We start from the raw sequence: 72,089 nt of genomic DNA, 5'->3' as shown, positions 1-72,089 counted from the left end.
TGTGAATGGTGTTTATGAATGGTGTGTGTGTGAGTGAATGCTGTGTGAGTGACTGGTGTGTGAATGGTGTTTATGAATGGTGTGTGAATGAATGGTGAGTTTTTGTGTGTGTGTTTGTGTGTGTGTGTGTGTGAATGATCTGTGTGTGTGAGCCTGCCCTGTGATGGGTTGGTGTCCCATCCTGGGTTGTTCCCTGCCTCGTGCCTGTAGCCTCTGGGATCCATCTGACCGCCTGTTCCAAAAGGCAAATTGATCCCCACATCCCTGAACAGGAGAAGCGGTTTTAGAAAATGGATAAATGTTCCCAGAGGTGTGAGGCAACAGTGCTAACCACTGTACCATGCATATGTATAGGATATGTAGAAGAATACCTGTTGCAGTTATCTGATGTGTGTGTTTTTCACTCTCCCTGCCGGACCCTGGAGGTTTGGGCTTCCCCTTTGAGTCTGGTGCCTCCCAAGGTTTCTTCCTTCTAAGGAGTTTTTCCTTGCCACTGTCGCCTATGGCTTACTCACTGGGGGCTTTGGGTGGGGGTGCTCTAAAGCGCTTTGAGACAATGTAATGTTGTGATATCGTGCTATACTTTGTTGTGTAATTTTCTATTTACTCATGCAAATAAATAATTGTTTGATAACAAAAAGCACTTGTTTCATTCTTTTTACTGCGAGCATATCAGTCACTTCCCTTGTGCTCCTGCATTCAAAAATGAAAGTTTGTCCTGCCCTGCACTTAATTGCCATGGATTCTACGGGAATGCAGACCTCTACTTTGGTGGAATCCTGCTGTTGTTGTAGATGGTCTGCTCAAACGCTTTCACATTGTGTACAAGCAGATTTGTTTCTGTATCTCTGTAGAGAAGCATTCTTTTCTTCTACCTGGCAAATCCACAAATATAATAGCAATCCACCAAGGTGCAAGTGCACCTAGCTCTTAAAGAAAATGTTAGAAAAAATTAGTTTATAGCATGTTTAAACCATAAACACAGCAGTGACTGAGTACATCCCTTGTGGACCAGGCGCCTGGCTTTGACTATTTTTCTGCCATTAAACTAGCAAAGGTGGCTTGGCCATGACGTAAAATAACTTGTGCCTTTAAATTGTTAAAAAGTCCTGTGTGTTGTAAAGTGAGGTATGAAACAGATACCAGGTCGTTTCAGTAACGGTTAGCGTACGTTTTCTTCATGTGATTTTGTGGTTTCAAATGTTTCATTGGAATCAATAGTATTTGCCAATTCCAGTTGCCAGGTAACTTCAATAATTTGAATAGAATACATGATAACATTTTAAACTAGATTACAGTTAATTGTTATTTTTCTGTTTAAAAAAGACAATTGCTGTAATTTACATACGTCAAAACCTGTAAAAGACATTTTGGAATTCTTTTCTAAATGAAATGAAGGTACTTTGTTACTCCCCTTGGGGAAATTCTATTTTCACCTACCCCATTTTGCCCTACTTGACACATGGGCACAGACGAAGGTGACAGCAAGCCTGGCAGCAAAGGGCAGCCACCTGTAGGGACACCCATGGAGCTGGGGGTTTTACAGTGATTAACAGCAATTTTGCAATACTTTTCTGGCAGTTTTTTTTGCTAGGAATTTACAGTCAATTCTACACTGAAACAGACGTCATTCCTAAGCGCAGCATGGACTGCTTCTGGACACAGTATCAAATGCGACTTCCAGAGTCACTTGAGTAAGCTGGAGATGCTACATCCCCGGGTAAGATTACCTGCAGTAGGCAGCCTACCAAAAGAGGGCCTTTCCTGTTCCCTTGGTGAATTAGAAAACCAGTGGAGAGAGCTCTCCTGTTGCAGTTTCACAGAGATGAACAACATGGAGAACTTTGGATTGAGGTTTTGCAGTATGAGGGTGCTGAAGGAAAAAGGAGTTTTAAAGACATTGGTCTGCCTGTACTGCAGATTTTGTCTCTGCCCATTTCAGATGTTCATGTAAAGCGTGAATTTACTAATGTGACATTCCTTAAATATAACCACCGAAACAGAACGGTTGTAAATTTGCTGTCCAGATTGGTAGATGTACAACTTGGACTGCAAAGAGATGGACTGACACAGAGGCGGAGCTATGGATAGGCCTGGGTGGGATTGACAGCTGGGCCCACCCATTCAGATTAATGAAATTACATTTTTTATATATAAATTACCGGCTTCTAACTGTTCCTATACATCACTGTTGTTACTGTGGCAAGTACAATAGAATGTGTGAGCTCCCTCTAGTGGTGCTCTAGGTAGAACACCACAGTCGTCGGTGTATTATTGTTGCAGTCACCATGTTGTAAATATATAAGCCAATTTAAGAAAATTTGGGGTAATGAGTTTCACTCAGAAGTCCATCCATCAGCCACTTTTCCATATTTAAAGGCTGCAGGAGGATGCTCACATGGAAAAAAAAGACTAATTCATTTCTTTATCCAAAACTATTTCTTTCCTCATTCATTAAAACGAAAAGAGCTTTAACTTGTGCGTGCATTGCTTCATTTTAAGCAGCATTATGGAGTATCATTGAAGATAGAAAAGTTTATGAAGGGTCTGATTTTCGACATCTTTTACTCCTGGTTTGGGCTATAAAATTGGAAGGAGTTGCCAAACATGACCGTGCAGGGTCTGCGCTGTTCTCATCTGTGAACAGTGTGTGGGTTTGTGGGTCAGGCATAAATTTGGGGGGAGGGGCTCCCTCCAGCATTAAAATAGGGAGATATCCCCCAAAATAATATAATTCTTCATATTCAAAAAAGTACAGATAAAATTAATCTATCTCACCAGTTAATGTAAAGTTTTTTCACCCCAAGCACACCTACCCTTCCCGAAAATGGTTTAGTCTGAAGTCCTGCTCTGGGGTACGTTTCCTATACCACGATGCACTTTGCAAAAGACAAATATATATCAGGAAAATATATAGCAGGAGATGAAAGAAAAAAGATACATTCTGCGGGCCATGGCTGCTGCCGCCTGGCAGAGGGTATGAGGAGGAAGTGCAGGGACGATGTCAGCATCACCAAAAGGATGGTTGCAGCACTCTGGAGGGAGCAGGTGAGGTGGGCTGGGGGGAGCACCAGTCTGCATTCTCTCACTCCTGGGGAGGACCGAGTATTGGCCATCCTAGATCTCAGAAGCACTTGAGGGAGTCCCGGGGTGCATAAATCTCTGTAGTCTACCCACCTCCCAGACATCTGTGCTTTCTACTCCCCAGCCACTTCCTCTTGGCCCACCAACATTTGTCCCCCTGTAGTGTGATCACCAGGGTTCCTCAATGTGTGGCACCTCCACACCTGGCTCCTCTACATCAGCCATCCCTCCTATAGGCCCCTCTACATCAGGGCGACACTGTCCCCTGAGTCCCCAGAATACCTTTCAGTCTGGTAGATCACCAAACCCCAACCATCCTGCTTCCTTGTCACCACACGCCCCTCCTTCCCCCCACGCACTCAAGCCCACTGGTGCAGAAACATTCGCTGCCAATGTAGTGAAGAGCTCCTCAGGTCTGAAGGTGGAAAAAATATCTGTTCTGAGGGGCATCCGGGAGGAACCGGCAGCCCTGATGGAGCAGTATGAAAGACACCATAAAGAGGTGATCGCCTACCGGAGAGAGACACTGGCCTTACTGGCCCAAAGGGTCAGGAGGCCCAGTGTGACAATATACTGTATCTCCCCACCTCTTAATGTCAAGGGCGCCTCCAAGGGGCGGCCACATCCCTCCTTGGAAACCTCTGGCCACCCCTGTGGCAGCCCCCAAATATGGCTGTAGAGAGATTGTTTTATAGCGAAAGCTGTGGTGCACTCAGGGACCATTAACTGTGTAGCACCTGGGGCCTGCATCATGAAACTGAAAGTCTGAGTTAGAACAAAAGTTTTAGCCTAATAAAGTCAAACAAATGCAATGCGCGATCATAAAAATCATGCCTGTAAGAAGGCTCCTGCAGTTTTAAGGGCGCACCGGTGCATGCAAAGGACTGTGGGTGCACTGTGGGGACACCGAGGCACGCGCTGACAGCGTGTTAGAACTTAAAGTTTTTCCTGGTCAGCAATATATGGAAGTCCTTACATTATATGTATGTATTAAGTTATATAATTGTGCTATGTAATTACCGAATGACGCTAAACTCATTTAGTTTGGCTTTAATTATGCTGATGTTTAATGCCGGTGTTGTGCTGCAAACTGCCCCTCTGCCACGGATTGTAATCTTTCATTTTAAAGGAAGTGTAACTTCATTTATCTTGCTTTAAGCAAACTGAAAACTCACATTACTTTTTTATAATGATATTTTACAGACAAACCTGAAGTTAAGATTAACTACCTCCTGTAAAACGTCGCAAATGTGACATGATTTAAAGGCGACAGTAATGCTTCGCTTTTCGACGACAGACGCCTTCAGTCGCAAGAAGTGTTTCATTTTCTTGAATAATATTTTTGATACTTTGTTGAATTAATTCTGCCTCGATATTTTTGATATTCTGTCTTCTTTTCATACTTATAATGCGGCGAATAGCTTCATACTCGGCACATCACACCTGGAAATAAAATAACATCGAACTAAGCAACAGAAGTAATCAGAACATAAGAACATAAGAACTATACAAACGAGAGGAGGCCATTCGGCCCATCAAGCTCGCTTGGGGAGAACTAAACTAATAGCTCAGAGTCGTTAAAATCTTATCTAGCTCTGATTTAAAGGAACCCAAGGATTCAGCTTGCACTACATTATCAGGAAGGCTATTCCATACTCTGACTACACGCTGCGTAAAGAAGTGCTTCCTTAAATCCAGCTTGAAATGTTCTCCCGCTAATTTCCACCTATGGCCACGAGTTCGTGTATTTAAACTAATGCTGAAGTAACTATTTGGTTGAACAGCATCCAAACCTGTTAGAATCTTATATACCTAGATCATGTCCCCCCTCAATCTCCTTTGCTTGAGACTGAACAGATTTAGCTCAAGTAACCGTTCCTCGTATGACATTCCTCTAAGACCAGGAATCATTTTTGTAGCCCTACGCTGCACCTTTTCTAAGGCCACAATGTCCTTTTTAAGATATGGTGACCAAACCTGCACACAATATTCTAGGTGAGGTCTCACCAAGGAATTGTATAATCTTAGCATTACCTCCCTTGACTTAAACTCCACACACCTGGAGATATACCCCAACATCCTATTGGCCTTTTTTATTGCTTCCCCACACTGGCGAGAATGGGACATGGAAGCATCAACATACACACCAAGGTCTTTCTCATGATCAGCTACCTTTATTTCAGTGACACCCATGAAATACCTGTACTTTATATTTCTGCTCCCTAGATGGAGTACCTTACATTTATCGACGTTAAATTTCATCTGCCAGGTATCGGCCCAGTCACTAATTAAATCAAGATCCCGCTGTAGCTGCTGAGCCACTAATTCAGTATCTGCTACACCACCCACCTTGGTGTCATCTGCAAATTTCACCAGTTTACTGTATATATTGGTATCCATATCATTTATGTAAATTAGGAACAATAGTGGTCCTAAAATCGAACCCTGCGGTACCCCACTATGAACGCAAGCCCACTGTGACATTGTGCCTCTTATAACTACTCGCTGTTTCCTATCTGTTAACCAGTTATCAATCCAGGTGGCTACGGTACCTAAAATACCTGTCACTTTGAGTTTAAGTAGGAGCCTCTTGTGGGGGACAACATCAAAAGCCTTTTGGAAATCTAAGTAGATGACAAGTAGTCAGCACCCTGCACTTCTTAGTATTTAGAAGTTATGTTTTTCATTGGGTCGAACTTGCTATATCTTGACGTTAAAATTTAGAAAGCTATGTGATTTAAAAGTACTTTTTTCACTTTAATATGACATTATTTTATTAATGCTATATTATTCGTTAAACTTTTGTTTTAGTAGTGTGTGAGATCACAATCACCAGTTACAGCTACTCTTTGCTGAAACAGACATTAGACTAATTATGTCTGGATAACTGAGTACATACTGTATTGTGCATTTTTTCCCAGTGGCGAGTCTCCAAAGTTAGCCAGACTTCTGCATAGCCAGACTTCTGCATCAAGCTGCAAGGATATTAATGAGACAGTCTGAAAATTCAGACATAGTTGTAGCAGAAGCGACATCACTGGTGTCAAATCAAACACCTGGGGTGTCAACCTCAGCCAGTCTTTCTGCACTTGTTGCACATTCTGAATTTAACACATCTAGACAGGACCAGATTGAAAGAAATCTAGTCCAGCTGTTCCAGTTGTATGGCCGTTTTAAGAGGACAAAGGGACCCATACCAAAGGGTGAAATAGAGAGCAAGTATAACAACAGAGTCATGGACACATGACTTCTTCTGTTTTGCGGAAAAAGATGTCCATCCTTTGCCAGAAGAACATAGTCATTTACAGAACTGTGGCCTAGGTAGGAAGCGAATAACATTCCCAGATAAAAATGGCAATTACAAAGACCTCTGAGATGTCCTGTATGCAGCTTATCCACCACTTAATACTTCTGGAGGATTTCAAATTTTGGCATGTTTTAGATCAATATATTTGGAACCTCTGCCAATACCACCCAATGGATATAGCGTGAAATACCTTAGAACAGAGAGTGGTTTGAATCAGGCAGTCGACTATATCCGTCCACTCCGTCCAAGTTAGCATAAGCACAGATGGATTGTGTAAGCTTAATGAGGTTAGTCACAAAAAATCTTGCCTTTTTTGTACACTTGTAAATGTTTCATGAAAGCATCTCACTTCTCCTACGAAATATCTTCAATTTCTTTAAACTACTACAAATAATTACTAAATAGAGTTATGTTCAGAGATTTACATATGTCTTGTTTGTATTATGCTGTGTTTAACTGTTATGCTTTCTACCTTAAGGGCCAAGCATTGGTGCTGGAAAAATGTCAGACCTGTAGAAATTATATTCCCATGCAGTCTCTAGTTCAGCATGTTGAACAGTGCTCAAGGTAAAATACATGATTTAGACTTTTTTTGTCTTGCATCACCTGAGACATTATTTCAATGTGTGTTAAATGGACTTTAAAACTTGCTGAGCATTTGTTAAAGTATTTAGATGTATGCTGAGTGATTTTAATGTATCATTTAAATGAAAATGTCTTTATATTCTTCTTCTTGTAAAGCAAAACCAACAGCCAGATACCAGATGCCAGGCAGAGGAAGCACCTTGTACTTCACAATCACTAGCTAACATCCAAGCTGATATCACCCCGCAGATTTTAACTTCCACTGTTATAGACACAGAAAGTCCATCTGTTTGTACATACAGGTATGATTAATGTAAATGAGGTCTCAGAAAGATAGAAAATGTAAGAACAACCTCAAATGAGCAAATTTTTTCAGGGACTATTTGGACCTTGTTTGCTCTGATGTGAGTGAGTCAGAGGATGAACAAATCAGTCGAGCTATAGAAGAGTCATTGATAGAAATGTCAAGTGAGTTTAATGTTCAAATGTCGCAATTTTGTTATGTAGTGTTTTTTTATGTTTGGTTGTGTGACTGTCTTTTCAGGCTGCAGGATGTCTTGCAGATGCTGCAAAAGGAATATTGATAAGGATGAAGCTCTTCGCTTCAACATCAACCGGAAGAACATTTAGGATGGTGCTGTCCGCACAATGAGGAGACCAAATTTCTCTGCCAGAAAGAGAATTGATGCCAAATTCACTTATGAGGGAAATTCTGTAGAAGCAGTTTATATGGGTGGCCCAATGAGGGAGTTCTTCAGACTTGCATTTCAACATATAAGGCAGAGCCCAGTGTTCACAGGTTCTGACTACCAGCGAGTTTTGGAGTGCCATATATGTGTGTAAGTGTTGCAGAGGGAAACCATCAAACATTTCATATATATGTCAGGCTTTGGTTACTGTTGAGAATGTAATTGCATGATTTCTCATCTTTCTCTGGTAGCTTTAAAAGAAAACAGCTACTTTTATGCAGGAGAGTTGATTGCAATGGGCATAGTTCAAGGAGGACCATCCCCACGTTTCTTTGCTCCAGTCTTGTATCAAGCCATAGTGTCAGGTGCAGAAAGTGCAGACATTGAGGACATTCATGATCATGAATTAAAAAGCTTGCTGTCAGAGGTAGGGGAAGAACGTGAATAATTGCATTTCAGACTGCTGTACAATTTTAAAATGGTGTTTATAGCAATGTTTACGTATTCTTTAGTACGTTTTGTCAGTTCTCTTTATGCTCATGTGCATTTGAAAAGCTTGATATTAATGTTTGCATGAACAAATAATTCACTGTAAAAATAAATGTTTTCAATCCAGTGTCAAGTTGTGGCTTCAGAGTTTAAGAAAAACCTGAACAAAGCTGTTGAAAGATGTGAGACCCACCTGATGCTGGCTGGATGTCTGCGAAGCATCTCTGTCAGTAATAAAAATGAAGTGGTGCAAGACGTCATTAATTGGTTTGTCCTTCAGGATAAGGAAACACTTTGAAAGGCATGTTCCTCATCATGTATTATCCATGTTCAAAGTTTATAGGGCATTCAAAATTAGTGGATGTTTTTTTTCTCTTTTGATCAATGTATCAAAATTTTTTATAGGTTCCAGGATGGGCTTCGTAGCTGTGGACTACTGGATGCTATCCAGAGCCATCCAGGCGTATTCAGAACGGTATTTACAAAGATCAACGAAAAGCTTACAGCTGAGAGTATTGAACAGCAGTTTACAGAACAAAGGTCTGAGCGAGGGAGCGACAAATACAAAATCGAAAATGAAGCTATCTCTTGGATGCTAAGAGAAGGTATTCCTCAACCACAATTAGAACCAAACTTAAAAGGATGTGGAATTCTAAAGAATGATGGTTCTTCCTAATATCAGCACTACATATATTTAAGTAAAATTCAGCCTTATTTACTTTATACATGGAACCTGGCAAAAGCAGCCAGCCATTACTGACACATGAGAAATTATAGATAGAACATTTTTCTTCTAAAATGTATAGTAATTTGTATCAAAATTGTAACTAATTAAAAATTAACTGACTAAGTATATATGACTATACTATACGCTACATAGTGCAGGACAGTTACACTTATTTTTGCATTGTTCATTGATTTTGCATATGCTTCATACAGGTTGATAGAACTGTTTGTTGTTACATTATTTTTACACTACAGAGACTTAAACTGTGCCTTATTGGCTCTTAAACTCAGAATCTCTCGAGTCCCCTTTAGGAACAGGCTGGGTCATATGATTTGACATGTTACACACTGGATAACTGTAACAGGTTTTCTCCTATATATCCCATACATGGGGATGGCACAGTGGTGCAGTGGTTAGCACTGTTGTCTCACAACTCTGGGACCATCCAACCATCCATCTTCTGAAACTGCTTCTCCTGTTCAGGGCCGCAGGGGCTTCTCCTGTTCAGGGCCGCATTTAAACCCAAATCCCAGAGGTGTGAGGCGAAAGCGCTAACCACTGCATCACCGTGCCACCCGCCTCTGGGAACATACTGCGGTTAATTGGAGTTAACAAGTTGACCATGAGTGTGAATGGTGCACACAGGCAGGCATGTAAGTAGGCAGGCATGTAAGTAGGCAGGCAGACAGGCAAGCGCGCGCGAACACAGACAGGCAAGTATGCACACATGCATAAAGGCACTCCTCCAAACAGTCAAGCACACACGCACACAGGCAGGCACACACACACATAGGCACGCACAAATGTACGCACACAGGCACGCACGCAGACACACACACACATAGGCAGGCACAGACACAGGTAGGCTCACAGGCACTCAGAGGCACCCATGCATGCAAGGACACACAGAGACACAGGTGCATACAAGCACACAGGAATGCACGGACACAGGCACGCAAGCACAGGCATGCACAGAGGCATGCACACACACAGACATATACACACAGGCAGGCACACACACGGACACACACAGGCGCGCAGACAGGTAGGTACTTACACAGGAATGCACGCACCCACACAAGCACGCATGCACTCACACAGGCAGACATGTACACAGGCACGCAGACAGGTAGGTACTTACACAGGCATGCACACATGCAGGCACGCATGCACGCACAAAACTCCTCGTCCTTAACCCAGGACTTCCAAACATAAGCAAAACACAGTTACAATATTAGTTGTAATTATTAGCATTAGTAAGATTCCCCTTACATTGCATAATAGGTAAGAAATAAATGGATGTAGGGGCGGCATGGTGGTGCAGTGGTTAGCACTGTTGCCTCACACCTCTGGGACCCAGGTTCGAGTCTTCGCCTGGGTCACATGTGTGTGGAGTTTGCATGTTCTCCCCATGTCATCGTGGGGTTTCCTCCGGGTACTCCGGTTTCCCCCCACAGTCCAAAAACATGCTGAGGCTAATTGGAGTCGCTAAATTGCCCATAGGTGTGCCTGTGTGAGTGAATGGTGTGTGAGTGTGCCCTGCGATGGGCTGGCCCCCCATCCTGGGTTGTTCCCAGCCTCGTGCCCATTGCTTCCGGGATAGGCTCCGGACCCCCCGCGACCCGATAGGATAAGCGGTTTGGAAAATGGATGGATGGATAAATGGATGTAGAGAAGAAACATGTTTACAATTCAAAGTATATTAGAGATGCTGTAAGTATGTATGTGAAGGGTTCAATGGGGCTAATCCCACAATGATTAAAAACAATTTGACAAATTCAAATAACAGGCTGAGAAGGATGTTCAGCTTCAGCCACCGGCTCTCGTTTTTGACAGTGGGGTGTAATTTTGCCGGTTCTTTCCTTTCTTCTGTTTCCCATACGTTGTTTGCAGAGGCCCCTTCACCACATCGCCATGTGATGTGGACACCTTCACACTGCCTGCTTCTAGATCATTTATGTTGAGGTGTTCCACTTTAGTTTCAGCAATGTGTAAATTAACATCATTCAGCTGGAATTCATCGTCTACAACTTCTAATAATAATAATAATAATCAATACTTTATTAATCCCTGTGGGGATATTGCGTTTTTTGTGTCTCCCTCAACATGCCCTTTGTGGAGTAAGTTGTCTGTGAAGGGCAGCTACCTGTTGGGGCGTCTAGGGAGCTGGGGGGAATTAAGGGCCTTGCTCGAGGACCCGCAGACATGCTGAGGCTGGGTTTGAACCGGTGACCTTCCGATTACAGGCACAAGGACTTGGTCTATGTATTGACCCCTGCCCCCCAACTGTGTATGAGTAGCATTTATGGTGTTTCTTGAATGTGAGCTAGTACATAAACCAGCTAGTACCCACCCTTGCAAAAATACTCTAGAGTTCCGTCATACACATTCTTTTATTTTCTTGCATTGTCCGTTTTTGTTCATAGTCTGTAATTTTCCGAATAACGGCAATTTCTGATAACTACTGGAACTATGAATTCCGGAGGGGAGAATATATTCATGCAAGTTCCATTACATGCTATAGATATATTGATCTGATACCTTTCTTTATCAGACTGTTACTGTACCACTGTTAAAAACCACAGATATTTTATTCTGATTGTATGCATTTCCTTATTAGGGCACATTAGTTAGTTCTTTTAAAAAATCAGTTTATTCTGACATCGTAAATTTCCTGATCAGAGTTTACCCTCTTTAAAATGACAGGGTTACACTTGTGCCATTTAATTTCCGTAATCTGTGGCAGTCAGTGACAATGACTTATTTACTACCAAACAGCACTGAGATTGAGTAGAGTGAGGGGCTTAGGGCGTATTACGGAAGAATAAAAGCTGAGTCCTGTATCCAGGCGAGATGCGTAGCTGACAGGCTGATGAACGTTTCAAACTCTTACCTCCACCGTACTGACAGGAACGGCGAGCAGCTGTGGCGTCATGGCATCAAACTTCTGTTTCTCCAGGCAAGAAAACAACCAAGACCAGCCTTAATAATCTAAACACTTTGAAGACTGATATAAATGGTAAATATGAGGCGTGAATACCATCCAACACTACCAGTTACTCAGTGAATACTCAGTCATGCAGAAATATAATCTAAAGTTATAATTATGGGGACATGTGGCCATCCACTGCAGGTGACAATGTCCTAAACTCTTTCATACTTAAAGAACGCTTACAGTTATTACTTTGTAAGGATGCATAGAACTCCAGTTCAGTATATTTATGGAATATATACAGCAGCAACTACTTTATGGTCATTTATTAAGTAACAGACTTATTTTCTACCTGCGGGATCTTATAATTATGCTGAAATAAAAATGTAACTTACAGCGTAAAAACATGGAATCCAGTCCAAAATTTATTTAGTTTGACATGTGATCAAAATTCAGAGTAAACTAATACATGATAGCATGCATGCAAAAGATCAAGGGCAGAACAGGGGCTGTGAACCCAGTCTGCATTAAAATGGAATTAACCATCTCTCTCAATATAAAATCGGGATAATTATTCTCTTCAGAGGCATCCATAGAATAGTGTATCCATCCCCTCACTCCTGTGTATAGAGGCATATCCTAAGGCTCCGGCAACAAATTTCAGCTCAACAACAGCATCAATAATTTTACAGCTAGTTTTAAAACTTGCTTTAACATACAGTGATTGCAGAAAATGATAAACAAATTAGGTAATATTAATTAAATCATTAAAATGTGCAGAAAAGGTTTTGAAGTTTACATCACGATAAATGAGAACTACACGTGATTACTAATTACTGTTAACTAATTTGCTGTCTGGACTTTTTACAGTGAGGGGGGAAAAGTCATTATATGTCAGGATGCCAGTCAGTGGCACAGACACAAGTTGGCCAGCTGGCCTATTCATTCAGCACCAGCCCATCAAGTAGAGAATTTATTTACGTAGTTTTAAGTGGACAGATTTCTGACTAATTTTCAAGCATGTGCAACAAGTAATGACAGATATTGACGTTAGTTTCACACATTCAAAAATATTCAGTAACTGCGTTGCTTGTGACATTTGCGTTTGGTTTATACTTTCATAAGGTGTTCGAATTTTTAACCAATATGTTTTGTTTTGCCATTTCCAAATATATGTGTTATTCTAACATCCGGAATACGGCACGTATGGTAGATGTTCATGGACGTGGATGGTACTCACACAAAGGATGTGAGGACCGACTTCAAATAGCATATCTCGGGGGGGCCAATAGTACTATTGGCACACGTTTCCCTTCGTATCAAAACATGGGTTAGTATGACGTGTTCGTAGTGAGCATATATATCCTCTATCAGTTTTATCACAATCTCGTATATCATACCTTTTGTTAGTATAGGTATCTAGCTATTCTCCCTTTACCTGTAGAGTCCATTAATCACGGCGGGGGTTGCGGAAAATAAGGAGGACGCTATAGCGGATCAGTCCAATATTTATCTTCTCCGTCAACTCCGGGAGAGAGAGCAACAGGACAGAGACAAAAAAAATCCAAAATCGAGGTAGTGAAAACAGACAGGTGGTCAGGCGATCGGCATCGGCAGTGAGAGGGCTAGGCTATAAGCGAAGGGCGGAAGAGGCAGAACAGAGGTGGAGACAGGTCAGGGAATAAACGCTGGAACTTAGCACGGAGGGCTGAAGACCGGCAGGTGTGCCAAACACGAATAAAAAGGCTCGCCGATTACCCCGACGGGCATCAGCTGGTAGAGGAGGGCAAACGGTAACCGGTCCTGCCGGTTCTCGGGACAGGTGTAGAAGCGCTACGGCCGCTGCTCAACTCCCTCCTAGGGAAACCAGCGGGGGTGTGGCAGGGGAGTCCCGCGTGACATCATAGGGGCTTCCCCTGGGCGATCCACGACACCATTATGCCCCTCCAGCTATTATGGACAACCCGTGGAATCTACATTGAGCTTGGTGTGTAGCTACATTATACATTCCCCCATGCCCAGTGCATAAAGTATCATTACACTGAGGTATTTCAGGCTTTAGATGTAACCACATAGTAGAACTAATACTCCACAGTTGCTTCCATGCACTATGATTAGATGTCAATAACATTCGTTGAACATTATTTCGTTGTATTTTGGCATTTAACATAGCCATAGTACATGCAGTCCAATTCATCCATCGAGTTCGGTCACAGCCACTTGAGGGGGCACTCCGGCAGACGCAAGGATGTTCTTCCCCCTATAACACCCCCTGCAGAAGTACATCTCACTTCCATTAGTAGGGGCCAGTTCAGCATGGTTGGTTTGCTGGACAGGTGAAGTTGTCTTGCTGTCGATCTTGTATGCTGCTTCTCCATCCAATCCTAAAAGTGGAAGTGTGCTCCAGCTCGGTCATTGGGACTGTATCATAGCCGAAGGCTGTCAGCAGCATTGGCCACGCCGTCCACCAGGGCCATTGCGCCATCCTTCACGCATAAAGAAGAACTGACATCCACATTACTGTAGTTTTCTCATAAATAACATTTATTAGCTGGGATACGTCACCAACTTTCGGCGCCTGGCTTCATAACGGCCACAGTGTTATCTTGTCCCACTGTTTCTATAAGGAAACATTCCAATTATTCCTTTTTCTGGATCTATTTTTATAAATGAATTGTGAAGGAAAAGGAAAATATGCAAAGGAGGCCAAACTAACACTGCAATCTGGAGTAATGTATTTTATTCTTTTTATAATAATGGATGAAGTTTAGCTTCCTTACACTCTCTCTGTACCTCTGTTTCTAATGCGGGTTTACGTGAAGAGTTGTACTGTATTTAATCTAACTACAGCTAGATCAGTACCAGAGATAAAAACACTGGATGTCGCGTTGAATACAGCCGTCTTTGGGAGCGAATGCGTCAACAGAGCCGCCATCTTGGGACGGGGTAGAGCTCCTTTTAAATGAATGAACGTCTATCAGGGACAAGCTGGCATTCTGAAATAAAGAACCATAAATGGGCAAATTTGAGAAGCGATTTTTATTGTCTTGGTTCATTATAAATGTCAGACATGTATTTACGACCGAGCCACGAGTAAATCGACAGGGAAGCGGTTTTTCTTAACACAGCCTACTTTTATGTTCAAAATGTAATGCGCATATAGGTATTTTTTCATTCTTCCAATCGAAATAAACATACACTACTCTCCTACTACGTGCAGAACAATGCAAATACAAAACACCACAAAAAAGGCCAGCAATGTTAGCTGAAAGACCCTGGTAATCTCCATGATAAATCCCATTGTGTTACCACTCATGCATTTACATTAATGCAGGCCGGCTCGTGGCATTGGCAATATAGGCAATGGGCCAAGGGCGCCATTCATCCAGGGGGCGCCACAAACGGAGGAAGAAAAAAGTGTAACATTCCACTATTCTTAAAGCTAGTTGGTATTAATGTGTCTTAATATGAAAAGAACAAGCCCACATGAATTTACCTGCTAAACAAAGCCTATTAAGTAGTAATAATAATAATGATGATGATGACGATGATGATGATACATAACTTTCCTATGAGCCCCCCCCCCCCCTTGTAACCTCCCTCAATAACGAACACAAGTTGATCTCTGATCACGGGCATTTATTCACATATCTATCCGGTCGAGCATGCCGTGAGAACTAGATAAAATAAAGCACATACATCAAAAAATGAATAAGTAAAAACACGGGCAATTTCCTAAAAATAACCAAACACAAACAAATAGGCTACAGCTCGCTCACGCCATTAACTTATGACTGCAGCTCATACAATAACTCCAATATCCATGAATATTGACATTATAACTTAAAACACTTTCTCAGCCGCATAACAAATGCTGCACTTATAACTGAGCAAAACAAAAATGTTACCAGCAAAACTGACCAGACCTCAACCCAAACGCAACATTAGTTCCGCTATAGTTTCCCTACGCCTGGGGGGGCGCCGGCGCTGATGCTCGCCTAGGGCGCCTCATCGGCTAGGACCGTTACTGCATTTAAGCATTTGGCAGACGCCTTTATCCAAAGCAACGGGCATTTGTATAGACTTGTAGAGAACTATAGACAATGAACTGTACACAATACATTTTCCAGACAAAGAAAATACTTTATTTTTTTTTTACATTTAATATGAAAGATGAACATCCGTTTACCTGCTTTTTGGAAAAATAACTATAGACAGGGCAGGTCCATACACACAGGCATCTTGTGTATATTTGTCAAGAACTATAGCCAATGAACTGCAATATATACTGGTGTCAGTACAGAAGCTGTGTCTTTCCTGTGACGTGGGGGTGGGAAGACAGAGGCTCTGTGTCTAGTATTTAGTATCCTTGTAACAATACTATTTTACACAGTTTCTTCCTCAAACTGCTGCTCTGTAGTTGGAGAGTATGTACTTTTGCCACATGGTCTTCTCTCAACTTGTGAAAGCAAGACAAGTGAAATTAAATTGAAATGATGGTTGCCAATGCCATCTTGAGTTTCAGCAATGTGATCACAACGATTAAATATATCCTGAAAACCTACATCTGCTTTCACAACCCTATTCAACAGAGACTGGATGTTGGAGGCCTGTCTGATGCACTGCTCAGCTGAGCCAATCACCTTTACTGTACCATGGCTTAGTATCAGCAGGCCTCCATTGTTACGCAAGGTCAGCAGATGATAGTTCTGACGAGACGTGAAGGCACGGCTGTACTAACCAAGCTACTGCAGCACATCACACTTCAGCTTCTTCACGACCTGCCTAACAACAAAACCTGTGATATACACCAGAGCATTCTCAGTTAGGGCTCCAAAGCTGGCTGGCAAGTAGCTATGGTCTAACACAACACCAGTGACTTGCTCAAAAGGAGAGGACCCTCTTGTGTCCCTGTCCTTTGGCATGGCTTTGAACAGCAGAAATGCCCATGTTGCCTACATCAAAAGCTTTCTTGCATATCTTGCAGTATGCCCGATGTACATTATCTGTCACATGCCCTATCCAGTACCTGAACTCAGGATTTATCGTCCATTCCACCTTAAACGTACACCTCCTTCACATGATTCTGCTCTCCCTCACTTCTGTAATTAGAAACACATTCTCTAAATTAACCATTATAGGCTACTATTTTCCTGCAACACTGCCTATTAGTGTCAAAGATATTAAATACAGTAATGCACAAAAATGTAGGCTAAACAGAAATACTGATCCAATACAGATTTTCTGTAGGCTAACTGTGGTAAACTGAATGTGAAAGCATACCCATATAATTCCTCTAGAGGGAGCTAACGTTCTGGGGAATAATGGAAGCTAGCTAGAACAAGAAGTTGAGCCAGAAGCCGTTAAGCCTGTTTGTAGTAGTGCAAATAAACGGCACAAGCCAAGTAATATTTATTGTGTGGTGATTACTGGGCTTGAAGGATATCACAGGAACCTACACAAACACACAAACACAGGCATTTAGATGTAGGCTTCAAGTAGCCTAAGCTCAATTTGTTTTTAAATGAAAGAGCTCTAAGTCTAATCATTTTTAAGACTGTTATCGTCTTTGTGCTGTTTCAGATTTGGTTCACTGAATTTATTTGCTTAACAGTGGGACCACGTAGGCCTCCAAAATGATTTTAGATCGATTACCGTCATTGACAATTAGCACTATGCTAACACCTAATGGGAACTGCCATTAACAGGCTAACAGAAATTAGCATCGCCAATTTACTTGACATGTTTAACATGCGGCCTGGGTCCACATCAGATGGTATGAAGTAACAAAACTATCAGTTGCACCATATGCACTGTGGTCATACTTACAGTCATGAACTTGAGAAATTTCAATTGATGAACTGATATCCTTTTGTTCTCCTGTCAGCTACTAACAAGCTAGAGCAACGAGAGTCAAAATATGATAGGTCGCATTAAGTTGATGTCATTGTCCAAGGTATGCATAATGAAAACGAAGCGGCGGCCATTTTACTGGGGTGCGAGAGACAAGAGCAGCAAGAAAACTGGAGAAAAACTGAGTAGGGGCTATGCTGTAACAACGCGAGACCTCGACGAGAAGCACGGCAGTATTGAACACGGCGGTGCGCAGCTGACTGCAAAAAGGTTATCAATCGGATTCTTTCCACGCCAACTTATCTCTAGACAGCCTTAAAGGTAATCAAAATTCATTTCAGTTGTATCCATAAAAAAATTTAGCATCCTGGAGCACAGTGAAATTCTGAACAGTTTAGAAAATTGTATAGACGAGTACTTCGAGAGAATTGCTATGCGGAAATCAGACAAAACACCGACCACTTCCACCTGTAAAAATAACTCGTCCTCCAAGAGAAGCCGCCCCGAGGACTCCCCAGAAGCGGCTTCTCGTAATACCAACGATGTGACAGACATTTTGGAGTCTATAGATATACGACTATCCTGCTTAGAGGCGCGTCTGTCCCTAATGGAAATTCTCCATAAAGAGTTCCAGGCTTTGCGTGAGTCAGTGGAGTACAGCCAACAACAGGTGGAATCACTTGCTGCAGAGAATGCGACCCTCGGGGAATCGGTAAAATCCCTCACAGATGGAATGATGCGCCTTTCGGAGGAAAATTAAAAAATAAAATAAACTATCATTGACCTCCAGGCCCGCCGCATGACAGACAATTTAGTAATTTCAGGCATCCTGGAGAAAGCATATTTTAGCACTTTGAAATTGCTAAAATATAAAGTGCAATACAAATAAAATTTATTATTATTATTATTATTATTATTATTATTATTATTACAGTGAAAGAGTTCATTCTAACTCAGCTAAAACTCCCGGAGGACACAGTAAAAACCATCAGCTTCTATCGAGTTCACCACCTAGGAGTGAAGAGACCCGACGGACGCAGACCCAGACCAATAGTGGCTAAATTCGAGCACTTTAAACAAAAAGAACTGGTTAAAAGCCTCGGCCGGGAATTAAAAGGAACAAACTTTAGCATCAACGACCAGTTTCCCAAGGAGATCCTGGAAAGAAGGAAGATCCTGTTCCCTATAAGGAAAAAATTCATCGACGGAGGCTCCCGTGCTGTCATCGCGGTCAACAAACTGTATGTCAGCGGATGGGTCTTTTGCCACCGGACCCGGAGCCGTACAGCATCTTCCAAATAATAAAGTCCCAGGTCCCGATGGTTTCCCAGCAGAATTCTACAAAGTATTTTGGCCAACGTTAGCACCCGTTTTTATCAGAATGGTTACTCAAATTCAGAATGATCACTCGCTATCTCCAAACTTGAACTATTAGCCTGCTTCTGAAACCTGGTAAAGACCCAACGCTGACATCGAGCTACCGCCCAATCTTACTCATAGACGTAGATCTTAAAATAATTTGCCAAAGTCCTTGCCAAAAGATTAGAGAAAGTTAGTCCATTTCTTATACATCCTGACCAAACAGGTTTTTATCAAGGGTAGACACTCAGCCAATAATACACGTAGACTATTGAATGTTATAGACTATTGCTCCATTAACAAATTAGAAACCATGGTTATATCTCTAGATGCAGAGAAAGCATTTGACAAAGTAAATTGTAAATTTCTATTTGCAGTTCTACATAAATTTGGATTTGGTTCATCCTTCATAAGCTGGATTAAAACACTATACAGCTCTCCAAATGAACGTATTAGGACAAATGAACTATTTTCTCGAAGCCTCCGTTTGCAGAGGGGCACCAGGCAGGGCTGCCCGCTCTCTCCCTCGCTTTTTGTTATCTTCATTGAGCCACTAGCAGCGGCGATTAGACAAAATTTACATATTAAAGGAATTCAAACAAAAAAAAAATAGACCATAAGATAAGCCTTTATGCAGTTGACGTATTACTCTTTCTTAGGAACTCACCAGCCTCTCTTCTTAAGACAATATCACTTATAGATAAGTTCTCATCTATATCAGACTACTCCGTCAACTGGAGCAGACCAACAGTTCTGCCTTGTAATTTCCAAAACACAACTGCTACTCTATTGCAGTCAGGTAACCTCAGATACTTAGGCATACATTTTTCCACCAGGCTCTCAGACTTGGTACAGATGAATGACATTCCAGTATTAAAAATGGTAGATTTCATGCGATGGAAAAATCTACCTATATCACTCATGGGTAGAATTGCCACCATTAAAATGAAGATCCTGCCTAAAATCAATTACTTGTTCTCAATGATCCCTAATAAACCCTCTATTGCTTGGTTTATATCACTAGACACAAGCATCTCATCATTTTTATGGAAGAATAAACCATCGCGAATAAGATTAAAAACCCTACAAAATGCTAAAGGTGATGGTGGTCTAGAACTACCAAATTTCTATCACTACTTCTTAGCCAACAGATTGCAGTATGTATCAAATTGGATTAAATCAAGCCCAGTAGACAGTCCATGGCTGGACTTAGAACAAGCAATCAGTGGAGAAGTAAAAAATCTCTGATCTACCCTTTATAAGTCCTAGCATGAAGCGTTATAACTGTTTTAAAAGCCTTAGTAACCTCATTGACAGCCTGGTGGGAATTTTTTAAAATAACCAGGTCTGCACTTAGCCCTGTAATCTAACACCCATTTGGAACAATCCAGATATTTGCCAAAAAAAGAAAGCATTGAACTTTCCTGTATGGCGTGATAAAGGGATTATAAATCTATAAATAGATGACTCAATTTCCCTCCCAACCTCAAAATGGGAGCAAGATCTATCCATTGATCCCGAGCAAAACGTTTGGAATCAAATATGTTTAAACCCTTTCAAAATGACTAAAAGTCCCAACTTGCAACTTGTACAATACAAAACTCTCCATTGAATACACTACACAGGACAAAGGATGTTCCAAATAGGCCTTAAACACTCAAACTTATGTACCCACTGCTCAGGTAACTTTGTGGAGAACTACAGTACATGCATGCAATAAGGTCCTGCACACCGGTGCAGAAGTTCTGGCAGATGATATGTGAAGATCTATCAGTATGGTTTAATTGTCATATCCCAACCTCACCCACACTGTATATTTTAGGAGATGCAAGTGAATTAGATATGGAAGAAAATAAGGCACACATAATCCTTACTGCCTTAGGCATTGCAAAGAAAACTATCTTCATGAACAGGAAATCAAAAAATAATTTATGTATTACTCAGCATAGAAATTTACTGTTAGACCACTTAAGTATGGAGAGAATATCTGCTCCCATCCAAAATAAACAATTATGTGAATTGGATTCTCTCTGGTCCACTCTCTCTCTGGGCCAATTCCATTATATGGGGGGGGTGGTCGGCTGTGGTCTCGTCTCCTCGGGATCCTGGCGGATGGCGGGGTTGGGCCCTCGAGCAATGGGCGTCTAGTGGCTTCTTGGGATGGCTGCCGTTTTATGATGTCTGGGTGTTTGCCCTGGCTGGGGGTGGTGGGGGGGAGCTTGGGCGGGTGCTAACTGGTGGTTATGGGGCGTGGGGTCTGGAGTGCTGGTGGTGGCAGGGGCTGGCCCTGGGAGGGGCGGTTGACCTCTGTTACGTGCCGTAAGGTTTGGGGGGGATTGTCCTGATTGTTGTCCGGCTGCCTTCGTCTCCGCCTCCCGGACCTGGCCATGCCCCGAGCCTCGACGCTACTTCTGCGTTTGTGAATTGAAAAGGCCGGCGCGGGAGAGTAGCGGCAGCTCTGCTCACAGTTGGTTGTTGCGCTATTGATTTGCTTGTGTTCTTTTGATTGATCGTGTATGACAGTTTTTGGTTTTCCGGTTTTCGTCTCTTGCCTTATCCCTCTGTACCTTTGCCTTTGGTTTTGACTGCTTTCTGGTTTGTGATCTATTGCCTTCCTCCTGACTCCTCTCTTGCTTCGCCCCTCGGATACTGTGTTTCGGCTTTGGTGTTCTGTATGTCCGTTTCTGTTAAGTGCGTAGGGAGTGACGGCTGTTTTGTTTTGCGTACGTGTTGCTTATTCTGTGTTTTGGTTAGGGAGTTAGGATTAGTCTGTGTCATTTTCTTTTCATTTAGAATTAGCTTAGTTTGGGACGTGTTCGTTAGTGGGGTTTTGTTTATTGTTTTGGCGGTGTCACTCCCGAAGTCTGTTGCCCTATTGTGTGTGAAAGTCTTTGTGAATAAACATAAAAAAAATACAAAAAAAGATCCCTTTGTGTCCCGTGTTCCCTTTTCCCATACCCTGGTTGTCTCGTTTTCCCCTCTCCTTTCCCTTTACCTTTCTGGCGGTCCTCAACCCTAGACTGAGGATCGTAACACCTCTTTGGTGCAGGCCTCGGTACGGGGTTCGAGGCTGTGGCACCTGGGGCCTGGCCATCTCTTCGGTGGGTGCCTCCCTGCGCCGGGGTGGCCTGTGTTTCCACCGGGGTGCCGCCGAGGGTGGGGGAGGGGTGGGGTGGGTTTTGGTGCTGGCAGTGCCCTGGAGGCCCCAGGTCCGCTCCTTCCCGCTCGGCGGGGGGGGCTGGGGTGCCTACTAAGGCAGCTGGTTAGCTGGCTTTCTTTTTCCAGGGGGTGAATAATCTGCCCCCTGGCCTTATGAATCCTAGCCCCTCTCCCCCCTCATTCACAACATGCCACGCACACATGTACGACCTCTGGGGGGGGGGGGGGGCGTATGCCGTGCATACTACGGTGGGGAGGGCCATTTACGTGGCCTTACTCACTCTGTTGCGTGGCCTTCTGCCTCCCCGTTTTAATTGCACTTTAGTCATCACATACCAGTATACACACGGGGCCTTGGGGGGCGGGGGCACTACTCAGAGGCTGGTGGTATCACTCGCCTCTGTGCTGCTGCCGCCCCCAAATTTTACTCACATCATATACATTGAGGGTCTTGATGGGGAGGAGATGTGGAGGAGAGCTGTTCACAAGCAGCGCTCCTCAACGCTTCCCCCGTCAATTTTAAATTCATCTTAGTTTCTCAACTGTCATACGCACCCTTACACTACATACAGTCTCATACATCACCACACGCCTCCAACACTCTACCTTTCACACAGGTGCATGGGGGAGGAGAGTGGGAGGGTCTTCCTACTCCCCTGCTTCCTGCCGGGGGTGTGGGGGGGGCGCTTGGGTGGTCGCTCGGCTGGTGGCGCCCTGGGGTCGCGGCTGGTTGCATTCTCCCGCACGTCGGAGGGCAGTTCGGAGTAAATGGGCCTATGTCTTTTTGTCTCTGTGTGTGGGTGTCTGTGTATGTTGTGGGGATGTGTGTATGGTGTATGTGCATGGCTGCGAGGTGTGTTTGCGGGGTGTCTGTGTGGATGGTGGCGGCCTGGGTCCGTGCTTGCTGCTCCGTCCTGGGTGCGGTTGGTCTCCTGGGCATGGTTGCTGGCCCCTTTCCACTGGCTGGTGGCCCGGGGGGGGCTCGGGCCTCTCCAGCGTGGGTGAGGCTCTCTACTGGGAGCTGGTCGGCCCCCGGCCGCCTGGGGTCCTAGGGGCCCTGGCCTTAGCTCATATGGGAGTGGCCGCGCCCTCGCATTTGGGAACCCACCTCTGGTTCTTTGGGGCTCATGCCCTTTTGGCTGCGGGGGCTGCGTCTGGGACCTCCCTCCTCCCCCGGCTGGAGTGGAGGCATGGCTGTTATTGGGACGTGGGGCCCGGCTCTTCCGTGCTCTTTGGGTGCTGCGTACGTCCTGGTCCTCCCGGGCCTGTCTCCGCCGACCTCTGGCTCTTGTGGGGTGTGGTTGCGGCGTCCCACCCTTGCTATTTAGTCCATTTCATGTTGAAAACACACGCACACAACACACGCACACAACACACGCACCCTAGCCTGCATCTCGCCTACACAATTGAGCACACATGCACTTATACTTGCATGCATCCATCCAAGCACACACTAAGATTTTATATGCTTGTATAGTTGTGTTACTTTCTTCACTTTTTAATTTTGTTTGTTCCTGAATTCATCCATTTCTGGATAATTTCACATTTCTGAATTTATCCACTCTTGACATGTTTCTCACTTATTCCTTTTTTCTTTTTCCTTCTTTTTTCCCTCCTAATCTGTCCCTCCTCTTCGGCCAGCTCACCCACTGCAAAATTTTGTATGTGTTCAAAATAAAATAAATAAATAAAATCTAATAAAATAAAATAAAGAAATCGATTAACATGAGGAGTCTATACAGAGTTTATAGAGCCCCTCATGGTAAAGCAAACATGTTTGGCAGAGCAGTGCATTCAGACCTCGATTCTGCTAAAGCTGCCGGACAAGACAAAGGCGAAAAAAAAGAAGAAGGTGGGGGTCAGTGCAGCAGTGGATAGTTCAGGTCCAGAAAGTAAAAATCCAGACCAAGATTTAGTTTCAACCAACCAGCTGAGTACTCTGAGTCTGTGGCACTTTACACAACTAGTTGTTTGAAACAAAATACAGGACTGGATTTTTACTCTCTGGACCTAAACTATCCACTTCTGGATCAGTGTCATTCTTAAAGTCGTGTTTCAACTTCTGGCAAAGTTCTCCCAGGAGCCCATCTCTGTTGTATGTACATTTGACATGTAATTCATTCCTGCCCAGATCCCTGACAAACAGTTGGAGGCAGAGTTACTTACTATCAGAGTATGTGAATTTATACACACACCAGCAGCTGTGACAGAATAAGATATTTCCTGTATACTGCTGCCACATAGTGGACACAAGGAAGACTGCAATCAATTCTAAAATCAGTCAGTCAACATGCTACCGCCACAGACTATTATTGGGAAGTGATAAAACTTCAGGGAACAATATGAATATAAAAATATAGATGTAGTAAGTATATTGTGCAAAATGTATCTTCATCTTAACTACGCTGAATGGTGGAGTGAGAGAGAGTGAGAGCCTGTCCCAGAGTAAGTGATCCTCACCTGGAGGCCCATCAGTGAAGAAGAGGATGAAGAGGAGCATCAGAGGAGCCTGAAGTGTGTATCGCTGACCTCAGATCTGTGGAGACTGACACTCACTTCCTGACTCTCCATAACTTCACTGCCTCCCTTTTTCTGGGTTTTAAATGTTTAAAAATCATCCATCTATCTTTGATAAAAATAAACTGTTTGTGCACTGATACATTTTCTCTCTATTTCTTGTCTGTAATAAGGAAAACAGTTTGATGCTGCTTTTGTCCTGCTCTTACCAGGAATAAATATTTTGATTACATCTAGAATCTTATTTTAGAAACATGATCCATCCATCCATCCATCATCTCCCGCTTAATCCGGGGTCGGGTCGCGGGGGCAGCAGCCTCAGCAGGGAGACCCAGACTTCCCTCTCCCCGGCCACTTCGTCTAGCTCCTCTGGGGGGACCCCGAGGCGTTCCCAGGCCAGCCGAGAGACATAGTCTCTCCAGCGTGTCCTGGGTCTTCCCCGGGGTCTCCTCCCAGTGGGACATGCCCGGAATACCTCCCCAGGGAGGCGTCCCGGAGGCATCCTGATCAGATGCCCGAGCCACCTCATCTGGCTCCTCTCGATGCGGAGGAGCAGCGGCTCTACTCTGAGTCCCTCCCGAATGACTGAGCTCCTCACCCTATCTCTAAGGGAGAGCCCAGCCACCCTGCGGAGGAAACTCATTTCGGCCGCTTGTACCCGCGATCTCGTTCTTTCGGTCACTACCCAAAGCTCATGACCATAGGTGAGGGTAGGAACGTAGATCGACTGGTAAATCGAGAGCTTCGCCTTTTGGCTCAGCTCTCTCTTCACCATGACAGACCGATGCAGCGCCCGCATGACTGCCGACGCCGCACCGATCCGCCTGTCGATCTCCCGCTCCATCGTTCCCCCACTCGTGAACAAGATCCCGAGATACTTAAACTCCTCCACTTGGGGGAGGACCCCATCCCCAACCCGGAGAGAGCACTCTACCCTTTTCCGGCTGAGAACCATGGTCTCGGATTTGGAGGTGCTGATTCTCATCCCAGCCGCTTCGCACTCGGCTGCGAACTGCTCCAGCGAGAGCTGAAGGTCACGGCTCGATGAGGCAAACAGAACCACATCATCCGCAAAAAGCAGAGACCTAATCCTGAGGTCACCGAACCGGACGCCCTCAACGCCCTGGCTGCGCCTAGAAATTCTGTCCATAAAAACTATGAACAGAATCGGTGACAAAGGGCAGCCCTGACGGAGTCCAACCCTCACCGGAAACGAGTCCGACTTATTGCCGCCCATGCGGACCAAACTCTGGCACCGGTCATACAGGGACCGAACCGCCCTTAAAAGGGAGCCCGGTACCCCATACTCCCGGAGCACTCCCCACAGGACCCCACGAGGGACACGGTCGAATGCCTTTTCCAAGTCCACAAAACACATGTAGACTGGTCGGGCAAACTCCCATGAACCCTCCAGAACCCTGCTGAGAGTATAGAGCTGGTCCACTGTTCCACGGCCAGGGCGAAAACCACACTGCTCCTCCTGAATCCGAGGTTCGACAATCCGGCGGACCCTCCTTTCCAGGACCCCCGAATAGACCTTACCAGGGAGGCTGAGGAGTGTGATCCCCCTGTAGTTGGAGCACACCCTCCGGTCCCCCTTCTTAAAGAGGGGGACCACCACCCCGGTCTGCCAGTCCAGAGGTACTGCCCCCGATGTCCACGCGATGCTGCAGATGCGTGTCAACCAGGACAGCCCCGCAGCATCCAGAGCCTTGAGGAACTCTGGGCGAATCTCGTCCACCCCCGGGGCCCGGCCGCCGAGGAGCTTTTTGACCACCTCAGCGACCTCCACCCCCGAGATAGGCGAGTCCACCCCCAAGTCCCCACACTCTGCTTCCATATTGGAAGGCGTGTCGGTGGGATTGAGGAGGTCTTCGAAGTACTCCCTCCACCGACCCAAAACGTCCCGAGCTGAGGTCAGCAGCGCACCATCCCCACCATAAATAGTGTTGATGCTGCACCGCTTTCCCGCCCGGAGCCGCCGGATGGTGGACCAGAATCTCCTCGAAGCCGTCCGGAAGTCGTTCTCCATGGCCTCACCAAACTCCTCCCACACCCGAGTTTTTGCCTCAGCGACCGCCAAAGCCGCATTCCGCTTGGCCTGCCGGTAGCCGTCAGCTGCGTCTGGAGTCCCACAGGCCAGAAAGGCCCGATAAGACTCCTTCTTCAGCTTGACGGCATCCCTTACCACCGGTGTCCACCAGCGGGTTCGGGGATTACCGCCGCGACAGGCACCGACCACCTTGCGGCCGCAGCTCCGGTCAGCCGCCTCCACAATGGAGGCACGGAACATGGCCCATTCGGACTCAATGTCCCCCGCCTCCCCCGGGATATGGGAGAAGTTCTGCCGGAGGTAGGAGTTGAAACTCTCCCTGACAGGGGATTCCGCCAGACGTTCCCAGCAGACCCTCACTATACGCTTGGGCCTGCCAGGCCTGGCCGGCTTCCTCCCCCACCAGCGGAGCCAACCCACCACCAGGTAGTGATCGGTTGACAGCTCCGCCCCTCTCTTCACCCGAGTGTCCAAAACATGCGGCCGCAAGTCCGACGACACGACTACAAAGTCGATCATCGAACTGCGGCCTAGGGTGTCCTGGTGCCAAGTGCACATATGGACACCCTTATGCTTGAACATGGTGTTCATTATGGACAGTCCGTGACGAGCACAGAAGTCCAATAACAAAACACCGCTCGGGTTCAGATCGGGGGGGCCGTTCCTCCGAATCACGCCCCTCCAGGTCTCACTGTCGCTGCCCACGTGAGCATTGAAGTCCCCCAGCAGAACAAGGGAGTCCCCAGGAGGAGCGCTCTCCAACACCCCTTCCAAGGACTCCAAAAAGGGTGGGTATTCCGAACTGCTGTTTGGCGCATAAGCGCAAACAACAGTCAGGACCCGTCCCCCCACCCGAAGGCGGAGGGAGGCTACCCTCTCGTCCACTGCGGTAAACCCCAATGTACAGGCGCCCAGCCTGGGGGCAATAAGTATGCCCACGCCCGCTCGGCGCCTCTCCCCGCGGGCAACTCCAGAGTGGAAAAGGGTCCAACCCCCCTCAAGGAGACTGGTTCCAGAGCCCAAGCCGTGCGTCGAGGTGAGTCCGACTATATCTAGCCGGAACTTCACAACCTCGCGCACCAGCTCAGGCTCTTTCCCCATCAGAGAGGTGACATTCCATGTCCCTAGAGCTAGCTTCTGCAGCCGAGGATCGGACCGCTAAGGTCCCCGCCTTTGGCCGCCGCCCAGATCACCTCGCACCCAACCCCTATGGCCCCTCCCATGGGTGGTGAGCCCATTGGAGGGGGGACCCACGTGCCTTGTTCGGGCTGCGCCCGACCAGGCCCCATGGGTGTAGGCCTGGCCGCCAGGCGCTCGCCATCGAGCCCCACCCCCAGGCCTGGCTCCGGGGGGGGCCCCGGTGACCCGCGTCCGGGCAAGGTAAACCGTGAATCCAAGATTTTTCTCATCATAAGGGGTTTTTCAGCCGTACTTCGTCTGGTTCCTCACCCAGGACCTGTTTGCCTTGGGTGACCCTACCAGGGGCATAAAGCCCCAGACAACATAGCTCCTGGGATCATTGTAACACGCAAACCCCTCCACCACGATAAGGTGTCGGCTCCAGGAGGGGATATCAGTCATATAATGATAAAAAATACCAACTAAAATACCTGCTGTATGGCACCCATTTTCTTCTTCAAAATCTGTCCGAGTGCTCCTCCTTTGCAGGAAAATATTGTGAAAAGTTTAGGAGTGTAGTAATCCAACATCTTAATAAATGTTGGCTCAAGGTGCAGAGTAGTAATTCTCCTAAACTCTTTATTAATCTAAAAAATGAAACACAAACACTGATTATAATTATGTTCAGTTGACAACCACATTATTATCTGTGATGGTATTTAATGACAAAATGTAAAATCCCTACCTAGAGAATGTCAAACAGAGCAGGCCAGTGATCTTTAAATTCTGCAACAGTCGAGCACAATTCAACCACCTCATTTCTTCGGAGAGCAAGAGTTTTTGACATTTTTTCTTTCACCACAAGCTTCATTGTCATCTCAGAAGTTGCTGTTAAAATTATTATTCATAAGGAAAAGTAGTTATAAGGGTTTACATTTAATGTAATGTTTGTGGAATATTTTTATTACATATTTTTAATCACCAAAACCATGAAATTGGAATGGTTTAAGCCTAGAAACCCAATACTGCTAAACAAGTCTAAACATTTTTAAATATCGTTAAAGACTAATATTAAATAAATTTGCATTATAGTAAATCTCAAATGTGTTCAAATGACTTCATTCAGGTCGAATTTTACATAGATTAATCAAAGAGAAAACGTAAATTGCTATAGATATCTTACTCTTTGTGGAGACTGATATTGCCTTAATGATTGCAAAGATGTTTGTATTCTTCAACTAGTCAAAAGCATGGTTATGTCTATATCAATTCCTGAAACGCCATCGTGTTGCTTCTATGGTGTTTGTGACTTGTTTTGTTTAAGCGGGCGCCTTCTAACGTCGAGGATGAATGAAAAAAATGCATATATTGCGTGAAATGATTAAACGCTAATTTAATACATCTTTACAATTTGAAGCGAATATATAAACACATCAACACTCTTAAAAGTTAAGTATAATCATAGAAACTGCCCCATCTATCAAGCTCGATGCATGGCCATAATTATTTTTGCTTTAGCGACTAACATGTTCATTCTAGCCTCAGACAGAGGAGTTATGTGAGGAGTTATGACTAATGAGCTCGAGTTCAGATTTTCACATCAAATAACATCGCATAATTGTAAACCTTTATTTTAAAAGACCTGGTTGAACATAGTGTTTGAACATCACTGTTTCACATGCCAAAATGTCGTTCAGATTCAAAAATCAGTGTAAAACAATTCCTGTACTATAGCGTGAATAAGGGGTGTCTTGAGGAGCTTATTTAAGAAATCAAAATAAAATGTAAAAAAAAGTAAGGGGCTTAACTTACCTCTTAATATTTTACACTGATCGTCTGCTCCTTCAAAACGCTGTCTGACCACAGCCGTTGTTGAGATTCAAATGAAGGTGACTCAATCAAACCCAGATAATTGGACCAATTCTCTTAAAATAAATATGAAGCCTTTTTTCCTCAAATTTTTAGCCTAAACGGTTCCTCAAATTAAGCCTAAAAATTGCACTCATTTCCTTAAAAAAATAGGTAACATTTATTTCTTAATTTTATTAGTGAAATGTTCTCAATATATTATAAGGAACACAGAAAACCTCTTTTTTTTTTTATTAAATATGCACATTATTTTTAATAATTACATAATTTTTTTAATGAAAATTACAAGCCTCATGATTCATTTTTACAGTGCATATGGTCAGATGAACAGATCCAGCTGGATTTAGATGGCACGACCCGAAATAAAAAAGTATTTGCCGTAATAGCAAGCCGCTTGGAAGAAATGGAGCACACACGAAACACTGAACAATTCAGCTTGAAAATAAAAAAACTTAAGCAGGACTACAGGAAAGTGAAGCGAAAGAAAGAAAGTGTTTCGTCTTGTGTCCAGGTGCTTATAACTTTAAGGTTTTTGGCGTGTGGCGCATTTTAACCAAGAAACTGGGGACTGGCGTAGTGTCATTCACAGAGTATACAGGGCCACGTGTGAATTAAGAGCACATTACATAATCTTCTCTGATGCTACATCCCAGACTAAGTACAAGGTACAGTTGCATGAATATGGGAACCTCCCAGTAATCATAGGCTGCATAGACAGAACTCATATTCCCATAAAATATCCCTCTACTCCAGATGCTGAGGAATATAGGAACCGCAAAAACTTTTTTCCCATACTTGCCCAAGGTCTACACACAGATTAGTTAGTTTTCAAACATCCTTGCACATTAGAAAGATGCAACTCATGATTTGTGAATTTCCCTTAAATCATCTCTGTATACTCAGCTTGAAAGAGGAGAGCATAATGGAATATTGCTTGATGACAGTGGGAATGCTCAGAAGAATTTTGTGTTTACATCATGCTCTCAACAGCTGAGTGATGTCACTACAACCAGGCTCATACGCACACTAGTGATCTAGTAGAGCACGTTTGGTGTGTGGAAGAGTCATTTTCAAATTAAGCAGTTGCTGCACTGCAATCACTGCAACAGCTGTCCTTCACAACTGTCTGAAACGCATGGATGCCCAGATCCTCCAAGAGAAGAGAACAACAGTGCAGAGAAGGTCTTTGCATTGTGCCACTTTAAGTAGACATTTTAGACTTTCATCATTCTACACGGATAAAATACATTTTCTTATTCAAAAAGCAAATGTATTTTAAAAGCTAAAGTGTATATTTTGTCTGGTATGATACAGAACCAGCCATAACATCCAACATGAATTAAAACAATATTTATTTATTTTGTTTCTGACATTGAGACATTTGAGACAGTTGCATTTCCAATTGTAACTGGAGGATCTTCATTTTAATTTCATGCTGTTCCTTAAGATATTTTAACTTTTGCTCAATTCAATCGCTAGCCTATCCTGGAGAGAGAGTCTTTTGTTCTGTTGAGCAGTACCGGCCGAGACTGCCACCCTTGCTTCTGCAGATGGGAACAGTGTATTTCCTTGCAGGTCTTGAATTCTGTCCACATCGTTTTGTCCTTGAAACAAGAAAAGCCCATATGTATGGTCAAATAAATGCAGATTTAATGCAGAGATGTCTCACATCAGATGACATAGAAGCAGATGTAAGTTTTAAAGGAGAGAAAAAAAAAGGCAAGGTGAAATGTTCTCACATATTCGGGGTAGATGTGTGTGATCCCTCATCAGAACCTTCTGGATGGTCATTAGTTTGGATGGTCTCCAACATTGGCTGGCTCTCCATTATTCCAGTTGGTGACTCATCCAGCTGATCAGGTTCTTCATCGGCCTATAATACACAGGCATTTAAAGACAACCTCAGTCCATCTGATTCAGACTAGTATGGGTGATTTTAAATTGATCTTGTCTACTTCAAGTCAGTACTCCATAGTGCAGTAATCAGTAATTAGTCTGTGATTCAGAAAGCCATTTTTAAAACCATGATTAACTATTCCAGATTAATGCCAACCCCTGGCTTAATTTAAATCCTGTCTGAGAAAATGCCCCCCTTAAGACTAAACTCAGTACCTTGATGCTGGTCTCTGAGACCTCATCGAGGACAGAAGTGTCACGAGAGAGAGAGGAACAATACCGGTTCCATCAAATTGACAGGTCAGGTCAAAAGGTCACTTGTGGGCGGGGCTTGTGTAGGCGGGGTTGTGGTGGTACGATGTGACGTCACGGGAGTTGTATTTATTTATTATTTATTTCATTATTTATTAATTAAATTATGTATTAAATGATTTATTATTTATTTTAAATTATTATTTTATTTTAAATTATTATTTATTATTATTATAAATTATTTTAAATGATTTATTTAATTATAATTTTATTTTTAAATTATATTGAGGAGAGTGCTATATTGAGGAGAGTGCTTATGAGTGTGTGTGTTATTTTAATAAGTTATTATTTTGTCGGGCACAGCCGGGGCCGAGCGGGGGTGGGTTACCTGATGGAGCGTGAGCGTACGGCGTGTCTGGTGTTACGGTACCGCGGTAAGGTCCCGGGCTTTGGAGAATCAGCAAAGGCCTTAGAACCCTGTGTCTGGTGCGGTACTGCGCTAAGGTCCCCGCGGGCTCGGATAATCCTCGGAGAGAGCGATGCCGGAGTGCTGAGAGCCGTGCCGCGGCGCGAGTCTGATGCCGGAGAGCTGAGAGCCGTGCCGCTGCGCGAGTCTGTGACAAACTCTGAGAGACTGAGACTCTGGGAGAAAATGATAAAGTTGGAGCGAAGAATGAGAGGAGGAGGAGGTGGAGGGTCTGTCGTCCAATAAAAACGCTTGGCGGTAGTTTTGACAATGTATGTGTGTTTCTTCCTCACGCAGGCGTCTGTATTACATCAGCGTATGGTGCCACACTTTTGAAGGCCGTCTCTATCGACTTGGGCCATACATGCACCCCCAGTAAAATCAGTTTGAAGCTTTGTTCCCCGCATATGACCTCGCACAAGTACAGATATGAGTGCACCTGGTTAATTACAATTAAATAATCTAGTAAAGACACGCAAGCGTATTACAGCAGCGTATGGGGCCATACTTTTGAAGGTCGTCTCTAACGTCTCGGGCCATACATCAAGTTGGACACCTCGACTCCCAGTGCTTAACAGAGAAACGATATGACTGCACCCGGTTGATATTGCGGCGAGCGGGGGGGCCTATTCCTCCTAGGGCAGAGGCACAAGTATCTTCGAGGTCTTACCCTTCCTGCCAGCCAAAGAGCCACAAGTTTCATCCAGGCCTTACCCGGTGAGTATATTATTTCTTTTATTAGCGTGATAAAAATGCTAATTAATTAAATCAAATTAAATTAACAATCTAATAATAGGTATTCTCTGTTTATTCTATGTACAAGAGAGAGAGTGCGCTGACCGGTCAAGAGAAAATCTACAAGAGACCTGAATCAACAGGTATGGACGGAGCATCACCACCACCGGCTATACCCGAAGCCTTATTAAATGAAATAGACATTATCAACAATGCTAATAATGAAAATGATGAGGATTACTCTGCTCAACACGACTCGCCACCCGCGGCGGCCGATGAAACAGTGGCCCAAGAGCCCTGTTTTCTGCCATCCCTAGAGACATTAAGAAGCATGTTAAATGAAAGGGGCTCTGAAGCAGAAGGGGGGCTCCCCCCCAGCGACGAGGTCGCATGGTCCCCCGCAGATGCTGAATTGTGGGAGGCCTTGTCAGACGCAGAATTTCTTCTCGATGCTGAGGAGATTGAAAATGAATTGGGGCTGGGACAATTTGAAAATGTTGAACAGGAAGGTGGCGGTGGTATCGGTGACCCCCAGCCTGACGGGGTCATTCATCGGCGCAGATTCAATAACGTACAGATTAGACGGATTCTAAATATCCCCCATCCTAGAAACGAAGGCAATTTCCGCGAGTACTATGAAAATGTAATCGAGGGGTTTCAAAATATTGTGAATGAGGCGATACCTTACGCCGCATGGGGAGCTTATATACAGGTCACCCTGCGCGCTGACTTTTTAAACGACGAGCTGTCGCAAATTGTACGGTATGGGGAGGGGGAGCTGACAGACTTGCAGCAACTGCTGGATCGCCTGGTGCAGTCTAATCAAGAGATTTTAAACGATTCCAACCTAGAAGTAATCGTAGACGTAATAAATATCCCACGCGGCGGGGGCGTTGGAAACAAACGTAAACTACAGACCATGTTAGCTTCAGAAATAATTTCTAAAAAAGCCAGACACATGTTTATCATTAATAACAACACCAACGCGTGTTTCGCCATAAACTTGGCGCATCTGCTGCACGAAAACTTCACTGACGCCGAGGCTGAAAAGCTCGGCCTGGAGTTACAGGAGAAAGCGGGATTCAGCCCCGACCACACAGTCGCTTTGAATGACATTATCAATTTCGAGAAAATCATTGATTGCAAAGCAGTGGTGTATTATCAACAACCTTATTCAAACAATCTCCAAATTTACCAGACACCCACACCTACCGACGGTAGACGGCTGGTGTATTTCTTTTTACACGATCAGCATTTTTACGGCATTAAAAGCGTAAAGGGGTTCTTAGGGGTGGGCTACGTTTGCACGAGCTGTTTCAAAGGGTACGACTCGCCTCAATCTCATCGCTGCGAAAAGTTCTGCAACGTCTGTCAGACTAATTGCAAAGAAGGTGAAAGTACACCAATGATACTGTGTGAGCGCTGTAATTTCAGATGCTTAAATGACACGTGCTTTGAGCGTCACCGTACGCCGCTGGTCTGCCCAGTTAGGGGGGAGCTTGCTAGCCCCTGTGACAAGTTCAGAAAATGCAAAGCTTGCGGGCTCAGATACTACCAAAGTCCCGAGAACCCAAAACCGCACTCGTGTAAAGCAGTAAAATGTAATATCTGCGACGCTAAACTCCACACACCAGAATCAGACATATCCACCCCACATCTCTGCTATCTAAATCCTCCCGAGAAGCCTAACAGAGGGGAACGGGCCGAAAGGGGAGAGGGGAGTAAAAAGGCCCCCGAAAGGGGTGAGGGGAGTAAAAAGGCCCCCGAATATGTGTTTTTTGATTTTGAAACATCTCAGAGGTCGGGTACCCATATCCCGGTTTACGTGTGCGCCATCTCCGATCAGAACGAGACAATGACCGCCGAGGGGCCCGACTGCGCGCTACAGTTTCTCAGACATTTCAGGGCGCCCTTCTATAGAGGCGTCTGTTTCATTAGTCACTACGGAAAGGCATTCGATAATTACATCGTACTGAACGCGATGGTGAAGGAAGGCGTGGAACCGCGTGTGGTGTCACAGGGGAATAAAATCATCCTCATCCTGGACAGCGTGTTTGAGCAAAGGTACATCGACAGTCACTCCTTTCTAAGCATGCCTTTGAGAAAAATCCCCGATGCGATGGGATGCTCGACTCAGATGCGAAAAGGCTATTTTCCGCATCATTTCACAGACATGGAAAACTTTAGTTACGTGGGGCCCTACCCCCCTCCCGATCAATTTGGGCCCGATCAAATGTCCGGCAAAGAACGCGACAAGTTTTATCAATGGTACGACAGTGTAAAGCACCAGACCTTTAATTTTCACAAAGAGATGATCGCTTACTGTAAAAACGACGTGGAGATTCTGAGAGAGGGCTGCTTGCGCTTCCTGCGGGAGTTTAAAACGCTCACGGGATGCGATCCCTTCTCAGCGGCCACCATCGCTTCGGCCGCGTTGTTGGTTTACAGGACAAATTTCCTCCCCAGAGATACGATCGCGATCCCGGATGTATGGGATTACAGGAGGCAATACAAAAGTTATTCTAACGTGTCCATCCAGTGGCTGGAATTCATAGGGCGCACGCGCGGCATCGAAATTCGACACGCGCTGCGCGGGGGTGAAGTGCGTGTGGGACGCTTTCACCTAGACGGATACGCCGAGATAGAGGGGGAGAAATGGGCTTTCGAGTTTCTAGGTTGTCAGTTTCACGGCTGTCCTGCCTGCAACAACGAACACGATATCTGCCCCCTGACCCGTGAGAGCTTCGGTGCCCTGTATGTTAAAACAAGGGAAAAACTCGAGGCGTTGCGCCAAGAGTTTAATATGAACGTGGAATCTATCTGGGAACACGAATGGGCTCACGCTAAAACTCACGACCCACAGGTACAGCGTTTCCTGTCAGACTTCGAGCCCCCTGAGCCCCTAAGGCCGCGAGAAGCGCTGTTTGGGGGTAGGACGTCGGCGATTCGCCTGCGTTACGACGTCACGGGGCAAGAGCGCGTCCACTACGTGGATTTCACGTCGCTGTACCCGTACACTCTGGCTAAATGTGAATTCCCCGTGGGGCACCCTGAAATCATTCATTCGAATTTTAAGCCTCTGAATGAATACTTTGGCCTGATCAAAGCCACGGTCAACACCCCCCGCGAACTGTTTTTCCCCGTCCTACCCAGCAGACTGCCAAATGGGAAACTAGTGTTTACCCTCTGCAGGACATGCGCGATCGAGAACAGACAGGAGGGGGCCTGCGGGCATTCCGACGCAGAGCGGGAGCTGACAGGTGTCTGGGTTTCAGCGGAGGTAAATATGGCTTTAGAGAGGGGGTATTCGGTCGTGAAGGTGCACGAAGTGTGGCATTTTCCCCAGACCAGCGGGGAGCTGTTTAGAGATTACATTAAAACCTTTCTCAAAGTGAAGCAGCAGGCTTCGGGCTACCCCGACGACGCGACCGATGACGAGGGTCGCAGGGGGTACATAAAAAACTATCTCGAGCGTGAGGGGATCGAATTGGAGCCCGATAAGATAGTGTCTAACGAGGGGAAGAGGCAGGTGTCCAAACTTCTGCTTAACTCGCTGTGGGGTAAACTGGCGCAGAGGAGCAACATGCTCCAGACATGCTTAGTGTCTGACCCGGGGGAGTTTTTTAATTTTTTCTGCTCGGACCTGTATGAGATTTCCAGCTTCGCGTTTGTCAACGACGAGGTCGCCCTCATCCGCTGGCGTTACAAGTCTTCCTACAAAGTACCGCCGGGAAAGACTAACATATTCATAGCCTGTCAAACTACCGCTTGGGGCCGGTTGACGCTTTACAAAGAACTGGAAAGATTGGGGCGGAGGGTGCTGTATCACGACACCGACAGCATCGTGTACATAAGCAGGCCTGGTGAATATGAGCCGACCTTAGGCAATTACCTGGGCGAGCTGACGTCCGAATTAGCCCCAGACGAATACATTGCTTCGTGGGGTGCGCTGGGACCAAAAAGTTACTGTTACCGACTCAACAACGGGAAAACACAAATGAAATGTAAGGGTATAACTCTAAATTACGAAACCTGTCAAAAGGTAAACTTTGACAGTATGATAGGATTGATTGAAAACTACATCGGAGGCTGTAGGAATAACCCCACTATAATGACGCACTACAACAAAATCGAACGCGACATGAAAAGTTTTCGCCTGTTTAATAGGCCTCTAGATAAAAAGGTCAGGGTCGTCTACGACAAACGCAGATTGCTGACTAGCGGGGAAACTCTGCCTTTTGGTTACTGAAATGTAAAACTAGCAGCATGGTCTTTAAAAACCTGTTAAAGTTTTTTCAAACATGTTCATTTGTTTAAACTGAAAAGTTTTTCCAAAGATGTTTTTTAAAAATCAAAGATGTACAACTGTTTTAAAATGTTTATAGTAAGATGTTTTTTAAAAATCAAAGATGTACAAATGTTTTAAACTGAAAAGTTTTTCCAAAGATGTGCAAATGTTTTAAACTGAAAAGTTTTTCCAAAGATGTGCAAATGTTTTAAACTGAAAAGTTTTTCCAAAGATGTGCAAATGTTTTAAACTGAAAAGTTTTTCTAAAGATGTACAAATGTTTTAAACTGAAAAGTTTTTCTAAAGTTGTGCAAATGTTTTAAACTGAAAAGTTTTTCTAAAGATGTTTTTTTTAATCAAAGATGTACAAATGTTTTAAACTGAAAAGTTTTTCTAAAGTTGTTTTTAAAATGTAACTTGTGTATGTTTTTATTTTCAAACTTGTGTACTGAAATGTGTTGTACATTTATCACAAGAGTTTCTATTAAAACTTTCACCCACGCACTCTGTGTCTGTGAAAGCTGACACCCCTGCAGCACCAGTTTGCACGTGTGTGTGTGTGTGTGTGTGTGTGTCTGCGGGCGGAAAGATTTAAAAGATTAGGGCAGTATTTTCCGTTTCATCAGTTTTTTTTTGCAAGACGATGGGTAGCGGCGTGAGAGAGGTCGACTTTGATCACCGTTTAGAATTGCCGTTTACGGCTATAATCGCAGGGGCGAGTTCTTCGGGGAAAACCTATTTCACTAAAGAAATGCTTTTAAATCAGAGTCACTGTTTCATAGGGGCCCCCGTTAAAAAAATTGTGTGGTGTTTCGCTTCCCATCAGCCGCTGTATGATGAACTGCGCGATCGGATCACCGAAATTGAATTTATACAAGGGCTTCCTAAAAGCTGGGAGGACGAGGAACGCTTCCCCTCAGGCTCCTTGATAATCATCGATGATTTGATGGACAGCGCGTCCGAAAACAAACTCGTGGCAGAAGCTTTCACGAGGTTCAGACATCACCGACAAATCTCGGTCATCTACCTGGTGCAGAACGTATTTCACCAGGGCAAGTACAGCAGGACTATAGCCCTAAATACTACTTATTATTGTCTGTTTAAGAATGTGCGAGACAGAATGCAAATCAAAGTTTTAGCTCAGCAGATGTTTCCTTGGCAGAAAAAGTTTTTTCTAGATTCTTATCAAGAGGCGACAGGGCCACCCCACGGTTATTTATTGGTCGATTTGAGAGCCACGTGCCCAGAAGAGTTCCGACTCAGGACCGGATTATTACCGGGGTCGCTACCCGTCGTCTTTCTACCGGCGAGCCATTGATTTATCACTACTAAGCTATGTCCGATCATCTCAGGAAACACCTGCCGACCCTTAAAGTTTTACAGAGGACGAGGGGGGTGAAACGTAAAAAGATTCTTACGGCTGACCCATCTAATGACATAATTTTGGCTCTCTCCGAAATCTGTCTCAATCTCATAAGAGGCCGTATACCTTTAACCGTGGCTCAATTTAAAAAGCTGAAGAAACAGAAAAGACTGATTAAACTTTTCGCCTGTAAGAAAAACAGCGTTGCTAGGAAACGCAAGGCAGTGCTTCAAAGAGGAGGATTCTTACTACCGCTCTTATCAGTGGCTCTGCCATTCGTCACAAGCCTGTTTTCCCGGTAAGACGGCTAATTAGCTTTTTACCAACATGAGCGAAGTGAAAAAAATGTTCATGCTGACCCCCCATCAACTCCGTACGCTGACCCAGAGGGGGACCCCGCATACCATCGGCGAATCGGCCCAGGGCGAACTTGAAAACCAGATGCACGGTTTAATAAATCAGCCGGGTATGAATTTGCATGAAAAAGTAAAGAGATACAATCAATTGCTACAGAGGTATCTGAATCTAGTCCGAAAAGAGGAACATCAGGGGCGAGAAATTGTCCTTACTGAGCGGAAAGAAAAAACGGAGGAGGAGGAGGAGGAGGAGGGGAGACAGCCTGACAGCGGCAACGCGACTAGGGACAAATCTGTACAGGAAGTTGTCCAGCAAGTGGCTCCCAGGGCTAGAAAGAACGTGGGGTACATCATGCAGAAACTGCTCGATTCCGACGGGGCGGTACGTTGGACCCAGTCGGGTGAACTCATCATCAGAGATAGACCCATTAAAGGTTCCCATATTTTAGATTTGATGAAAACTTTATCACAGCCTAAATCCCACACCGTCGAATATCCTAAAGGCTGGGATCCCTTTTTAAACGTGATATCCGAATTAAACATACCCCTCACGAGCGTGGGTAACATCCAAGCCAGGAAAGCCCTAAGCCATCTTAAAGATTACGGTGGAAGGGGTCCCCCGCCACCCTCCTCCCCTCCTGTGAAACAGAAGCTCGGGAGACGTAGAAAACGTATTGCGGACGACTCGCCACCCCCGCTCGCGGGAACCCCTCACACGCCGCGCGATTCCTCCCCTGAATATCGTTTATGGCCTATAAAGGGTACTCCTTATGCTCCGTGGATAGATTACAGCGATTAAGTGTTTTATATACGTGTGGAAAAAAATTAAAATGCCTGTAACGTAGCTGTTAATAAAATGTTAAATTTATTGAATAAAAGGTGTCACGTTTTTATTTTTTCCCCCGACATTAACCTAACATCCCTAACAATTTTTTTATTTTTTATTTTTTACCCCAACATTAATATAACAACCATAACAATTTTTTTATTTTTTTTCCCCCATCATTAATCTAACAACCATAACAATCTTTAAATAGTTTTAAGGAACATACATTTTGCAGCTTTGAAAGTTTATCAGCATTAACACGGCTAATACACTTGTGATATTTCTTGATAAACTTGGATACTAGAGCGTCGTTTTTCCTCAAGTCGTCAGAGTACAACATCATAGTCTCTTGAAATGAAAGGCCCTTGAAGCGGTGGTAGAGGAAAAAGGCGACGTGGGCCCCGCACGTGGAAGAAAAGTCGGGTTGAACTTGACGCGTATTATACCTTATTTCGGTAGCGTGCATCCCCAAGAAGCGCATAAAACTCTTTGGGTAGTAAGGGGAATCGGGGGGATAACCGTAAGAATCAAAGAAGGAGGCTTTGCCCTCTTGGGGCTCCAAAATTATCCCGATCCAGTGTTCACCCTCTCTATTCTGGTCATGCGTGTTTGCGACCAGAAAAGCGGGCCTGGTCTCTATGCGGGCGGGTAATAAATCGCTAGGCCACACGCCTCCAAAAGCATCCCCTAGCAGGGGGCGTAAAAGGCATTCCAGCTGGTGAGTGTTCATGATGATGATTAAAAGTCCACCAAAACCTGTCTCTTGGCGTTTATTTCAATCACGCTGTCGAAGCAGGCGTAGACGATGAGACTCATGGTTCGAGGTAGCGGGGCTCTGAACCTTAAATCCAGACGGCACGTGCCGCTGATGGCGGGTGACAGGGTACCGCCGTCCAGCTCGTCGTCTCGGGAGAGATTGAGAGCAAATAGCGAGTATCCGTTTTCAAAATCCTCGCGGTTAATGCATAACGGCGAATCCCTTAAATGCCTGTTTGTAGCCAGGAAAAGGTTGTAAAACTCTCTGACCGACTGCCTCGCGTTAAAATCGGGCTGGAACGGTTTGCTGGGTATGTGACGGCCGTTGACGGAGAGGCTCAGAAATTCCAGGTCACAATGCTGAAACCTGAACGGGTTTCTGTTTCGCGTGCCCACGAACGCGGCGTGGTCCACGATCCCCAAAACGATGTAGCGCGGTAAGTTGCCCAGGAAGAGGTTGTCCTGCGGGCAGACCCGCGATTGCGCGGGCAGCGTATAATTTTTAACGACTACCCTGCTTATAGGGTACAGGGCGTTTGCTTTCAGGAGAGCGGCCGCGTGACCCAGTGACACCGCCGGGGAGACCTCCACTTTTTTCACAAACAGGCTGGCCCTCAGTATTTTCAGCTCGTAATCGGTGTCATTTCTACACATGAGGCTAAAGTCGCTTTTAGCCTTTACAAACTTTAAGCGTATATCCACATTGTTTAACAGCATCCGTTCACTGAAAAAAATATCTGCGTGTATAGGGCCCATTACAGAAAATTCCCTAGAGTTTCTACAGAAGGCGGCTCGCTTCTGCAACCCCACATTAGGCCCCTGCGCGGAGACGTCCACGCTATCCAAATCGGCTCCGACGTCTTTGTACCAGAGCCCTGCCGAAAACTGACTCTCTAGCGTATCTGTAGAAAAATTGAGCAGGGTCTCTATGAATGACCTATAGGGGTGCGTGGCCGACGAAGAACTGATCAGGACGTCGTTCAGACTCACATCCAGCTGAGAGAATATGCTGTTTAGCGGGTACTGTATAATACCACAGGGGTCGGCGTCAACCAGGGGGGCTCCATCGGCCCTAACGATCCTGAGCCTTAGATATAGCAGTGTAGAGTTGAGGTCCAGATAGAAATTGCCCGACCCCGGTATTAGGAAATCCAAAACATCCTGATCGGTAATGGAATTTAATGGGTTGATTTCTACATAATTGGTCTGATCTATGGATAATTGCGTCATAGGGGCCGCAAATAGATCTAGCTCAGATTTGGTGCATTCTGCTGAGAGGCGGTGAGCTAGAGCCATTCTTGATTACTTGGTGTTTTCTCTCTCTCTCTCTCTTAAAATATGTCCCCGGGGGGTTTCCTGTTTCTCTTAGCCTGTCGAGACTTGGGAATCCTCACGGCTCTGCCAAGTTTATTTTTTTTTCTCCGATGACCTTGGTGCTGCGGTAGAGGGGCCTGGGCTCTCGTTCTACTCCCCCTCCTCCGAGAGAGGAACAGCAGACCCGACCCTTCCTGCTTGGGGTCAGCTGTGTTTGTAAAACGGCCGCTGACTACAGAGCTGGCGAGATCCGATCCTATTCCTTTGACCGCCGATTTCAAATGAGGTTTTGCTATATCGACCCCACGCTTAAGAAAGGGTAAAACAAATCTAAAAGCCCTACTGAGCATGGAGCCCAAGCCACGCCCGTACATCACTGGGCCCCCCGCAAAACCGGGGAGCCCATGTCCCGCCTGACTGGTGTAATACGAAATAAATCTCTGAGGATTGTGGTACGCCATGCTCCCCCCACCACCACCACCACGTGCGCTTTCTCTTGTTTTGTTTTTAAACGGGGCGAAAGTGTAGCTTGACGATCGTTTTTCCGTAGGAGAAATTAATCAGAGTATTCTGATCGTTCTTTATCTCAATATGCAAATTCTGCAGGCTCTGCTTGTTCACCGGTACGTAGTGCAGCTTGTGGAACGGCAAAGTGACTACGTCGCCGAACGCACCGTCTATTTTAACGGTTCTGAGAAGCGGGACTACAAATTCCCCCACGTGCTGCGGTTCCACAATGTTACAGTAGACGTACATATTGTAGAATCCCGCGTGAATGTCGGCAGGGTAGGGTGAGGTCGACCCGCTACCTCCTCCTCCTAGGTTATACCAGTGACCCGGCTCAAAGCCCAGCATGTAGGCCAGAGTAGGTTTAAATTGGATCTTGTACTTCTGGTTTCCCGTTATATTAACCCTTCGTGTAATCTCGTTGTATGAGAAGGAAACTTCACTACCTAATTTTTTTAACGTAGCGTCCATCTCTGTCACAATCTGTTTCAGAGATTCATAATAGCCGACTTTAATTTTCCGAGAAAAAAGGAAAGGCCGATCCACTAAAGGATCGGCCTCTCTCTTTGCCTCCGCCTCCGTATCCCGCAATTCAAAACTATTTTCCGGGTATGTGATATTTCGCCATGTGTAACAATACATGATTTCAGCCAGCGCTACCTCGTAAGGCCCCCGTAGCTCTATAGGTCGCGATAACATCACAGTGTAATCCGAACTCTTGTTATCGGGGAAGATGGAGAGACAAGAGTTTGACGGCAGCGTGAGGTAAAAAGAGGGGCGATCCTCCATTTTTCCCCCTCTTTTCTATTAAAAAATTAAACCTGTATCAAGTCCGACCGCGGTATCCACGAATCGAACCTTGAGGGCCAACCCTGCCAATGTACTAAAATCCACTTTTTCCCCTTTCTGTCGGTCTTTGAGCCTATAACCTTCTCGACCTTGAACGTGCGTCTCGGAGATATTTTGATTTTCTGCAGCTCCGCTTCATAGAATGTCCCCTCTAGTATTTCGCCGCGCACGTCCCTCAATTTATACACCGGTGGGGATCTGGGCACACGGTCGCATATGACAAAGTACTCATCGGTGAATGTCTGCTCGTACTTTTTGTCAAATATATGACTGTGCTTGGAGACTCTCACGGTGTCCCCTATGTTAAACTTAAAATGTGGCCGTGTGCTTTTTTTCTTCAGAGGGCCGTATAGATTATCAAATACTAGATGAGCATTATCGAGCGTGACCTCGGAAGGTTTCATTTTAATAGCGCTGTGAAATGACTGGTTGTACCCCTTTAATAGATCGTCCAACACGTCCACATATCTCCGAGTGTTTTTAGCCGTAAAGTACCTGTACATCCTTTCTTTTAACGTTCGATTAAATCTCTCTACGACGGAAGCTTTAAGTTCACTAGCCGTAGTGAAATGGGTGATTTTATGAGTTTTTAAAAGTTTCTGAAAAGTCCCATTTAAAAACTCCTTACCGGCATCCGTCTGTAGCTTGAGGGGGACGCCCCCCTCGGTTAAAATAGAATCAAAGGCCTCCTTTACAGCTTCCCCAGTCTTGTTTCTTATAGCACGCGCGTAGGCTTTTTTAGAAAAAACATCAATCACCGTAAGGAGGTATTTTAACCCGTCGTTGTATTTGGCCAGCCCTTGCATGTCGCATAAATCGGCCTGCCACTGATACATGGCTCTCGGTACAAACACTCTGTTCCTAGGGAAATTCTTTTTAACCGGTTTATGTAAAGTATAACTGTCTTGCATAGACAGCCAGTCTCTGATGTCATCACTACTCACTTTTCCACCCACCCCTCTCTTCAGTCTGGAGAAACCCCCGTATGACCCCGGCTGGCTGGGGTCATAGTACGAACGGCTCAAGACGCGAGCTGTAGTCTTGGCAACAGACATGCTTCACACACAGTGAGTGGGAGAGAGCGGCGAAGTGCCGTTTTATAGCTGTCTGTGGAGGGGGGGATGTTAACAGACTGAGTGAACATCAGTGAAATTCTGTTTTTTTTTTTATGTATTTAACCCATATTGTGTAGAGTTTGTGTATTATTTAATATTGTGTATTATTATTATTATTATTTTACAAAAGAGTTTAGCTGGGGTGGGGATCGAACCCACGCGGACATATGTCCATTGGATCTTAAGTCCAACGCCTTAACCACTCGGCCACCCTGCTCAACATATTTGTCTATTATTTACAAAGACACTGGTATTCAAGTTTTAAATTTTTTTATTATTATTATTATTATAATTTTACATTTTTTTTTTTATTAGTATATAATTAGTGAAAGATATATATTTAAAAATGTTAGTATACAATTTGTGAAAGATACATTTAAAAAATGCTGGTATACAATTTGTGAAAGTTACATTTAAAAAATGCTGGTATACAATTTGTGAAAGATGCATTTAAAAAATGCTGGTATACAATTTGTGAAAGATACATTTAAAAAAATGCTGGTATACAATTTGTGAAAGTTACATTTTTTAAGATATATTAAAAAAATACTGGTATACAATTAGTGAAAGATATATATTTTAAAAATGCAGGTATACAATTAGTGAAAGATATATATTTTAAAAATGCCGGTATACAATTAGTGAAAGATATATATTTTAAAAATGCAGGTATACAATTAGTTACACCCGTGACAGTTGTTGAGGAAGATTAGCGATGTCACATGCATTAAGGTGGATATAGTGGCTTTTTCAACGATACATGTATGCAGAGTAGAAAGCAACTGATTAACATCGATAGGCTGGTTATCATGAAATTTATAGGCAACTACATCTACTATTAAAGCGTAAAATACAAAAATGTGATTACAGTCAAATTCATTGTCGGGGATACAAGATAGACAGGCGCGTATGAGACTTTCGGGGGATTGTCTTTCTCCCTCTGCCATCAGCTGAGTAAGTAAATCCATCCCCCGCTGATAATTTTCTCCGACTTGAGCAATCTCAAATAACACTCTATGAAAGCAGCAACAAGCATGATCATCCCCACAATCGCTTTTCTTGTTTTTATCAATAGCATGCATCAACAGCGGACTAACTTTTTCTAAAAAAACATTTAACATAAACCGTCGTAAGAGTCTCCCGATACCGTTCCCCATCACAAGATGCTTTTGTTTTACTCTCAGGCCTCCCAACGAGTCAGAAATTCTTCTTCCAGGAGCTGCTTAAGGGAGGGGTTCTGTTCAAACAGATCTTGTTCCAGTCGACTGATTTCCAGCATGCCGTCGCGGGCCTCATGCAGATCGTACAGGATAGCTTCCACTGCCCCCTCCAACCTGCCGACGGCCGCTCCGATGCCCAGGGTCGACAGAACGTGGGTCAAGGCGGGTGTCAGCCGGTCGGTCCAGAGGTCACGCAACACAGAGTCAAAGTGTATGTAAAAGTAATTTCTACCTGGGGGAAACAAACAAGGGTGTTGTCTCTGACTGGGGTGCCGCACTTCACAACCGTAGCAGTTTCTCTCTTGATGTTTCCTGATGACTGAGGCTAAAAGGCCCACTATCATAGCCTTAATACAAGTCAGCATCCCACGGCAGAGAGCCGGTCTGGAGAGAAGCGTGCAGATCTCAGGCGCCGGAGAGTCCTCTCCAGGATCAGAGGCCGGTGTTGATGGAGGGGACGGGGAGAGCTCCCCGGCGTCAGAGGCTGGTGTTGGTGGGAGATCCCCAGGATCAGAGGCCTGTGTTGCAGTTGTAGCCTCATTGTCCCCGCTTTCGTCGTCGGAGAACACACTGTTGCTATAATTTGCTGATGCTGCCATGATGTTGTTGATGTTTGTGAAAGGGGTTGTAACGGAGTCCACTTTATATAGCGACGGTGGGTGAGGGGGAGAGGGGGTGGGGGTGATCCTTACGGCGTAGGTTTTTTCATCTCTTGCATCTCCTTACGCCCCCGACTCTCCTTAAACATCGCTTGGAAGTAACCGGACTTTTCTTTAATCACCCGCATCCAAATCACAAACGGTATCAGCAGGCCAAAACAGTCGCATTTAGGCCGCTGCCATATATTCAGCATTCTCTTGTCCAGCTCCCCGGTCGCGTCCCACTTCATAAAGGTGCTACGTTGTTTACGAGCATCTCTATAGTACATCTCCATTCTTCCCTTGTCCACCTGAATGTCGGGGTCGGGGGTCTCCTCCATCAACGGAGCAACGATAGTCTTCAAGTTTCCCCATTCCGTTTCAGAAAAAAACACCTGATAAGGGTCGTCTTTCGTGGGGTCTGGGCCGTCTCCGATGACCTGAAAGACGCGCAGATCCTCCGCAGCGTTGTCAAAGAGGCAGACCAGTTTATCCCCGTTGGGCAGCTCCCAGGTAGCTCTCGGGTCTTCCGACGGGCACATCATAGGTACCCGTCTACTTGCCGTATCAATCTTCCTAGGAGCCCCCGGAGGCTGCATAACGGTCTCCTGCTCCTGCTGAGTCTTAGAAGGTGAGGCTGAATCTTTCATTTCGGTAGTGCTGGACATGTCTGTATTTTTTTAAGAATTAGTGTTCCCCATACATCGCAAAGCTCCATATATTCCCCGCTGGTGGGGGCGTGGTACGGGTGATAAGGCCTGGCGCCTCTACCCTAGGAGGAAAAGGCCCCCCTCCCCGCTCGCCGAGGGTCTCCCCAGGTGCAGTCATATCGTTTCTCTGTTAAGCACTGGGAGTCGAGGTGTCCAACTTGATGTATGGCCCGAGACGTTAGAGACGACCTTCAAAAGTATGGCCCCATACGCTGATGTAATACGCTTGCGTGTCTTTACTAGATTATTTAATTGTAATTAACCAGGTGCACTCATATCTGTACTTGTGCGAGGTCATATACGGGGAACAAAGCTTCAAACTGATTTTACTGGGGGTGCATGTATGGCCCAAGTCGATAGAGACGGCCTTCAAAAGTGTGGCACCATACGCTGATGTAATACAGACGCCTGCGTGAGGAAGAAACACACATACATTGTCAAAACTACCGCCAAGCGTTTTTATTGGACGACAGACCCTCCACCTCCTCCTCCTCTCATTCTTCGCTCCAACTTTATCATTTTCTCCCAGAGTCTCAGTCTCTCAGAGTTTGTCACAGACTCGCGCAGCGGCACGGCTCTCAGCTCTCCGGCATCAGACTCGCGCCGCGGCACGGCTCTCAGCTCCCCGGCATCGCTCTCTCCGAGGATTATCCGAGCCCGCGGGGACCTTAGCGCAGTACCGCACCAGACACAGGGTTCTAAGGCCTTTGCTGATTCTCCAAAGCCCGGGACCTTACCGCGGTACCGTAACACCAGACACGCCGTACGCTCACGCTCCATCAGGTAACCCACCCCCGCTCGGCCCCGGCTGTGCCCGACAAAATAATAACTTATTAAAATAACACACACACTCATAAGCACTCTCCTCAATATAGCACTCTCCTCAATATAATTTAAAAATAAAATTATAATTAAATAAATCATTTAAAATAATTTATAATAATAATAAATAATAATTTAAAATAAAATAATAATTTAAAATAAATAATAAATCATTTAATACATAATTTAATTAATAAATAATGAAATAAATAATAAATAAATACAACTCCCGTGACGTCACATCGTACCACCACAACCCCGCCTACACAAGCCCCGCCCACAAGTGACCTTTTGACCTGACCTGTCAATTTGATGGAACCGGTATTGTTCCTCTCTCTCTGTCACGTCTGTTATCCACAGCTTCAGTAGCATCTCCCTCACTGTCTGCCTCAGGTTCCACACCTAAAAACAATGCTGCATGGTGAGTACAGGCATTTGTTCCACTTCTTTACCTTCTTCTTCAGCTTAGCCCATGGGCACAGGCTAGTTGCTCAGTGGAAAGGTGTGTGATCTACAGGTGATGCAGTACCTGTCTCAGCCTCTGCAGCTGGGCTGCAGAAATCATCATGAGCAGGAGGGCTGTTTGTTTCCTGGCACTGATGCAGAGTCTGGTCCAATGAGAGAAAATTATGGACAGAACTTCGCATGAAGTACTGCCAGCAAACTTCCACTCAGACCCTGCTTTAACGATGGCATTTGGTGAATCATATCTGACGGAGCACCTATTTGGAGATGGTGATACTGCGTGTAACGCCCCCCTGCTCATAAAACACCTCCACACAGTAGACTAATCTTGCACATTTTGGTGACGAAAAGAAGTTTGCAGTTAATCCGTGTTGCAGAAAATGTGAAACTGAGATGATCGTCCGACAACGATGAAATTTATACACTGGGTTATAGACCTTATACACGTAAGCAACTGTTTACGCACGTAAACTAATGTTCCAAGATCTCCTTGAAAACGGACTGGAACTGAATGGACGAACTTCATTTTGTAGACAAAATGCATTTCGTGAGTAAAAGAAATGCATTTTCTTTACGTAGAGGGTGCGTGCCTGTGTAGTACATTTCAATGACCAGAAGGTGGAGCGCCGGCTTTGATTTTGCAAACCCTTGTAACTACGTTTAACTTTAATTTCAATGTCATTTAAATTTAATAACATATGATTTAAATGTAATAGAAATAGAAATAGCTTCTGGGCTCATACTTTCACGTTTGCATGTACTCATTGGTATCACTGTTTTTTATTACATTTTGAATATTTTTAAGCCTAGCCAATGATTCCCTACTGTTGTCGGATATATTACCCAGCCGCATTACTGCTGAACAACACTGTCCCCAATAGTTCACATCAGACACACCGAATAGCCTGCATGTAGAATTCAAGCTTAAAAGTCCAATGGATTAATACCTGGGGTCACAGAGGGTCTGCGGATCCTCGTACAATCGCTGCACCAAATGCATTTTATGAACGAAATGACTTATTGTTGGAAGCAGATACATTCAGCCTTCTGTCCACGAAATGCAAGGTGCTGATATCAATTCTGACGCTTTATCGGAATGTCAAAGACTGTTTTAGTTCTGAAGTGTGTTCGGACTGAATGAACTTTTGAACCAGACTGCAGAGACCCCGCAGAGTTTGTGTTTGTAAGAGTTAACGTGAGCAATCTCGACGGAGCTTTTGGAGTTAGTTATCCATGCTAAGCGCTTCGAACGAGACTCCTACTGTTGCTAGCGGTGGGGTGGGAGCTGCGTTGAATCTGCGAGCTGTCTTGAGATTCCGGACTTCATATCCATGAGGATCTGATGACTGTCATCGCTACAGAGATGGCAAACATCGTTGGTGAGGTGAATTGCCTACTACTAGAGCGCTTTGGATTGAGGTACCGAATGTTATTTTCTTTGCTCATTTGTGAGTGAAGCGGTCAATTGTCCTGTTTTTTATATCATCCATTTGTGTGTCCCGAGCATTGCTCCAGGCCTGCTACAATTAGTTCGGTTCATTCTTAGGTTGTTTCCTGACTGTTATACAGTCAAACCTCCCTTATCTGGGCAGAATGGGACCGAGGGGTGCACGTAAGTAAGAAATGCCAGTAACTTAGTAATACAGTACAGTACAACGTTCATACACATGTGTGCGCATACCATCGCACCCCGACCTTCCCTTATTCCACGTCTCCTTTCCCTTTCACTCTGTCACGCCCCAAGGCTGCGGCACTTAACCTATGTTTGTACTAACAGCTGCTGGTTGTGTAAAACTAATTTACGCATATGTGTGCCTTCAGCTGCCCGGTAGAGGGAGGTGCCCGTGTATTGGAGGTCCGGATAATGGAGATTTGACTGTACATACATGGAAATGCATGTGCACGTGTGTGTAGATTTGCCTCAACTTGAAAATCTCACTCCAGCCAGCTGACCATATCTCCCAGATATACCTTTTGTGAGTGTTAAATTTTTTTTTATTATTTTTAAACTTTCACTAATAAAAACGCTTGATGTATATTTTAGGCATAATTTATACAGAAAATATTTAGTAAATGACTCCCTCCTCAACCATCGTTCACTCTTTGGCTTCTGATTCATACAGTCAACTTGAATTTGGCATGGAATAATTATCTAATTTTCATTTTTTGTGCTTTTTAAGCAATTATAAAATCAATTACATAATTAAAGATGTGATTTGCACCCAGTGACTTCATCTGGCAGGAAACTACTAGAAGGCAGTGAGGTATGTCATGCTACGCATTATTTCGCACAAAAATGTTTGTCATATAGAGACCCGCAGTGGCTGGATTTACAGTGAGCAAGACTTCCCCAAATGCAGTGGAACAACACATCTTTATTTTCCATGCAGCTCTTCTTACAAGCACTTCACACGTCGAGCATCTTCACAGCACAACAGAAGAACCAAAGAAGACCCTCTAATGACAACTGGCAGCCTTAAATACTTTCAGCTGTCTCAGACTAAACCATTCTTCCACTCACAGATAATTTCTTAAATCCCTCCTTCCACCATAATACACAACACATCAACCTACATAAATACTTAACTACATTTAACATTTTCATATTAATACATATCTTCCTCTTTAATCTTACAGAAACCCCATATTATAAAACCCAAAAACCCCAGTACAACAGATTCCCCACTCTCCCTTAAGCCATGGTCTCTCCGGGAACCTTTAAATGGTGTCTGGACCCAGGGGGCATATTTGCCCAAACACCTTGGAGAAACACAAGAAAGGTGAGTGACCACATCTTACAATCACTTCTTTGCATTAATTATTATTACTGGTAACCTTATTCTCCCTCAATCACCATTCCTTTTCACAGACCCCACCACCTTCCTTGATGAGGAACCACTGCGCAGGATCTGAAACAAGGCCACCAATTGACTTCAAGATCCAACAACAAGCAAACCTTTGTATGCCACTGTTCTTCTATGCAAATCCCTGGGTAAAGTACAATGCTAAATAAAATACTGTTATTAAAATAGAGTGTATCATTAACATGCCATCAATTACAATAAAATAATAGTAAGGGAGTCCTCTTCCTTACAATGTTTTAGATGAATTATTTGTTAAATCTGTCATTGTTATATTGTGGCGAATTGTCAGGGTTGGTGCTCATCTGATCTTGCCCTTGTCTCCTGGTTTCGGCCAGCAGGCGTCGCTGGTCATCCCACCTTCCTCCTCCCTGTTGCTTGTCCTTCAGCCCCATTGTACTTTCCCTGGACTGCTGCATAGCCCTTCAGGCTGAGGGTGTAGCTTAGAGTGTTACTGTCATGGGTTCGAGGCTGGCTAATGACCAGCCTCATCTGTTTCAAGTTCAAGGAAGATCTAATATTTCATATGTATTTTTTAGGATTAAATAACTGTTTTACATTTAAAAATGTTTTATGTTTTATGAGCCATTCCAGAACTTGCTACCGTAGTAGAATTTTTCAGTTACATCTGTCTGTTTTTGCTGCTTTGCCAAATTATCCTACCCATACTTTTGAATGGACGTGTTATACTTTTAATGGGGGTGGCAGTTTATTACATGTAGGTTTATCCTGACAGAAACTGATAACCTATATTTTTAGGTAGCAGTTTTTATAACTAGTTTTATGCAACCAGAAACTGCTGTAGTTTTCAGTGGGGGAGCATTTTTATAATGAAGTTTAATTCCAGGGTAAGAATGTAATGTTATAAAATGGTTTTCATCACTGGTGAAGTAGTTATTAACCTCAGAACTCTGGGTATTTTTGTTGAATTATACCTTCTTCACTTTCAAGACTTACCACATGAAACATACAAAGATTAATTTCACAGTATTGATAATTATGTATCAAAAGTGTTAATCATCAATGTTAATTTGGTCCAAATTTTTTCCCTTTTCAAGTGCCATCAGCACTTTGCTTACTTTAGCCAGCTGCAGTGTTTTTTCTGGCAATCTGTAAAATTCACGATGGCCTAGAAAACTGGCAAGCTGATCCATTTCAGTGTTGCTCATGTTTAGAATAGTTGACAGTGTTGCAGCATGCTTTCGTAGCTTCGTTGATGTCAATGCCTTTGGACAGGAAGCATTGCAAGCAAGAGAAAATCTCCTTATGTGACCCTCTGATGTGGGTCATGGCTAATGGTCGAGCAAACATATATCCATTCTCTTCTAGCACTCCACAAGACTCCCTGTTCTTCACTAGCAACTCCAATGCTTGTAACATTTTAGGTGTAAGCAATACAGGAACAGGCCGGCCCCTTTTCCCTCTGATGATAATCCTGGAGTAATGTTTGCACAAGGTTTTCTCAAGCTCTGAAAGAGCCCAGTCTAAGTCATCATGATGGCCAGAGGTGTCCCTGGAGAGAAATGCCGACAAGGGCATTCTTGAAACTGCCCCTTCCCTACGCCAGTTGAATAATATTATTTCAGCCAAGCATGCTTTAGCAAGAGCAGACCAATTCTTGACCGAAGCCTCAGATGACAACTGGCAGACACACTCATCCAGTGTTTTGTCCTAATAAGCATGCAGTTTTTGCACATCTCGTGTAAATGGTAATAGCGAAGGTGCATTCCACTTTATTTCTGCAGCTTTCCGTCCAGCAGTGGCAGACACCAGCTCATTCCACTTCTCTTTGTGGGCTTCTTGAAAGTCTGTGGCTTTCTTCTCCAATACTTCATTACATGTAATTAATGCTTGAGCTTTAATGAGTTTACTCAGCTTCACTAAGCTGTTTCAAAGTTTATGGGCAAGAGGGGGGGATTTTGTATTTTTCGGTTTCCCTTTGGTATCCATATGTGATCTGAACTGCTTTGATAACTTTCAAATATTTTGAGGGATTAATAAAATCTTCCATTGTTTTTAGCGATGTATATTTTTTGGCTGTAACCAAGAGTCTTCCAAGTTCTCACAAAGTCTGTCTAATCCAGGTTTGTGCTGCATCACTCGATCCTTTTTTGTTAAGTAAATGCTCCCCAATTTTAATTATGTGACTCGTTTTTCAGGGCTTTCGTGACTTCATCAGCTTGCATGCCACTAAGTGTCTTCCATAAGAGTTTACTGACTTCAGAAGGTGCAGGCTTTGCAAAAGCACAAAGTGCTTGCACTCTATTTTTTCCCTGAACTGACTTGGTGCCTTTAGGACAAAATTTACAGTTTCACATGTCGCCATAAAATCTTTCGAAGAAATAATCCCTGACAATATGCACAGTGCAAGTAGTCATCTCCTCTACTTTCATTGTGTGGCTGTTTGCAAGCAACAAGCTGTCCTTTACCCGTCCTAATAACAGCTGCATTATGGGCAAAGTTCCCTTTATTCCTGAGAAAATCTAAATGCATTCTCCTCTGTTTTGACCCCTTTGGAAAACTACAGGCATTTGCTACCTCTCTCTAATTCTCGTGTTTTTGTTCAAGGTGTCTTGCAATTTTGCTGTATGGTTGCATGCAATACAAGCAGTAGTGTCTTTTATTGTATGCTCTGCCTCCACACTTCTTCTTTACAGCAGAAACCAGGACAGCATGTTTCCCTCCTTCCCTAACATTACTTGTGAAAACAGCCATATCGTCATTATCTTCCATCTCCTCAGAACTGCAGCTGACTTCTATATCCACTGTAGTACTATCAGGAGCTTTCCAGTTAAACTCATAAGAGGCACTGTCTTGAGATTTCTGTTTTGATTTGGAAGCTGACAAACTTGAGCAACTGCTCTCACTGTCCTCACTTGAGTTGGGAACATAGTCCTCACCACTCTCTGACAAGGAATCAAAGAGCTCCTCTGAACCCTCAGGAACGAACTCATTCATCTGGAAAAAGCAATATTTTAGATACGAAAATGTAAGGCCAAATTTACAATACAAAAACCACTGTTTCAACATCCAGATCTTCACCTCAACATCTAGACCAAAAACAAGCCACTGTCATCATCACTGAAATGCCTTACTTTTATACTCCATGTTCTTCTGAGTCTGGGTACACATTCATTAGCACCAGCTTCACTATCTGAGTACTGGAACTGAACAAAATCAACAATAGTATTCAACAACATGACATCTAATAAGCATCCATATCAACTCAATTTACTTCAATAGAAAATTCGGAATATTTTCTTAACACACTGACTGGACAATATGCACTGTGTCATGACTGCATTTGCACAAATTATGCTTCTTAATCATTATTGTGTGGGCAGCTTTGCTCCATTACACCCACAGGGTTAGGGTTTGAATCTGGCCTCCATTACTGTGTGTGTGAATGTTCTCCCCAAGACAGTGTGGGTTTGCACCCTGGGAGACAGGCACATTAGCTAAACTTGGGTGTCGGAATTTCCTCATTGTGTTTACTCAAAAGACAGACTGGCGTCCGGTCTTGGGTTGTTCCCTGTCTTGTGCCAATTGAAGCAGGGATGTTCCCTAGCCTCTGGCAACTCTGCACTTGATAGGCAGTGGAATAATGAAAGGATTATTCTAAAGCACAGCGAAACGTCTATTTAAGGAAAATCGAAATGATAAAGTATGCAAGCATCAACTACGTAACTTTCATGATGAGCACAGGTAAAAACACTTACCTGTTGTCCAGCTGAATCAGAAGTTACCGAACGGTCATCTTCATCTGTAACCATTTGGTTGGTCTCGCCAGAATCCTTGTCGGCCTTGTCTGCTGTCGTGTCATTTGTCAAATGCTGTGAAGAGGTTAACAGCTTTAAGTGAACACGCAGGTAAATAACTTCAAAATCACACTACCTTTGGATTGGCGTGATACACAGTTTGCCCCTTTTCCTATAAAAATGGCAACTTACATCGTTTTCAAAACACACATCAGTCAAAGCTTACTTTGTGGGGACGCCGTGAAGGCATTAAAATCAATCATGCAGTTTTCTTAAGAAAGCAGTGTTGTCACTAAATCCCATATAGCCATCCAAGTAATAGTGAGAAGAACTCAAGCATAAGCAAAAATGATACAAAAGGCGATCGATGCAGCCGGACACGTCATGATATGCTGTAAAAATGTGTCTGGTACACACCTTCCTTAATTTAAAAAAATAAGAAATTTATGAAAAAGTGTTGCAGGCAGAATAGGCAAGAGAAGTGGACATAACGCATTTGCAAAATTTCATTTTTCAGCTGCAAAATACAAGTTTGTTTTAGTGCCTCACGCAGTCCCCATAAAGCTAGTTTTGTCTAAAAGTGTGTTTGTGTTTGCAAGTTTCAGCTCAGGAGTTCAAACATGCTTAGTGGGGACATTTTACACACATTTCCTGCTGGTCTTCAAGGGGACATTTTCGTGGTCAATGACTACTCTGACTGGGTATAAAAACACAGTCAGACCAAAACATGCATCATGAGGACAGAGCATGGGAAGCAAATGTAGCGACTATTTTGGAGATATCAGAATGTGGTAACTAAATCCTCTGCAGACTATTTAGAAAAATGTCACAAACCACTGTTCATTCACACAAATTGAGCAAAAATAATGAATTATTTTACAGTAGAGCAAGACTTCCATTAAAGGTACCTTGAAATGATAAAGAACGTGAGCATCAACTATCTTATTGTCATGATGAGCACAGATAAAAACACTTACCTGTTGTCCAGCTGAATCAGAAGTTACCGAACGGTCATCTTCATCGGTAACCATTTGGTTGGTCTCGCCAGAATCCTTGTCGGTCTTGTCTGCTGTCGTGTCATTTGTCAAATGCTGTGAAGAGATCAACAGCTTAAGTGAATATGCATACTTGAAGTTACAGTCGGGAAAAAAAATCCATAGAAACAACCTATGCAATCATTTACAGTATGTTTCTGTATAAGTCAGTAATCACAACTTGTTTCAATGCCTTCACACTTCCCACTCTCCATATAACTCCTGTTGTTTGACTGAACATAGGACCCATAAGTTCTTTCTAAATGAATATGTACCATATTAATTGAATAACAATATTGTGAAAACTGTCCTTACATTGCTTTTGGCAAGAATCAACAAGTTGATAAAATGTTAATTTCACAATTGACCCATCATTTAGCAATAGTAGATTCTTCCTAGCTTCAAACCATTGCAATACTGACCGAATAGACCTTTTCTCTCCATGGCCAATCGTTTGTGCCATAATCGTAGGTTATTTCTTCTCCCTCTTTTATATCTCTTAATGCAAAAAGACACAGATGTGGCCTTCCATCCACTTTAATTACTTTCATTCGACAATTAGGGTTTCGATGGTCATCGTTCACTAGCCGGCCAAACGATCCATCTTCTATACTAGCATCAATGCTGTAAAGCAAAAATAAGTACAAGTGTACAGTTATTTCCATTTACAATGGTTAAATTATCTGATAGACCTTGAGGTTAACCCCTGTTTTACAATGGCTTTTAAAGGTTAAGTTGTTTTTAGCTGCAGCACATTGCTAATTGATACCAACTAGTAAATATTTGTCAGCTTACCACCATGTCCGACTACTCCATTTAAAGTCAAACATAAAGACTGTGCAGGACTTGTGATAGACTTCCCTTCTTCTGCTTGACTCAGTAAAATCAATCAATTCACCTCTATATTCAACAATAAAGTCCCCGTACAAGAATGGAGCAAGTGTGAACACTCCACGGCCTTAAAAAAAAAAAAATTACATCAATATGGACTAGACAAATCACAAATGTGACAGGAAACAGGTTTTTCTCGTGATGTTAAATGCATACAACTCAAAGCCAATAACTAACCAATGTGCTACTATAACATTACATGGTTAGTTTTTAAATAATGTTGCCAATATTTTGCCTTTTACTCTATGCTGGAAGAAGGAGAATGCTAAGAAAAGTAATGGATTCCAGAAACCTTGGTGCTTGGCGGCTTAATGATATAATATATTCTTTATCAATCCATGGAGCGATATTGCACAACACATAAATTTTTAGCAAACCTTACCTTTTAACGGACTGATGTACTTGATCTCTAATTTTGTACTCTTGTCTGTCTTTGTGGCGATATGTGAAAATCATCATTCAGAGGACTGATTCGTCGAGACATTTTGAGCTCTGCAAATTCAAAAGCAAATAAATTTTAAACTAGTTAAAATCATTAAACCTCATAAGATAAATTGAAATCATCGCATAGTATCGCACTCATGACGGATAGTTAACAGAACAATTTAAAACAAAAAATAACACATTTACTGTCCTCACGACATTACTTACCCGGATTTCTATATTGTTATATTACTACAATGACAGTCTATCGTGCGTCAAACAAAATCTATTTTAATTAAACTGGACACTTCGCAAAACTATTTCAGAATAAAGAATATGTTAAAATAACAGGAATGTATTTTCTAGACTATTTTAAGCCTACGGGCGAAATGCATTTGCTTACTGTGGAGGTAAAGCAAACATTATGATAGCACTTAAGACACAAAGCACTCGAAGGCGTAATAATAATCAAACTACACAAAGAACTACATCCAATAAAATACTCTAACTAGCCACACGTCTACTTGTTAATATAGAGAGAAGAAGTAAAATAACTAAAAAAAGTTAAAATTATTCACTTTTGGCTATACGACTACTCCTGAGGACTGCGCGTAAATACCACAAAATTCTGAGTTCGGTATTATTTTTTTCTACTATTTGTCACATTAAATGTAGTCGAAAGCTTCCGTTCCGCATTTAATTGTATCTACAATATCTGCATTTATTTACATGCAAATATAAAATAAGAAACCGAAATAAAGTGCCTACAACTTACCAGTTACCTTTCTAGCGTCGTCTTCACTCCAGAAGTTTTCCCGCGCGCTGTGCAAATTTCCAGCGTGTGTGTGTGTATGTCTGAATCCTCGCCTGCTATAGCATGGTCTAGACCGTTAGCGTCGCTGTAGAGCATCTCCCACACACACACTCCAGGTAAAAGAGCTCAAGCTCTTAAGAGTGATGACTTTCTTACATTTTTTAATGGTAAAATAACTAAGATTAGACAGACTATCCAGTGCACACCCTTACCTACTTACGGCTGCCAGCCTCCTGCTAGTCTTATGCTTACCAATAATGAGACCTTTGAATCATTCATTCCCATTACACACTCAGAACTTTTGAGCTTAATTTTCTCCTGTAAATCCTCTACTAGCCTTGTAGACCCAATTCCTACAAAATTCTTCAAGGAAATTGCACCACAGATTGGCACTACCGTGTTAAATGTGTTAAACTCTTCTCTTAGGCTTGGATATGCCTTTTGAGCTTAATTTTCTCCTGTAAATCCTCTACTAGCCTTGTAGACCCAATTCCTACAAAATTCTTCAAGGAAATTGCACCACAGATTGGCATTACCGTGTTAAATGTGTTAAACTCTTCTCTTAGGCTTGGATATGTTCCAAAACCTTTTAAAATGGCTGTTATTAGACCCATCCTAAAGAAACCAAATCTTGAACCCAGTGTTTTAGGAAACTATAGACCTATCTCAAATCTTCCTTTCATTTCAAAGATCATGGAAAAGGTTGTAGTTCGTCAGTTGGCCTCTTTCCTACAAAAAAATAATACCAATGAATTATATCAGTCTGGCTTTAGACCAAACCATAGCACAGAAACTGCTCTAGTCAAGGTAATGAATGATTTACTTGTGGCTTCTGACCGTGGCTGTGTATCTCTGTTGGTATTGCTAGATTTAACTGCAGCGTTCGATACCGTGGACCATAATTTCCTCTTGGACCGGTTAGAAGGTGTAGTTGGCATTACAGGGACAGCACTTTCTTGGTTTCGTTCATATTTAACTGATCGCTATCAGTATGCCCATGTGAACAATGAATCATCCAAGGCCACAAAAGTTGAATATGGTGTCCCACAGGGATCAGTCCTGGGCCCGCTACTGTTTACCCTATACATGCTACCTCTTGGTAACATTATTAGAAATCATGGTATTGGGTTTCATTGTTATGCAGATGATACACAGTTGTACATATCTGTTAACCCTGATGATACATCACTGCTATCTCGATTAGAAGACTTTCTATTAGACATCCGGTGCTGGATGGCAAAGAATTTCCTTATGTTAAACACAGAAAAAACAGAAGTTCTGGTAATTGGTCCCAAGGCTGCAAGAAATAAGTTTCACCACCTCAATGTTGGTAGCCTTCCTACACAACCTAACATGGTGGTTAGAAATCTTGGCGTTCTTGTTGATTCAGATCTATGCTTTGATGCTCACATAAGAAGTATTACTAGAACTGTGTTTTATCATCTACGGAACATAGCCAAGCTTCGTAAGATGCTCTCATATAATGATGCAGAAAAACTAATACATGCCTTCGTAAGTTCCAGACTGGATTACTGTAATGCCCTCCTATCGGGTTGCCCATCTGGATCCTTGCCTAAACTGCAGATGGTACAGAATGCTGGAGCCAGATTTCTAACAAACACAAAAAAATTTGATCATATTACACCGGTCTTATCCTCTCTTCATTGGCTGCCAGTTAAGTCCCGAATTGACTATAAAATACTGCTATTAACTTATAAAGCACTCAATGGCCTTGCACCAGAATACCTTAGTGATCTGCTGACCACATACAACCCTCCACGCTTGCTTCGCTCTCAAGCCATGGGATACCTGTTAGTACCTAAGGTAGAAAAAGCTACGGCAGGCTGCAGAGCTGGTCTCCCACCAGATGTGCGGGTTTCAGGCTCACTCTCAATATTCAAGTCTAGACTAAAAACACACCTGTTTAGTTTAGCGTATAGGGACACTAGTTCTAGCTCTAGCTAACTCTTCACTCCCAGTCAGACCTGTAGTGTGAGGTGTAGAGCTGGGTGGGGATTGGTGCCATTGGCTTTGGATTAACTGGACTGTCAGTGCTGTCACTCTAGCTTCGCATTCCCTTGTGGAGCTGGAGTGCTGACATTTCAGGGACTCCCCATGCCTGCATTCTCACTTGCCACTCCCTCCTACTGATGCTGCCATAGCCATATCTGCCGGAGCTTGTACATTGGACTTCATATTGCACTCATCTAGCTTTTAGCACTGCCGATAGCCTCCTCTACTTTGACTAATTGTACATTTTATTTCCCCTACTCCTCCTGGGGGGTGATGCCTGGAGACCTCAATCTATCAAGATGTCCAGCATACCCTACTACATGTGACGTCGCCACCACCAGTGACGTCCCTGCATCCAGCTCGCCCTTCTGCCTGTGTCATCTTTCATGTCTGACACCACTGCCTTTGACTCTTATTTGACTATCCCTGCTGGCCCCTGGAGGATGGGCTCCCCCTTTGAGTCCCTCGCAAGGTTTCTTCCTTCTTGGGAGTTTTTCCTTGCCACTGTCGCCTTTGGCTTGCTCACTGGGGGCTTTGGGTGCGGATGCTGTAAAGCGCTTTGAGACAATGTAATGTTGTGATAATGCGGTATACAAAAATTAATTTGTTGTTGTTGTTTGTAAAAATCATCAGTTATGGGCCACCACTGATATTCACTCCAGACCTTATATAGGCTCTCTCCTGCTCATTTAGCATGGTTTCCGTTGTGGGGACCCCACAAAGATTTTGGTCCCCACACTGTGACTGTGTAAACACACTGAAGTCCCTATGATGATATAATTACAAGCGCACACACACACACACAAACACCTACCTATTACTCCATAGGAGTATCTGCTGCTCTTTGCAAAGGTGTAATTTGCGTAGCGTATAATTTCATCAGTATCCACTGATGCATTGGAGAATGCTTTTTAAAAGTTATTGTGCAATTCTTGCACCAGCGGACCACACTGCAGGCAGGTGTGGGCAAAGGGAAGGTAGCAATGCAAAAGGCAGAGCCAGACAAGTACAGTTGGAGCCATTACAACAAAGATCAGCATCCAACAACGATAATGCCAGAACTCTGCATGCGCCTTAGAATTTATATAGGGCTACTGACTTACGGGCTGGGAGTAAAGGACGGGGTCATAGTGAGCTAGTTAATTATGGATAGCAGAATGTTATATGACGATATCAGAATTATGAGTAAAAAAAATGATGTGATGGTTGTCACGATCGCTGGTTGACAACGCGGCGATCGTGCGGGCTGGCGTGGAAGGGCAGGCAGGCAAGCGGGATACGAGGGAAACGGGGATTTATTCGGAGACAGGAACGGGCAAGACGGAACACGGGAAAAGACGCTCACCAACATCAATGACAGACAATGGACTCAGGCAAGACACGGACTGAAATACACAGGACTGAGCAAATTATCTAGCAGGGGCGTAGATTTAGGGTGGACGGAGGGGATGTGTCCCCACCAATATCCTCCGACCATTGAAATGTCCCCACCAATAATTTAATCCACTTAAAAAAAAAACAATCGTGCTGTCAACATTAACCTAGACACGCAGAAAGGGATAAATCACGTTCTCTCCTTGAGTCCTCCCGCCCCCAAAACACATATGAACATTTTGATTGGCTGTGCATTTCCCTGCTATCATGTGAGAGGCTGTGGTTGCGTTCAGATACAATCAGCGCCAAATGCAGTGGATTTTTTTCCCCGTGCAAGAAGGTGTGTTGGGTATGGTGACACATGTGAGGATGGCGGCAGCAAAAAAAAAGAAGCTGGACATAAGGAGCTTTTTTTCAAAGAAAAGTGTAAGTCACTTCAAGTTCGCTAGTGAATCCATCAAAGTCCATCAAAGTAACGACAACAGTTAACGTTAATGCTAGTGGGTTTTCTTTTTTTTACCGCTTTGACGCACATTCATTATAGCAGGGCAGGCTATAGTCTGTGAATACGGACTTAAAATTAACATCAGATTAAACAGCTAAATGTAAAAGTATAAATATGATCCCTGTCAGTTCTTCTAATCTAATGACGACTATTTGTCAGAAATCAGTCTTGTGAAAGAAATTGATATGCTACATAATAATATTGCCATGGCTAGAATTTTATTGACAGTTCACCAATAGACAATCCACTTTGCACAAATAGTTTTTAAAATGCATTCACTGACTTGGCAAACATTAATGATTTGATTCGAGATTTGCACACTAAGACTCAGAAAAAGTGAAATAAAATGATTGCTGTTTAAATGGCATGTGTTTATCCTGTTTTGTCAGGTGACAGAACCTAAACAACTGTGCTGTGTATCAGACAGTGATGGAGAGAAGGGGTCGCAGGTGATGTTGAAGGATGACTTGATATTATTATACCTAGTTGTCCTGAGATTTAACATTGTTACCGATAATAGGCTGAGGCATTCTCTGTCAATGCTCATAAGGAATCCCTCAATGTTTTTTTATTAGGGGACAGAAGCAGATCAGCCATGTTGTAGTTCAGGTGAAGAGGCAAGGTCACAGGAGGTGAATCTGAATGTTCTGTTAACGAGAGGCGAAGGCATGTTTTTGGCTCCTTCATATAGGAGCAATAGGCATTGAGGGGGTGGAGTCATAGGTCCCCACCAATGTCCAGAGCAAATCTACGCCCTTGTTATCTAGACACAGCTGGGTACAATCGGGAGAAAACACGTGGGTAATCAGGGGGCGTGGCACACAGGAGGAGCGGACGAGCCGGGCATGACAGTGGTTATGGGTGATTTTAATTTACCTGGGATACAGTGGGACACAGTCTCTGGCTCTTCTGTAAATGAACTTGAGATGGTGGAATTAGTACTCAGTTTGTTAATACCCCTACCAGGGGAGAAGCCCTTCTTGATCTTTTTTTCTCAAATAACCAGGGTAGGATTGGAAAATTAGAGGTTTTAGAACCATTGGATAGTGATCATAGCATGGTTAAATTCGAGTTTAATTTTAGTGTCTGAAGAGCAAAGTCCAAAACAAAAGTGTACAATGTTATGATGGCTGACTTTAATGGTATGAGACTGAAACTATAAACTATAAACTGGATGGAGTAAAATAGCAAAACGGTTGAAGAGGCATAGGAATTTTTTAAAGGTACATTGTAGTACCTTAAAGTACAGGAGCACTTTACATGTTTACAGCAAAACTAAATCTATGAAACTACAACCAAGGTGGTTTATTATGGAAATTAAGAATAAAGTCAGAAAAGGGCTCTCTTCCACAAATGGAAATTAACTAATAATTTAAAAACTAAGCAGGAGTGTCTAAGTCTACAGGTTGAGTTAAAGAACATTAGACTCTCTAAGATGACTGTAGAAAGAAAAATTGCATTGAAGGCTAAGGATGACAATAAAACAATGTTAAATAGCAAAACGGTTGAAGAGGTTGATAGAGTTGTCACAGACAAATGCTTTGTCACATGCTCAGTCGACATGGACTGTGTGCTGTTTGCATATTTTTGGCACAAACAGAAAACTCATATGCAAATCGACGTATTTTTGGCACAAGTGGAACTTCATCATGTTAAAGACGGTAAACACTGATCAGGAAATTTACGATGTCAGAATAAACTGCATTTTTAAAAGAAGTAACTAACGTGCCCTAAAAATTAAGGAAAACCATCGAATCAGAATAAAAAATCTGTGGTTTTCAATGGTTATGCGTTCTGACAAGGAAATGTTGAAAACCTCTATTTTTGAACCGTGATAGAACATTTTGAATAGACATTACATGGTATCACAACAAAATTCGCGGGGTTCTTAATGGTGGCAGCAATCTGGTAAGGAAAGGTATCAGAACAACATATATCTATAGCATTTAACAGAGCTTGCTCCCCATTGTTCCAGTAGTTATTTAAAATTGTCGTCATATTACAAACTATGAACAAAAACGGACAAGGCAAGAAAATAAACGTGTATGACAGAATTAAAGCTAGAATATTTTTTCCATGGAGCATTTCCTTTATGTAGTAGCTCACCTTCGAGGAACAGTATAAATGCTACTTGTACATAGTTATAAGTATTGTGGGGGAGGATTAGGTGGACTTAATTTGTGGTTCAGCGTAAGGCAGTGTTCTCTGAAGGTGCTGGTCAGAGCACCGAGGTGGGTTTAAGTTGTTTATTCTGCAATGCTGGTTACAGTACAACAACCAAACAGTAGTCACCATCCAGTCCAGTATACTTCTCTGTGAGCGGGGTTCCGGAATGAAACCAATAAAGGGGATAACAACTGAACATTTCGGAATAGTTTGCAGTGTTCACACATGATTATACTGCTTAATATAAATGTAACCAAATAGTCAACATGTATTTGTAGTTAACAAGATTATGTAGTTAACTAGTTACTTTTCACAGTCTGGGATCCATCAGGATTAGAATAAATATGCAAATGTTATTTATCCAAACCACTGAGGAATGAACAATGGAGATTATGACTGGAATGTGTCCTTATTCAACTAAAAATCATGAATCAAATCTTAAGTAACACTCCCATGACTTAACTGTGACAACTGTTTTTTTTAATCCCCAGTGCTTCCAACAGGCATTTCCTGCTCTGCCCCGTGTGCAAGAAGACACAGGCAAGCCTCTCGGTGCATCTGACTAGGGTGTGCATGAAGAGGTCGAGGTTGTTGAATTTTCTTTATTCACTTTGTTCGCTCATTGGAATGTTTGATTTAGCCTGTTACCGTGGGGCGTTGGTAGATCTATATTGAAGTGAAGACTGCTGTTACAATCCCTATCCCAAGTTGCTGGGTCTGATTTCTAATCATGTATATCCCGGAGTGCCGGCCAGAACACCACTTAAGGCCCATGGATCCTGATAAATGTTTATTTATTATTATTTTTCCAGTGCAACATCCTTTCTCCAGGTCTCACGTACACAGGTGCTGATGTAGGTGCTTGGGTGTGTATGTGTGAAAGGAGGAGTGTGTGTGGTCTTTTACTCATCTACGCACACGAACATAATGCACTAGCACTCGCAGTTAACCCCGCTTCTAACTTTTACCGAACGGAAAATAAAATGGAGACCGCAACTAATTCGCGCCATACGTGCCCACGTACTACCATGGAAACGATAAACTAATGGCTGCTCCCATGTAACATTATAAATGGCTTAACGAAACCAACTAAATAAGAATTTAAATTACTAAATACTTAACAATCAGGGGGCCTTTTGTACATATATATTAGAATTGGTTTTCACCGAACCGCGTAATAACTCATTACATAAGGAGTCTGACTATCTGACTTTTAACTCCTCTTTTTCGCTCTGGTCGCCCAATTCGCTTCGCTGCCAGTGAATTTGCTTTGTTCGGCCAATTCGTCGACTCTCCATAGAGAAATAATGACTTTCGTCGCTCTGGTCTCTTCTGATGTGAATGTACGTGACATCAATAATGACACTCCAAATAATAAATATTTGAATTAATTTGAGAAAGTTTTTTTCACATTGGAGAACTTGCAATGCGTAAATCATGGGGAGAGACCTATCTTTTCCCATGGTAATAACCAGGCTGCTGAATAGAAATGGTATGATTAGCAAAAGTGCTTTGATTTAGAGCATGAATTGTATGACATTCAAACTGCATGATCAGTTTGCATTGTTGATTAAAACTGGACATATTTGGAAATATTTTCTGACTTCTGTCTGATGGTTATTTCACTCGATGCTAGAAAAGCAGACAGCAACTGAAAATTCACTGCAGATATTAAACCGCCTGCCAGTATCAAAACTCCTCATTCAGACAGTTTAGCTTGAGAACTTGCTTTGTACTCTCTATACAGTCTTCTATACTTCTTTGTTATCACAAGATTAACAACCAAAAGCCTTTTTAAAGGCTCATTACCTTTTATATTGCATCTCTCTCCCTCTATCTCCTTGACTTTCTCTCACTCTCTCTTTCCACCTCTCTCTCTCTCTAAACCTCTCTCTTATTCTATATAATTGTATAATATATTATTTGTAATTATATTATACTATATTATATATTGCATATTATATTCTGCACTATTCATTACCAGAAGTATATGATTTTCTAGTCTTATAGCAGGCTGAAAGTCTTAGCATATTATTTTATACTGTATTATATTTCATAGTTGTAATAACAGTACACCAAAGATCCAGGCCTTTTTAAAGGCAAGTCTAAGTAGCAGTTGCTACCTAGCAACTCACAGCCTTTTTAAAAGGTTGTTGTTCTTTTATGTTTTAGCAATTTCCATAAATAACATGGATCCCAAACAAAAAAGTGGTGCTTCAAAAAGAAAAGCAAAAAAAATGAAGGAGGCAAAGCAGGCAGTTTTCCTAAAAGACGTTCCTTTAATATCAAACTTTTTTGATAAGCCGCTGGATAAAAGTGAGATGAGTATTGCTAATGTTAGCAGTCACCAGAGTTCTAGCAATGAAGATGAGCTCATCACTGTATTATTGTTATCTGACAGTGTCTATGAACCCTTGCAGACCCAGTCAGGTACAGGACACGGATGCCAGCCCTGCCAGCCTACCACAGACCACCAGCAACAGAAAGATAATCAAATGATATTTGCAGGTGTGTCAGAGCCACAATTAGACCAGTCAGCTGCATCGCCTGAGGTACAGTTTTCAAATGAGGAGGGCACAGACCCCAACTCCTGGTGTGAAACTGTCAATGACCCTGCTTTATGGCCCAGTACCATTACCGACCCAGCCAAGTCAATTCTTCTTAGTAGAGGGGTAGCTGCATTTCAAAACAGAAGTGCTAAGTATCCTGCCTCAGTCAGGGATAGAAACATTGGGGTTATCAGTAGAAGCTTTACAAATGCTTTACTCAGTTGTTGTCTACCAAATGGGCAAACAGTGACTAGGCAGTGGCTACTTTACACCCCTTCAACGGGCTGTGTGTATTGTTTTGCTTGCAAACTGTTTTCCATTAAGGACAATACTTTTGTTCATGGATTTTCTGACTGGAAACATTCAGAGCGGATTGGTGAGCATGAGAGGAGTGCAGAGCATGGTAGCATTACACAATCACTCCAAAGGCACAGCAACAATTGATTCTGATATCATCAAACAAATTGATGCAGAGAGACAATACTGGCAGGATGTTTTAAAACGAGTTGTTGCCGTCATCCAGTTTTTGAGGGAGAGGGGACTCGTTTTCAGGGGAGACGATGAGCTACTGGGATCAGCTCACAATGGTAATTTTATGGGCATCATAGAACTGTTGGCCAAGTTTGATCCATTCCTAGCTGAACACCTCCAAAGGTTTGGTGGCAAGGGAAAAGGCTCTGTGTCCTATTTGTCATCAACCGTCTGTGAAGAATTTATTCATCTAATGGGAGAAAGAACAAAGCAAGCAATTGTTAATGAAATAAAAGATTCAAAATATTTCTCTGTTATAGTTGACTCCACTCCAGACCTTGCTCATGTGGACCAACTCACTTTTATTTTCAGATTTGTTAATCAGGGTGGACATGTAGTCGAGCGTTTTCTGGCATTTGAGCCTGTTGGCAACCATAGGGGGGACAGTTTGGCTGAGTGTGTCATTGCTATGGTGGAATATTCTGGGCCTAGACTTGTCTAACTGTAGGGGGCAGTCATATGATAATGCAAGTAACATGTCGGGAAAGTACAATGGAGTCCAAGCTCATCTTAAACGACGAAACCCACTGATTTGTTATGTCCCTTGTGCAGCACATTCATTGAATTTAGTTGGTGTCAATGCTGTAGACAGCAGCTCAGAGGCTGGACATTTCTTTGACCTGCTACAGACAATGTAAACTTTTTGTGCATCATCTACGCACAGGTGGGGGAAGGTCTTCCATAACACTGGTGTCAAACTCACACTGAAATCGCTGTCAGGTACTCGGTGGAGTGCACGGGCTGACTCAAATCAGGCTCTGTGGAGGTATTATGCACAACTGAGAGAGGCATTGAATAATATTTCCAAAGATAAGGAGGAGAAGCGAGAAACTCGCAGTGAAGCCTTTTGCACTTTGTGGGAAATTGAATATACTGGAGATGGCTTTCATGGCACACTTCTGGAATACAATATTACAGAGGTTCCAAGCCACCAGCCTGCAGTTGCAGAAGCCAGACATTAACAAATGCCCACAAATGTATGAGCCAGGTGTTACACTTAATGGTAGGGACCACTTTCGGATTGAAACATTCAAAGTTGTTATCGACAAACTTGTGTCTTGTCTTAACCATCGTTTGAGTGCATACACACACGTAACTGAGCTATTTGGTGCTCTTTACCTATCTGAAAATATGTCCAACAGTGAGCTCACTTTAAAGGCTAACTCAATCGTTGCAGCATATCCTTCAGATCTGAACATGAGCCTGGCAGATGAACTGATGCAGTACAAGTCATTCATGTCAGAAAAAGAGACATGCCCAAGTAAAATGCTCAGAACAATGATGGATTTAGATTTGCAATCAACCTTTCCAAATGTGTACATAGCACTTCGACTTTTTTTGACCCTGCCTATTACAAACTGTGAAGGGGAGCGCTCATTTTCCAAACTCACTCGCATTAAAAATGAACTCAGGATTAGGATGTGCCAAAACCGCCTGAATTCACTGTCACTTCTGGCCATCGAATCAGAGTTGGTTAGACAGCTTAACTTTGATGAACTAGTGGATGACTTTGCAAGAAGGAAGAGTAGAAAGAAAGTTATGTAAGGTAGGCTATTGACAGATGGGTTAGGGTTAGTGTTTGACAGGTGGTTTAACATTTTCCTTTTTTTAAAAAAAAAAAACTTTTTCACAAAATACCTATAATTAGACCTAAATGTTATCCATATTATACAAAATGGTGACTTGGAGTAGGAACAGTAAAATTAAATGTTATTTCTCCCTTTAGCTGCATAAAAAGTCCCCAAAGTTTCACAACTGGTTCATGGTGAATTATTTTCCAAATGTATCAAAATCTCCCTCCCTCCCCCCCCCTTAAGAACGTGACACATGCTGGCTGCCAGTGTAGAGCCCAGCCCACCGGCTGCTGCCAATACACAGTCTATGGCTGCTTCACACAGGTTATGGAATGTTGCTAATATTCGGATCAAAGATTCTAGGGTGTTATTCTACTCTAGGAAGTTCTGCATACAATACATTGTTTTAATGCTATTTTAATCCACGTTATTGTACCAAATACATTGCCGATTTTATCAGCAAAATAAGCTAGATCATATTGCTTAGTTGATTTTGTTTACCCATGCCAACGGTTGCTAAGGGAAGAAAAGCCATGCTTTTAAGAACATAAGAACTATACAAACGAGAGGAGGCCATTCGGCCCATCAAGCTCGCTTGGGGAGAACTTAACTAATAGCTCAGAGTTGTTAAAATCTTATCTAGCTCTGATTTAAAGGAACCCAAGAATTCAGCTTGCACTACGTTATCAGGAAGACTATTCCATACTCTGACTACGCGCTGTGTAAAGAAGTGCTTCCTTAAATTCAGTTTGAAATGTTGTCCCGCTAATTTCCACCTATGGCCACGAGTTCGTGTATTTGAACTAATGCTGAAGTAACTATTTGGTTGAACAGCATCCAAACCTGTTAGAATCTTATATACCTGGATCATGTCCCCACTCAGTCTCCTTTGCTTGAGACTGAACAGATTTAGCTCAAGTAACCTTTCCTCGTATGACATTCCTCTAAGACCAGGAATCATTTTTGTGGCCCTACGCTGCACCTTTTCTAAGGCCACAATGTCCTTTTGAAGATATGGTGACCAAACCTGCACACAATATTCTAGGTGAGGTCTCACCAAGGAATTGTATAATCTTAGCATTACCTCCCTTGACTTATACTCCACACACCTGGAGATATACCCCAACATCCTACTGGCCTTTTTTATTGCTTCCCCACACTGGCGAGAATGGGACATGGAAGCATCAACATACACACCAAGGTCTTTTTCATGATCAGCTACCTTTATTTCAGTGGGACCCATAAAATACCTGTACTTTATATTTCTGCTCCCTACATGGAGTACCTTACATTTGTCTACGTTAAATTTCATCTGCCAGGTATCGGCCAAGTCACTAATTAAATCAAGATCCCGCTGTAGCTGCTGAGCCGCTAATTCAGTATCTGCTACACCACCCACCTTGGTGTCATCTGCAAATTTCACCAGTTTACTGTATATATTGGTATCTATATAATTTATGTAAATTAGAAACAATAGTGGTCCTAAAATCGAACCCTGCGGTACCCCACTATGGACGCAGGACCACTGTGACATTGTGCCTCTTATAACTACTCGCTGTTTCCTATCTGTTAACCAGTTATCAATCCAGGTCGCTACGGTACCTAAAATACCTGTCGCTTTGAGTTTAAGTAGGAGCCTCTTGTGGGGGACAACATCAAAAGCCTTTTGGAAATCTAAGTAGATGACATCAAAGGCCTTCTTATCATCAACTTCCTGAGTAGCTTCCTCAAAAAACTCCAACAGATTCATTAAACAGGATCTACCTCTCCTAAATCCATGCTGGCTATCCCGCAAAATGTTATTGGAGTCCAGGTAATCTACCATTTTCTCTTTGATTATAGCCTCCATAACTTTACCAGTTATACAAGTTAGACTGATTGGCCTATAGTTAGACAAATTACTTCTATCCCCTTTTTTGAAAATGGGCGTTATGTTGGCATGCTTCCAATCAGAAGGTACCACACCTTCAGATAAGGATTTTTGAAACAGTAAAGTTAATGGTCGGCAAATAATATCCCTCATCTCTTTTAACACTATAGGTAAGATGCCATCAGGGCCCTGTGATTTATTTATTTTGAGCTTAGCTAGGCTTTGCAAAACATCAGCTTCAGTTATATATATATTAAACATGGGTATCGTTAATTTCAGCCCAATTGGTCAGTAATAGCAAATGCACACGGATTTGACAGAAAATTAAGCAATTTAAATGAAGAAAAGAAAAGAATTATATGGGCGTGCGGTAGACGTTTCTAGTGGGCATTCCCAAGTTGAAATCATGGATATGTTTTTCTTGTCGTGGCGCAACGTGTTTTTTTTTGTTTCAATCTGTATTATAGTATGCTTGCCCTCCTAAATCTATATGGCATAAAGTAAAAGAACGAAAAGTAATCTAATAAAAGTTGATCTACAATCGCAAATTTAACCTGATAAAGACTTCCATGAGCCGGCAAGAAGACAAAAGGATCACACAGCTAGCGACAACATTAACTGTAGCTACGAAGTTTTAAGGTAGGACAATAGGTTTCATTTATCATTTGCCCGCCGTGGCTCTAGTTGGCAAGAAATTCACAGCACATATTATTTTGACCGCATCATATTTCTTGTTGTGTCTATTTGTTGCACTTTATACCATCGTCAGATTTATACATGTCAACTTGCATCTGGCAAGCTAACGCCCGGCCACCTCTCAACTACATGAGCGCACTTCTCCACAACATTCTGACAACCCACGTGTAAACCTGCTGTTTATCCAAGTTATTGGTTTATTAAATATGACACGGATGGGTAGTATTTGTGATTTCGCTTACTTTACCATTTCATTCTGTTGGTGTCCATGAATTTATTTGTTCCCGGCCCTGCGCATGATATGACTGCCCCCTAGCTACGAGGATCTAATTGTCTTCTTTGGGAAAGCTGCGAAGCAACAATTGCAGATTATAACAGGTACATGGCATTTTGGTTCACTTTTATAGACATTTCCATTTCTATTTCGAACTAGCACATTCTGGATAATTCAAACAAATAATGTTTGTTATGGTACGATCTGCTTGTGCTACGTTGCTACCTGTCTCTATAAACAGAGATGGGTAACCTGGTGCTAACATTAACGTGAGGTAATGGCATTAGGCTGTACTGATTATAATTTGAGATCCAATTTACTGTATCAACTTAAGCCACCTTCTTTTCACTTTTTCTGAGGTAAAAAGCGGCAAAAGATAGTTTTGTCAACATCATTCTGGTTTTACAACACGGTACGCGTACGCCGCACCAGTTTG

General features: G+C 43.3%; 2 protein-coding genes and 1 non-coding gene across 7 annotated transcripts in view; 1 reads left to right on the top strand and 2 right to left on the bottom strand.

The window, feature by feature from the left end:
* The window catches only part of LOC125722447 (uncharacterized), a 2,292-nt gene extending 1,863 nt beyond the window's left edge, over nucleotides 1-429 (top strand). The window contains exon 2 of the mRNA XM_048998608.1: nucleotides 1-429. This exon is cut by the window's left edge and continues 1,035 nt beyond it. The gene's annotated coding sequence lies outside the window, so the exon portion shown is untranslated.
* Nucleotides 430-30,104: 29,675 nt separating this feature from the next.
* On the bottom strand, nucleotides 30,105-57,973 carry LOC125722457 (uncharacterized). Of its 5 annotated transcripts, none has more exons than XM_048998619.1 (8): nucleotides 56,769-57,973; nucleotides 56,396-56,597; nucleotides 55,917-56,030; nucleotides 54,901-55,014; nucleotides 48,202-48,257; nucleotides 31,855-31,899; nucleotides 31,486-31,615; nucleotides 30,105-31,346 (listed from the first exon to the last, which is right to left on the bottom strand). In XM_048998619.1, exons 1-7 carry the CDS (start codon nucleotides 56,801-56,803, stop codon nucleotides 31,570-31,572), a joined length of 612 nt encoding a protein of 203 aa, XP_048854576.1. In that variant the 5' UTR covers nucleotides 56,804-57,973; the 3' UTR covers nucleotides 30,105-31,346; nucleotides 31,486-31,569. The 5 variants fall into 5 exon arrangements, with proteins under 5 accessions (XP_048854576.1, XP_048854574.1, XP_048854575.1 ...); XM_048998617.1 differs by having other exon boundaries at nucleotides 56,396-56,931; nucleotides 57,247-57,973; XM_048998618.1 differs by having other exon boundaries at nucleotides 31,482-31,615; nucleotides 56,396-57,973.
* On the bottom strand, nucleotides 44,600-44,682 carry trnal-uaa (transfer RNA leucine (anticodon UAA)). The gene has a single exon. It is a non-coding gene; the product is annotated as a tRNA-Leu (tRNA).
* Nucleotides 57,974-72,089: the final 14,116 nt, after the last annotated feature.

The sequence above is a fragment of the Brienomyrus brachyistius genome, unplaced genomic scaffold (assembly GCF_023856365.1).
Source record: "Brienomyrus brachyistius isolate T26 unplaced genomic scaffold, BBRACH_0.4 scaffold38, whole genome shotgun sequence".
Classification (NCBI taxonomy): Eukaryota; Metazoa; Chordata; class Actinopteri; order Osteoglossiformes; family Mormyridae; genus Brienomyrus; species Brienomyrus brachyistius.
This window is presented reverse-complemented; position numbering and strand designations above follow the sequence as displayed.

Excerpts from the sequence above, each read along its gene's own strand:
- LOC125722457 (XM_048998618.1), bottom strand. The coding sequence starts at position 56,638 with ATGGAAATAACTGTACACTTGTACTTATTTTTGCTTTACAGCATTGAT. Across the intron at positions 55,015-55,916 it reads CTGATTCAGCTGGACAACAG|CATTTGACAAATGACACGAC; the intron begins GTAAGTGTTTTT and ends ACCTCTTCACAG. Across the intron at positions 31,900-48,201 it reads CTGAAGCTGTGGATAACAGA|CGTGACACTTCTGTCCTCGA; the intron begins CGTGACAGAGAG and ends TCCTCTCTCTCT.